A 71725-nucleotide genomic window follows, 5' to 3' on the forward strand; every position below is an offset into this window, starting at 1 on the left:
TAATACAGCTGCTGTGTATTTCACAAAGAATAACAAAAGATCCACAAACTCCAAACACATTGACCTGAAGTACTACAGTGTCAGAGAGAGAGTGAAGCACAGGGAGATTGAGATTGCCAATATAGATACTTTGTCACAATTGGCGGATCCCTTCACCAAGGCCCTGCCAATTATTGCCTTCCAGAAACATGTTAACAGCATAGGAATTTTAGCTACTTTTGATAGCTGAGAACAGTGGGAGTTATGCTTGTTTTCCTTGTTATTTGTCTTTCATACATATCTTACATCTTGTAATAAAGGCATTGGCATTCAGTTCATCCAGAATAAAATTTCAGTTCATATCCAGTTTTGATTTAATTACTGAAGTTTCAGTACGTAGCTCATTTGAAACTTCATTGAACTTTCAAGATTGAGTGGCATGTTTGCTTGTTCATTGCATACATGTGAAATAGCTATTTATCAGGTTGTTGTTTGTGTTTGAAACAACATGAAGCATTTTCCTTCTTACAGATATTAAGAAACACATTCGGTTTGCAGTCCAAAATTAAAGGCAATTGTGTTTCTTGAGGACCACAGCATTAGAAATCATTTTGATACACTCTGGAACTCTAATGCATTTACAGGTATATTATTGTTGGTGATTCATGTAATCTGCAGCTGCTGCATTAGTAGTTGTGCACGTCTTCTATTCTGTTGAATATGAAGTTCTTTCACAGCTCTATGTTTTGGTTATGGATTGACAGAATCTTGCATCAGATTAATTAAGCACTTGATTTCAGAATGTGCACTAAGGAACTTATTGCTATATCTGATCATCTTGACATTCTTGTTGAATGAACTTCATGATGTCCAAGTGGGAGAATGTAAGATTAATATGGACATCATCATTTTAGTTCAATCAAGCATTTAACAACTTGTCAATCTACTCGCAGAATAAGCAATGGAAATCTTGTGGTTTAACTCCAGATTGCCTATCCATTCAAGTATCGGAATGTGTTAAGGCATGGAATCTGATAAACATTGGTAACAAAACCAATTTGTTAATGATATACAACTACAATCAAGTGATTCTGTTTTAAATGACTTCCTTTATGGGAGGGAGTCAAAGCCTAGACTGAATCATATTTAAGCCTGGTCCCTGCACTCTCATTTGATCATCAGACATTCATACTCGTCCCATAGAGAGCTAAGAGAAGTGAGCAGTGCAGAAGATCAGTGTCTTGAGATCAATGGCCTCTTCAGGTTTGTTGATTCTCTAAAGAACACATCATATGCATATATGTATCATTGTGTGTGTTTATTATAGTTTGATTGATATTGTATTTATGTTCTCTTGTGTGTTGTTATACAAGTTACATTTTCAGTTTACACTGTAATCCACACACATCCTCCAAGTGCCATCTTTTTTCTTTACCAATAGCACAGGTGAAGAAAAGGGACTAACACTTGGCCTAATAACTCCATTATCCAATAATTCCTGCACAATTTTTTCTATTTCAGTTTTTTGAAAGTGAGGATACCTGTATGGTCTGACACTCACAGGTGAAGCATTTGGCAAAAGTTCAATTTTGTGATCTTGATGCCTTACTGGTGGTAGTGATGTAGGAGCTTCAAACAAATCTGCATATTTGCTTATCAGAGCCACTATTTGTTGGTTTGGCCCTTCAGCAGCAGCTTCTAGTTGAGCAGGTTGCACTTGAATCATCATAGCCTCTTTTTCTTTTTTAAGCAACTTAGTCATAGCTTTACAACTAATGACAGTGGCTTCAGTAGAAGTTTCACCCTGCAATTGAAATTCCTCACCTCGAACTGTGAACTTCATCCTCATAATCTCAAAGTTCCATAGAATATCACCTAAGGACCTTAACCATCCTGCTCCTAATACCACCTCACAGCCAGTAACAGGCAAGATGTAAAAATCATCAGAAAACAAGAACTGTTGCAGTCTCAACTCTATCTTAGGCTCACCTTGGGTCTTCATTTTAGCTCCACTGGCCAATATGACATTCAAAGGGGAGAATTGATGCACAGGTATCTTTGTGCCCTTGAGTAAGTGAGGATGGATGAAGTTGTGAGTAGCTCCTGAATCAATTAAAACATGGACTGTTTTACTATTGAAAACCCCTTTCAATTGCATAGTGGCTGGAGTAGAGTTACTATCTCCCATTACTTGCAGCCTTATCAGAGGTTCTTCAATATCAGTGATTGGGGGAACTTCAACTAATTCCTTGCTCGCAGTAGAACTCACATCCTCCTCTTCTTCCTGCATAACTTCCATCACCATGATTTGCCCTTTCCTACAGTTATGGCCTGGCTTATATGTTTCCTCACAAAAGAAACATAGATTTTTAGCTCTTCTATCTTGATATTCAGCTTGTGACAATCTCCTGCTTCCACTGTTAGGCCCACCTACATTTCCTGAGTGTGTGGTAGTATTCCTGGGATGAAAAGAAGAACCTGGAGGTCTAGATACATTACTGCCAGATGAAAATCTGGTGGTTGAGCTATGGTTAGTTCCCATAGTTGGCTTGTGGTTGTTGGAAACTTTTGCAAAATGTCTATACCCTTCATTCCTTGTCTCATACACTCTAGCAAGTTCACAAGCCTCATACAAGGTTCTGGGTTTTTGAGCTTGTACATCCACTCTTATGTCTTCTCGAAGCCCACCAATGAAGCAAGCTAATAAAACTTCTGGAGGAAAGCCTGGAGCTCTCCTTGAAAGCTTGGTGAATTGTTCTTTATACTGTTCCACACTACCTGTTTGATTCATTCTTGCAAGAGCTGATTGATATTCAGATCTGTTATAGCCACTGAATTCTCGCATTAGCAAATCAGCTAGTCCTTGCCATGTATTAGGGAACTCATGCTTGAACATGTACCACCGATCAGATGCCTTATCAGTAAGATGCATGGAAGCAATGGATAACTTTCTATCCTCAGGTATTTGATAGAACTCAAAATACTGCTCGGCCTTGTTCAACCACTCAACTGGATCTCCACCACTAAACACACTGAAATCTAACTTCATTTGTTTCATGGTGGGGAGGGTGGGATCAACATATGGAGAATATAAGTGTAGAGGCACTTGTTGTGGAAATTGAGGATAGTAGGGTGGTACCATGTGAAGGGATGGTGGGATATGAGTGGTGGTGGTAGCATAAGTAGGTGGAATTTGGTTGTGGGAGGTGGTTTTAGTGGTGGTGGAAGGCATAGTAGGCTGTGGTGGAGGTGGAAAACAATTAAGCATAGAGACAGAGTAAGCGCCGGAGTAGGTCATGGTGAATGGATCTGGTTCATACAAGGAGTGGCCTGATTGTCCCATAGTTTGAGCATGACCGTGGCTCCTACTGACGTAGGGTGAGCCAGGCACAGGCTGTTGAGCTCCTCCAACAAATTGGCCCATCGGAACATACATATTGTTCACTCCCACCATCTTAGTACCTCCCTTATTGAACATTGCTCTATCTTTTCCCCCAGTACACATGTGCGGACCATGTACATCAGAGGTCCCATCAACAACATTACTCACAATAGCATTAGTAGAGTTGATTAGCCCAACCTCATTAGCAAAATTGGGATTCAGAGTTGAAAAAGATGGAATAAGAGAATGATTACCCTCAGATCTGACAACGATGGATGATGAAGCCTCAGAAATGCTTGTCATCTTTGGTTGAGCTACTGACGACGGAATAGATCCAAATCGGACAGTCCCATCAGGTTGAGGAACCGCGGTGCTCCCTTGGCTTACCATCAAGGACTGAGAAGTGGTCAAACTCTCCTTGACAATTGTGGTGAGGGAAGAAGTTAGCTGGTGGGTGAGCTCTTCCATCATCGCCGACTTAAATTGAGCCAAAGAAGAGGCTAGAGAGTCCTGGATCGAAGTCTGTAGCTCCTCCAAACGAGCACTGGTCTGATCTCTATGGATCTGGAGCTCGCATTCGAGGTGAGAGAGCTCATCCGATACAAGAGGGGCATCGGGGTTGCGAGGCGGATCCGTGGGTTTCCCCACTCCCTTAAGCTTAACCATGGACGTCTGGCTCTTGATACCAGTTGTTAGGGTAAGGCCCCAACGAAGAAAAGAAATGCAGAAGGAAGAAAAGAATGCAAAAGAGAAATTCAGATATATTGATCCATGTCGTGAAAATACACAGCCTAAGATTATATACCCAGATTCTGCTCACGCAAAGGAGGACATGTGTCCCACTTCATCTAGTTCCAATTAATAAACTCTAATGCAGCTTAATTAACCTAATGAGTAATTAGTCTGACTCACGTGTCAACAGCATGCACGATTAAGTAACTCGTCAACCCCTAGTTATAATAGCAAATCATGAATTAAGCCTAATTTCATAACAGTAGCCATTTTGTTTTGTAGAAAAAGACAACTACTGTGACACACCAGATCCTCCAGTTTGTCAGTCACTGTTTGTTTTTGTTTTCTCCCAACTTTCAGTCATATATATTTGAACTCATTTAAAACAAAACCCACCTGGCCGGTAAGTAGTTTTGCAAAAAGATAAATACTGCTCCTCAACTAGATCTGAAATTTGAGCTTAAAAGGAAAGAAAGCTTCTACAAATCAATACTGGTTACAAATTAAGAGAATCAAAACTAGCATGCCTTTGATTTTCAAAACTAGCAGTCTTTGATTTTTACTGATTGACTTCTTTAGTGTGCCTTATATTTTTCTTAATTTTGCTTGAAATTATTGGTAAGGTTTCTTTTACTCGATACAACTATAGGAGTACCAACTGAGGTTTTGAAGCATATATGTTGTTATAAGTATTGTAACATGATTACTGATTAGGTCTTTTGATATTTGTTTTGACTCTGTTAATCTAATCTGAAATTAGAAATACTGGTTTGGGTATAACATACAACTCTTGAACATCTAGTTTGTTGAATATGCGTGTTCTGCTACATGTAGGTCATGGAGAGGCTGCAGAGGGAGTCCTCATTGATCAGGATTTGAATGAACCAACCATGGGAGAAAAACTTGCTAGTTTCAATATCGTACTTGATGATAGAGTGGAGAGGCAAAATTAAGAAGGCTCTTCTCTCAATGCAAAGCCTCCAAGTGCAGACTGTGTTCATATTTTGCTTAAGCAAGCACTACATGCTGATGATCGTTCCCTTCTATTAGAGTGCTTATTATACACCCAAGATGAGAAGGTAGTGGCTCCCATATTTCATTTTAGTTATTCTATATTGATGTTTAAAGGCAACTGTTAATTTGCTTGTTATATCTGCTATTTTTAGGTCATTGCAAAGTCTGTCTCTCAGTTGAATCCAGCTGCTGTTTTGAAGCTGTTACACTCTCTCATATCACCTATATATGTGTAGCAAATTCGTGATGGGTTTGTGAAGCAGTCTTCCAGCTGGTGATTTTTAGTTTTCATGTCCTAATGTATTGGCTACTGCTGATTTCTGTGTGATATGCTGTATCTAGCTCGGGTAGAGCTCCTTTTATATGTCAAGTGTCTCTAATATGCTCTACTTAGAGCAACTCCAACAGCTTTCCCTAAAAATGAGTCTCTTTTGCTCCAACAGATTCCCTATACCTATCCCTATTTTAGGGAAAGTGAGGAAAGAAAAAACCAAATTTCCTATATTTACAACAATCTCTAAAATTTGAAGGAAGAATATGGAGATTTTAGAGATTGCTGTAAAATAGAGAATCTGTTGGAGTTGGAGAAGAAAAAGATGCGAAAGTTTTGACTCTTGCTTCCCTATTATACAGAAAGATGGGAAAGAACTGGGTTTATGCCAAATGAAGCTTCTCGTCTACAATGATTGTCCTATCTATGCATACGAGATATGATTGACAAAAATGAAGAGTGACATTTATTTCCAGATATTTCAATTACTGATGAAACAAAAAGGCCGAGAGCGCATTTCAAAGAACTTGAAGATGAAATTAACTCGGATTCAAATGCAAAATACAACAAGCTAACTAATATACAGACAACAGAGTGATTTGTATTCTATCAGTGAACAACTGATCTTGGATCTTACTATCACTTCAGGATGAACCACCAAACCAAACTTGAACACCTTGTCCACCAATGGCCGCTGTTAAGCAATGGAATCCACACGACTCAACGACTCCAGTTCTGCAGTTACTTTATCAACAACTGTTGCTGATAGCACTGATCATATGGTTAAGGGAAATACTACAGACAACATGATAATTCAAGATGGTTAAAACCAAGGCATGAGTAAATGTGCTGAAGAATTTAGGCAAAAAATTTTGTTAAGATAAAAGCATATGAAAGAGAAAAGCTTGAGGAGCATGGTAACAGAAATAAAAGGAATCATGAAAAGGATACAGGTTGGCAATAGTGTGAGAACACAACCTCCAACACCAACTCCTGTCAACTTGGAAGCCAACTTGTATTTGAGTGTAGTTCGAAGAATGATTGAAGCATGGCTGAACCCCATGCATTGGAGCAAACCTTGCTTCATTTCCATCAGCTCTTCTATTTTCGATTTTTCGCCTCCTTCTCAATTACAGAGATTTCATCAGGGGCCTCTGATTGGATAATGGTAGCCAATTCCGCGCTGATAGAATCAACTGCATTAAACACAGAAGCCATAGCATCTGGAATCTGGATGCCTCAATGTCCTCTCTGAAACACCAGCAACTAAGGCATTTGTGTTCCTCCCAACTTTTGTGTTAGTAATGAGCATTTTGAGTGGCATGTTCGATTTGAGGCGTGTCAAACTGCCTGATCTAAACTTGATCATATTCCCCGTTTCATGAACAAAGTTCAAACAGATAAGGAAGCTAAATATCTCGAAAGATATCTCAACAGATGTTAACATCTTTCCGCCTATTCCTTTATCCATCAACTGGTCTCTAGTCCATGATTATTAATTAGATGGTGTTCCCTCATAAAAAATAATATTGTGCATATTTCAATACTTCTTAAATTACTCCAGTCCCAACCTGCATCATCTTAACTTTTAAGGATTCAATAGTTCTACATTAGACATGATCAGTTTAGTATGAGCAATTCCATGACTCCTATAGTGATATACTTTACTCCACTCATCCTACTTGTAGTTTATCTAAACAATGTCCAAAAAAGTGCAGCCTTTTGCAACAAGGACCTAATCATCACGAATTTTAACCAACAGTATACTTGTATTAGGAAAGGATCAGACTTGGAATCAGTATTTACACCCAAAGTAACAACCCATAGAAAAATAATAGAAGAAGAAAAGAAGAGCCAGGCATCTCAATAGAACAAGAAGACTATGACTATTGATAACTCTTCAGGGATCCGACTAAGACAGTGGTGTCCTACCGCATGTGGTGCAATCAAATTTTTATACTTTCATGAACATAAACGTCTCAGCTTAGTGGGCCTACATGTATAATACTAACGGTACTAAAGGTGAAGAGTTTTAAGAGCAATGTGGTTGAGGTTAATTGCACCATATCCCTATAGAGTAAAGATTCGAACCTAATTACAAGGACACTGCTGACAATTAGCTAAACATTCATAAACTCAAGTTTATATAACTCTCTATTTGTTCCTATACGACAACTCAAGATGCAAAGCGGATCTAGTGGTTTCCTAGGGCTCTGGCAAGCACTAATGAAGTAGTTCCATAATTTCATACAGATTATGAACCTCTTCCTGAATGAAGGAAATATTGCTTGAACTGCATTCATAAAGTTCCCTTCCCCAGTAGATTTTCTCATCCTAACATACTATGGCAAACTATTACCTGAATCATTCCAAGAACTATATAACTCAAGAATCTTAGACAAGAAGATTAGGAAAACAAGAAGAAATGCAACATTGTGAAGGTAGATTTGTCAGGGACAGGTCACATAATAATTACCATATGTGCTGTGTTGTCAATTCCAGATGGCTTTCCATGGATGATTTTTTCACCTTCAAATGCCCATTTATTCAGCAAGTCAAGTTCGCTTCTGCCAAAATCTAACCACCCTTGGTGGCTGAAATCCAGACTCGCACAATCTGAGTAAGCAAGAAGAGCACCAGAGAATGCAACACAAAGTGCGGCAGATGAACCAAGACCTGAACCCAAAGGAAGTTCCGAAGTGATAATAACTGTTGCAGGCTTAAATCTGACACATAAAGAGAGGAGGATCAGAAATTAAGAAATATGAACAAATGGCTGAGAATTCAATGTAGTCAGCTGTAGAAGCAAACCACATTCCCATACCCTTGGATAGATGAATATAGCCAAAGAAAAGCCAAGACTCCAGCAGCTATTCCGATCTTTGCCTCTGAAATGTTTAGTTCTTCAACTAAAATAGCAAGTGATTTGTTCACCTCCGCTGGACATGAGGTAGGTGTTGATGGGTTGGGAACATCTATCTATTCCGGATAGTGCTTCCTTAATACTACCAACTGGCCACAGAAACTCTAATCCAATATCCTTGAGCTCCAGTCTAAGTAAACCATTATTATCTATGAATAAAAGCAGAAAACTTCAGTACAAAAGTTCAATCAACAGGATGTTAATGTTATATATTTCACTCTGAAAACCTATATCCCAAAAAATTTGTCACCATTTCTAATATCACTTAAACCCTGCAAATTAAACTACAGTCCACAGAATTGGTTTTCACAGAATCTCAAAAGGGCTTTCTTCACTTCATGATTCCCAACAATACCAATAGCCAATCTCACAAAAAGCCGCAAACTTTGTGTTTGACATGGCACAGTTATCACAAAGCTTAACAAAACCAATGAACCCACCAAGAACAAAAGTTTCTTCAAATCATTGTAAATAAAACTCAAAAGGGTATAATCCAAATAACATCAGAACCACAAACAGAACTCAAAAACTTCAGCAAGAATGTTACATGTCATCTCAATCTTGAAAACCTATCCGTGAAAATGATCAGACTTCTAATATCACTTAAACCCTTCAAATTCAACTTAGCAATAACGAATGCATTCATTCACAAATCAAAAATGCGTTCTTTACCTCATGCTTTCAAACAATACAAATACATCATCCAAGCTCAACTCACACAAAAGACTGAAACTTTTTGAGTTAACATAACACAATCACAAAGCTTTAGCAAAACCCATGAACAGAAATCAAAAGGGTATCATCCAAATAACGTTTCAACCAAAACCCAAATCCAAACCAAACCAAAATGCACAAAATCTAGATAAAAACGATCATATAACAAAAACAAAGAATGACCCAAAAAAGAGAGAGAACGTACCAGAATGAGCGGGAAAGCGAAGAGTGGCATAGGTACACAGGTCAATAGAGGCAGCGACGGCAGTAGATCCATGAACCACAGCATGTTCACCAAACAGTATGATCTTTCCAGGTGCTCTGCCTTTTACTTCCATTTACTCTCTCAAAGTTTCGGCCACTCCAAGTGTTCAAGGTTTTGAAGCCGTGAAGCAAGTTCTCCCTTCATCCTCCATCCTTGCCGTGATCATCCTTGCCGTCCACCACCTTTGAAGATCTTCTTGCGTTCTTGAAGCTCCTTTAAAAGTGTAACCATGAACCTTAGAACTTTGTTTTCGGTTTTGCTTTCTTGTAACTTTGAAATCGAATTGTGTAGCGTTCTATCTTTTTGGTTTTCTTGGATGATGCGATTTCATGTTAGATTAAAGTATATGTTTTGATGATTCATGTTAGATTAAAGTATATGTTTTGATGATTAATTTCCAATAACCTTGAAGCATGATTTCGTTTTAGGATTTTCAGATTTATAGTTTTCGAAATCTTTATATGTTCTTGAACGTTTGTTTGTTTTGTTCTTCAATCCCATCTTTCATGTTTCGATTTCTTTGTTGACCAACTTAGGTTTCGAGTTGCATGATTGAATTCATAATGAGATGCTAGCGTCCTAGGTCTTGTTAATTAAAGTGGAAAACCTATAATTACTTAGGTAAATCAACAAAGAGAATTGCATGCTCGATTAGCGTTCTAACTTGTGTGTTTTTCTTAAATCAATCAAACTTTCTAAGTGTTTAATGCGTTGAATGTGTTTGTTATTGGATTGGTCACGCATTAGCATAACATGTTTAATAGGGTTAACTATGGTGCGTTCATCTAGTTAATTTAACTAAGGAAAGTAATAAGAACTTATGCATGCGTTCATGGTTTGTTCTTGATTGATTTCGTTCAAGTATGTGTTTGATTCGAAAGTTATGATTTGTGTCCTTGGATTCGTGTTAAAGGTTGTTAATTACATCACACATTCTCATCCGTCCATCTTATCTTGATTCTTGGTTGATTGGTCATTGTAATTAGTTAGTTAGATAATTAGTTTAGAAAACAAACAACTTTCGAAACCCCCCTTATTCCTTGTATATTTTCGTAAATATATTAATATTATTTCTTTGATGCTTAAATGACAGGAGCACCCTCAATCCCCGGACAGAACTATCCCTATTTGCTATATACTAACAATTGACAACAGGGTTAATTTTGAGAACTCATTTTGAGCTCATTAGCCAATAGCAATATGCCGTGCACCAGGACCCCAGCTGACGCTTGTCACAAGATCACCTAACTCAATTTCTGTGCTCGATTTGTTTGAAGCATTCCATAAACAAACTGTATCTTGAATAGCAATAGCAATAACATTGTTGCTGCCCCAATCTAGCAAATTCAAGGAGAAATCATCCTCAAGATCAGGAGCATCCAATTTATGCAAAATCTCAATGTGTCGGGGCTTCTTTATTGGCTGAAGGAGGTGAGGAAATTTGTTTCGGAGGGATCTGTGGCTTCTTATAAGAGAAGATCCTAGTACGGTTCATGTTCAATGCTTCAGCCAGAAGCTTCTGATATGCGACATTTGATGTGAAGCCTGACCTCTCAGTCTTTTCTAGAATCTCCTTGGCGGTACTCCCTCCTGCCACTATATAGCTAGCATAATCTAAGTCTAATGCCTCGCGATTGGGTATGAACCTATCCAAAAATCTAGATTTTCCCTATTCTTCCTATTTCTCCAAATATACTTACCTTGGATACGGCTCCAAGTCATAATCTTTGTAGGGGAATCACCTGCCATAATTTCAGAGACAGAAAACACAATATGGAAGCACTATATATAAAGAAAAAAAAACCCTAAAATTGTAAGCAACAATATATCCAACCCAGAAGAAATTACAGTAAAATCCAGAGGAATGAACAATATGAAGAAAAATTCAACAATATATCACCCAGAAATGTAAATTATACAGTGAAATCCAGAACGAGACAACCTAAGAAAAACCCTACAAATATGAAATTCAACAAAAAAATATGAAGAACTGTGGGATGAAAATAAGCAAAGCCCAAAATATAAACAGAAAACAAGAAGCAATTGGAAACAGAGAGCGAGAGCGAGAACGAGAACGAGAACAAGAGTGAGAGCGAGAGAGAGAGAGAGGCAATTGAAATTTGAGGAGGATTGAACAAACATCTAGCTGCGTCGTATTTAAGCGCGGGGTATGACGGTTTGTCCAGTACATACAAATACGCGTCCCGCGTATTACATACGTCAATACCAATGCCAATAAGCGTATTTTTTACGCGTCTGACGTACAAAATAAGCAATACATACGCGTTTTGTTTTATTAGCCGTTGTAAATTGCCTAATGACGAAAGTGCCCCCGCGCGTTGTTTCTTTTTTTTCTTCTCTTTTTTCTTTTTTTCTTTTTTGGTTCTTCTTTTTTCTTACACTTTTAAACATTTTTAAATTAAATATGTAAATAAAAATGGGCGAACATATTATTGGATCTTATAGGAATTTTATACATCTCACTAACAGTAGTGTTATACATCTAACTTTAAATTATATAATAAAATAAAATAAATTGTGATTTTGAAGTTTTAAATTCTCCTTTGAGCTTCCTAAATTGGTATCATCATCGTATTTCTCATATGTCCAACTTTTGTTTTGGTTTTAGCTAGTTCGATTGGCATCATTACAATCTAGCATTTGATGATTAAAAGAACAAAAAAAATATTACACCTCAATACCTCACGATCATTACTAGTAGGCTTCAACCTAAGTGCCTCAGCTCTTCCATTCATTAAAAACCAACGCATTAGAAAAATTAATACCTCATAAATTATTGTTTCTTTCACAAAGAACATTTCTTGGCCATTTGAAGCAGATTTCTTCCACCTCACACCGAAGCGCGCCCATGGACGCTCCCTAGAAACGCTTTTGAAAACATTGGTTAGGTGTAGCTAATAGTTATAATGATAATATTTTTTTTCATTAGTGTATTTTATTAATGAGATGTAGTGTTGGTTGTCACTTGAAGTGCATCTTTAATTACTAATGAGTTTACTGTAACGGATGCCTCTTGTTGTGGGTCAACAATGGAGAAGAAGTCATGCATGTGGGAGCCAGCTGTAAGTTGAATTTGCAGGTCAATTGGTACTTAATGCATAAATCACAATAACTAAGCAGGACAAGAAGGCTTCATCAACTTCGATTTTAATATTTTGTACTGATGGACTCAGATGAAATGGCAATATAATATGCCTTCTATTGGGTTCAGGTACTACTCTAATTCTATTTTCTGAAGGACTACAAATGTACTTATCAATAGTTCCCAAAGTAAACTTATGCTAATTCTCAAAGTAAACTTCAAAGGTACTCATCAACAATTTAGTACACAAACAAATTGGCAGAGTATCCCCCTGCCATTTTTACGAGCATGACCATTTGCAACTAGTTCTTCCAGAATGTTTAGAAGAGTATCCTTTTTCTCATCTGTCCATACACGTCTTTCTCTCTTTTATCTACTACTTATAAGACTATTATCTTCAGAATCCATTCCTGAGAACACAAACAAAGATGAATAAATATAAAAAATAAAACATTGGCAGTAAAGTTGTCAACATTTAAAATAATAATGGCAATTGGGTGGCATTTAAAGTTGTCAACATTGACAGTATTCTATGAAACGTTTTGTCACGCCCCTGATTTTTAACAAAAATAAAAATCGATATAAATAATCCCATAATTATACATGCGTGAACGTTCAGTCATTAATACAAATACCTGGAACATCTTTCCCTTAAAACAAGTATATACTGATGCCCTGAACCAATCCAAGTTAATATACACTCGCTCCACAGAGTTATATATTACACAAATTTACGAATTAAATTGTCATCACAAAATAAAACGTAAATGCTCTTCAGAGCTTACTACATAGCGGAAGTCATACACTGGCAAAGCCAACAAAATTTGCTTCCTACCCGTTCTGCTGCCAACAAGCTACCTCAGCTTCAGCCACGATTTTCCTGACCTGCAGGATTAACCCATACACCGTTTGAATGGTGCACCGGGGTTGCCAAACAACAAACCTGGTAAGCTTTTGCAAGCCCGTATGAGTAACTCATGAACATCAATCAACAACTCACATCAATCTACTTAAGGAAACACATGCAACCATGATTCCTTCTAACATTCCATATCCTTTCCACAGAAAGGACAACATGAGTCACCGCCGTGACAATGTTCTATTTGCTAACTTAACCATCAAGTAGCAATTCAAGCCTCATCTAGACAATTAAAGAAGAATACCATCGGAACTCTCCTTTAAACTACATACCTATGAGTCTCCAGCAACCTCGACCGTTACTCCCATAAGCTATCATGGCAGACAGACTAGAGCTCTATTGAAATCGTAATCACTCGTCCTACCAAGGACGTGATTACCTATTTCCTGCTGCGACCTGTCACCATCTGTGACATATGATTTCAGACCCCGTCTGATCATGAAATCAAACATCAAAGTCGCCATCTGCAACCTGTCACCATCTGTGACCTATGACCTTCAGACCCCGTCCGGTCTCAAAGTCGAACGTTAAGTAAGTCACACCTGACCTAAAACGTTACTAATATCTAATTTCGGCTTTCCTTATCCCTGCTCACCATCTGTGACCCTTGGTACAAAGACCAATACATTTAAATGAGTCACGCTTGACTCAAAAATGTAACATCAAACATCAATACATTTCAACAATAGAAAACATCTTTTTCCACAATATTGTTTCCATGAAAAGTCACATTCAACAATAATATAAGCATCATCATGCATATTATTCATCAAATACCATCCACAAGAATATATATATTTCACGTAAATATATATATATGTAGTCATTCGCTCAGGAATGCCTACTAATACCAACTATAGTTTGCAGTTAATTAATTAACGCCAAAACAATAATGGTACTTCTGTTCATAAAGATCCTTGTGAGATTTACTCACCTCGAATTCCCGCTGCGTCTTCAACCAAGAACAAAGCGGCCAATCCGCCAATTAACCGTCCAAATACTTCGTCAAGTACCTAATCATAAACGGTTTCCACTTAGTAACGATTCACATTTGATTTAAGTCCGAAACCCCTGTTTTGAACTAAAATCCCCAAAGTGGCGCCAATCGAGGCAAAACCACATCCGAGACCTCCCAAAGTCTCCAGAATACGCCCACGATCGATATGACCCAAACACAAGTCGATCGGACGCTCGAATCCTCACTGATCGAATAAATCGATCAGTATGAAACCGTAAAAATCATAACAAATCCATATGAACTCCAAAATTTGCATATTATATATCGAAACGCTCGTATCGACGAGTAGAAGACATATAATACCAGAAACAGACCCATACATGGCCGGAACACCGCCGGAACGCCGCCATAGGCGGTGGCGCACCGTCGCCGGCCAAAACTCATTATTTCACAAAACTCCCAACATCAAAAAGCTTCATCTAAGCATGCTTGTGAAATCTCATAACTAGCTCGAAGTCAGAAAACAACCATAAGGGATCAAAAACTACCTCACAAGCCGTGAACAGTAATCCAAACTGAGTTGATCGAGTTTTCACGTGTATCCTTCCAAACAACCACCACAGATCGCACAAGGAGGCTGCTGCGAACTCCCCAGGCCAAGGTTGAAGCGCCGCCGACGTTGGAAGCCGGAAAACCAATCGGGTCCAAGAACACCCAACTGCACCGCCTTGCAGCGCCGCCGTGGAGGAGAATCGAAGCTAGAGGACACCAGAGGGACGACCAGACGGAGGTGGCGAACTGATCTGGAGAGTTTTCGTCGCCGGAGACCGCCGCAGTTCGCCGGAAAAGTCGGGTCGGATCCGCCGGGTTCGGGTCGGGTCAGACGGAAAACTCAGATAGTGAAGGTATCGACCGAGAGAGAAAGAGAGAGAGAAAAAGGTTTCCGGAAATGGAAACTGAAAATTATGAAAATAATTTCTGATTTTCTCTATTTATACTAAAACGGAAACTTCTTCCGATAGCCATATCTTTCTCATACGAACTCCGATTCCCGCATTCCGCATGTCCACGAACTCGTATCGACGCGCTCTACAACTTTCGTGAAGGAAGTTTCCCGAGAATCCCAACGTACAAAAAGTCAAACTTCACACGACCCCCTAAACTGTGAAATTCAAATAATTATACGGACGAAAACCATTCCACTTCACATACAATCTACGAATAAAGCACAATAACAATTATTCGTACAACTGGTCCATTATTAATTACCAAAATTAAATAACAAAAATCCAGGTCATCACACGTTTTGTCTATGCTATTCCTACCAAGTGTGGAGTTGCAGCTAAGACCTAAGGTGACAATAAAACCACATCAACAGCCTCAGCTTCATACAAATGTGACTATATTATCAAAGGAGTATAATTTTCCACGCAAGGTCACACCAGGATTTCCAAAACTTCATGAAATTTTAAACCAAGATACAAATGACATAGCTCAGATGTAACATCAAGACTTAGATACTAAATGCATAGCCAATCAAACTATTAGAATGTTTAAATACAACAACAAAACAGAAAAGACAAAGAGCAAAAATGGACGATACAGCAAAAACTTTGATTGTGATAACATTAAAACACCATGCTTCAAGGCTTCATCAAGAAGACATGCAAGGCAAATGGCTTTTCGTGGGCCCCTCTTCAAGCATAGTAAGACATGACTAGAACATCAATTTTCAATTGCACAACGTTGAGAGACGATAACAAAATTATGACTAGAACACCAAAATTGTAATGTACCCTGTTGAGAAATGGCACGAAAACAACATGACTACACCACCAAATTTCTTCTATATATTATTGAGAAACAATACAATTTGTTCTGATGAAAAAGAAGGAACAAATAACATCGATTGATCCATGAAGAAGGTACAAAGTTATGACCAACTGAAAAATGTACATAAGGAGCACAACACAGCCTCCACTAAGAGAGAAACAATTGATACGCTAAAAGCAAGCGCGCAATTTAATCATGTAAAATGTCATCGTTAGTATAGAATAAGTAGGGATCGTTCAAGCCGGGGATTGAAGGTACACCTATAATTGCATAAACAAATAAGAAATTAATATAAAGTATGAATTATTATTTACAAAAATAAACAAAATTACAGGAGATTGAAATTAGGGGTTTTTAGGATTATAAAATCAAAAATTAAAATAAATAAAATAAAGAAATTGTAAAAACACATGTACAAGGGTGGAACGCAAGGAACAAAGATCAAAACCATATCCATATGCAAGAAATCCAATTACAATTCATATTTCTGAAATTTCTAATAGAAAAGGATTATCTTTTATAAAAAATTTGGAAATTTTTTTTGTCATTTTTCCTTTAGAAAAAAAATTTCAAGTTAAAAATGTATTTTTTTAGTGTTTAGATGAATATACCCTCAATTTTAGCGGTTTCTAATAGTAGAAATAAGAACTGTGAGTTAAGTGAAAGACTGATGTAAAAGTGAGTGAATTAAGTGATATTGTTGTAAATACAGTGAGTTAAGTGTCGAATGGGTCATAACTCACTGAACATTTGTGATATTTCCTCTTTATAAAAAAAAATTTGGGGAAGTATTTAATTTTATTTTATTTCCTTTGAAATTATTTATAAAAGGCAAAAATCACTAATAGTCGCTGAGTTTTGACCTATTCGACACGTAACTCACTAATATTTCAAAAATATCATTTAACTCACTCACATTTAACATTATCTCACACTTAATTCACTGTCATTAAATTTTCCGTTAGAAGCCGTTAAAATTGATGGTATATTTGTCAAAATACTTAAAAATACATTTCCAACTTTTTAATTAAAAAAATCTAAATTTATTAGATTTTTTTTATATTTCTGAAATTTCTAATATAAAAGGATTTTTTTTATTTTTTTTTAGATTTGGAAAAAAAATTTGTCATTTTTTCTTTAGAAAAAAAAATTTCAAGTTAAAAATGCATTTTTTTAGTGTTTAGATGAATATACCCTCAATTTTTGCAGTTTCTAATGATAGAGATAAGGACAATGAGTTAAGTGAAAGACGGATGTAAAAGTGAGTGAATTAAGTGATATTGTTGAAAATACAGTGAGTTAAGTGTCGAATGGGTCATAACTCACTGAACATTTGTGATATTTCCTCTTTATAAAAAAAACAATTTGGGGAAGTATTTAATTTTATTTCCTTTGAAATTATTTATTTTTCGTCCACTCACTCTAACAGTTTTTAAATGTTTTTCCCTAGGCTTTTTGGTTTTACGTGCCCAGTCTATAGATAGGTTGAGGTCGAGTGTGCATAGGAGTCAAGGAATAGTGTCCAGCGCTTTCATCTTCATTGTAGGTTACTGTTTAACCTACTCGATCTTTATTTAAGTATTTTATTTGGATTGCTCTGATTACCAACATTTGTATAACTTTGTATTTTGAGTAGAGTTAAATGTATTGAATTATTGAGGAGTGTAGAATATTTTCACAGGTTTTGGGTAGTCCACTTTTAGGGAAGTTCGGTCAAATTTTTGGTAGAATTTCTTCTAAGGTGCGCCCCGCAGGGCCACTTCAGATTTCAAGGTCAAATCCGAGGGGGGGGGGTTCCTGTCAATTTGGTATCAGAGCATTAGGTTGTTAGGTCTTGTAGACTTTCTTATTCTCCTATTACCTTATATACTTGATGATACTTAGTACCTCACGAGTGATGGCCCGACTGCAGCAGTTCCCCATCATTTACTCTTCGGTGCTGATGTAATCATCAAGTGTGTACAGTATGTATCTAAATGTCTTTCCTTTCAGTTGCTTGGTTTTTGATATGCTAAAAGTAGCATCCAATTTAACCCAGAAAAATATCATCGTTAGTATATGGTAAATAGGGATCGTTCAAACCGGGGATTTAAGGTACACCTGTCATTGTAAAACAAATAAAGAATTAATAAAAGTAAAAAGTACTATATTTACAAAAATAAAACAAAAAATATATACAAAGTAACGAAACAAAGGGGGGTTTAGGGTTTCGAAAATTAAAATAAATAAAAGAAAGAAATTACAAAAACATATATACAAGGATGGAACGCTAGGAATAAAGATCAAAACCAAATCCATATGATTGAATTTAATTAAAATTCTATAGTTGATCATCTAAGTCATGAGAGAGAAGTTGATCATGTGAAACATTCAAAGCAAATTTCCTTAATTAATTAATTTAAGTCAAAGCACCTAAATTAATCCTATTAAGCATGCAATTAAAATCTAGAAAGCTAGCTAATCAATACATGTCCAACGCAATAAGCATAGAGAAAGGTTATCAACTTGAGTGCACAACCTAGTATGAATAAGTTCATCTATTTGCAATTCTCTTCAATTGATTTCGACTTTTGTCCAAAGCCTTTACTACTTTTCGATTTAGGGTTACAAAACTATTAGGTGAATTGTTAACCTAAATCTAGCACCAATTACATGCAAATCCTATAAGTGTCGACCCAAATAAGATTAACACATAAAAGATATCAATCAAGCAAAATCAATTGAACAAACTCACAAAAGCAACTTAGAATCACAACTTATAGGGTTTAGGGTTTAGGGTTTAGAATCAATTGCCCTAAACGTTTATGTCAACTAGAAATCAAGTTCATACGAATTCAAAACAAAGAAAACCTAAAAGGTTACAAGGAAAAAGATTGAATATTACACCGTGAATGGAGATGGTGATGGAGAGCTTGAGACGTTGGACTCTTGAATCTTGAAAGCAAGGCTGCAAGGCATCACGGCTTCAAGGTGGATGATGGAGGCTAGGAGGCTTCACGATTTCTTCTTCTCTTCTTCTCTTTGCTTGAAGACGCAGAGACTTGAAACTAGAGGATGGAGAGAGAGAGAGTTTGGACGTTGGAATTTTTCTGAGGGGGAGAAGTGTGTAAAACGTCCAAGGGTGTGGGGGTATATATAGGGGACGACAAGGCTTCATGAATCTTCTTTTAATTTTTCCAAGAATTATTTGGATGCTCCACACAGCTTCGACCAATCACATAATGCCATGCAAGCCCTGTTGTGTCATCCAACCAATCAAAAATCTCCAAAATAAAGTCCATAATCCTTTAAATATATTATTGCCAAAATATATAAGGATTTTTCTGATTTTTCTCTTCATTTTAGGCCAAAGAAATAGGAATGAATCTGGACTTGTTTTGGACCTTTCTGCTTGTTGCAATCCCTTGAAATTCTCCAGGAATGTATCTGGACATATTTTTAGTCCCAAAACGTCACTTTTTATACCCCCTTTATATATCTCACGGCAAAAACAATTATTTCACTTAAAATTCACTCCTTTTGTGTCCAAAAAACTCTAGTATACATACTTAGGTCTCTTCCTTTTTGCCGAAAATCACAATTATCTAGAAGGATCTTGAGCTTTCTTGCGTCTTCTTCAAGCCATGTGGTCTCCTCACAATTCGCCATTTTTCTTCATTTTTCCGACAATGCTTCCTAGTTGACTCAGGAGTCTTGCTTTGACAAAGTTTCCTATTTTGAACAGGATTTCCTGGTTGAATCAGGATTTCCTGGTTGGACCAGGAAAACTTCATTTCTTTGTTCAGCTCATTTTTGCAGCCCTTGTGCCTTGCCTTAGCTATTTCCAATGTTATCTTGCTTTTCTTTCTCCTTTAAGCTCATTTCTACTCCACTTGCTCCATGGGACCTAAAAATAGACACTTTTATTAAAATTACTAAAAATATAAACTTTCCTAAAAAGGGATTTATTTAAGGAAATAACTAAGTAAATATGAGGAAATAAAAAGTCACATTAAAATGCTCCTACCAGTTTTGACTTTCCTTTTCTGATACTATGCCTTTTAGACGTCGGCCTCGTAATAATTCTTCACATGTAGAGGAATATGTAATATTGTGCACCCTGGTGGTGACTATTGAAGGAAATGAAATCGTTGGGTTTAGCATGGATTAAGAATTGATAATCATTCTTTTTTTAGTTCAGCAAGTTTATTGAGACTACTTTAAGGTACAAGGCCAGACTTCGATCACGCGCGCTCATGACTATTAAGGATGGTTGGCCATAGATAGGGCCTATTTAAGAATGATGTATATGTTTCAGAATCTGGTTTTGGGTTGAAAGTAGAACTAGTAGTTCTGGTTCCTACGTTGAACCGAGTTTCGAAAGACGTAGTAAATGACATGGGCAGTTTAATAAGCACTAATTTGTGAGATGTATTAGCAATTTTGGTTAGAGATATTTGTAGTTTCAGTAGAGGCTTCGGTATATGCATGATTGAAGAAGTTTCCAGTATCATACATGTAGTAGCATATTCATTGGGCAATGCTAGATAGTCACTTGGAGATGTTATGTCTAGCAGGGTAGTTATATCAAGGAGTTTCTCAAGTTGACTCGGAATGTTATTTCAAGGCTTGATCAAGGTTGTAGTCAGTTATCAAAGTAGCGCAGCGGAAGCGTAGTGTAGGGGCTGGCAAATTCTCCCGAACCAAACCGTACCAACCGCATCCCAGCCGAGCCAAGTGAATTGGTAGCCGAAAACTTGGTAACCGAAGTCTTGGTACGGTACAACCGTACCGACTCCACATACACGGTACGGTAATGGTTTCAATTTTCACATATACATGGTATACCGTACCGTACCGAATACATGTATCATACTCATTTTTTTAATTTTTTATTCTTTGGTCTTCTTCTTTTGGACTATTCTTCTCTCTTCTGAGTCTTCTCTCTTCTCTTTCTTCTTTCTTCTTTCTTCTTTCTTCTTTCTTCTTTTTCTTTCTTTTCCCCGTCTCTTTAATTTGTCTCTCTTCTTATCTTCTTCTTTTTAGTTTTTTATTCTTCTCTCTTCTCTTTCTTCTTTCTTCTTTTTCTTTCTTTTCCCATCTCGATCTTCTGTCTCTTCTTCTTCTTCTTCTTTCCCATCCCTTCTGATTCTTATCTTTTTCTTCTTTCAACGTCATTTCTTCTCTTTCTTCTTTCACCTCAGTCTCTCTCTTGAATCCAAGCTCATCAGCCCTCAAACTTTGTTGCTGTCACTCCCGCTGTCGTCGGACGGGCTGTGGCCGTAGGCGACAATGGTAGATGGGAGGAGGAAGGAGAGTTCAAGGGCGCTGAGGGGTGGGGTTTCAGATCTTGCAGACCTAGAGGGGTTGGGATTTGGAACTTGGTTGCTGGTTTGGGGTCGGAGGAGATTGAAACGGATCTCGACCTTCAGTTTGGGGGAGTCGGCGCGATCTAGGCGGTGGTGGAGGGATGGCAGTGGAGTCGGCGCGATCTGGGTGGTGGTGGAGGGATGGCAGTGGTGGTGGTGGTGTCGGGTGGTTGGGGTTGACTCTGCAAGATCTGGGCTTGCCTTGCCTAGCAGGCTCAATTCTTGGGCTCTGGCCAGATCGTGGCCCAATCTTAAACTCAGTTGGAGGCCCAACCAACCGATACCGAGAAGTTGGTAACCGAAGTCTTGTACCGGTAATGGTACTTCATTTTGTGTACCAATAAGCTTTGGTACGGTAGGTGGTTTTAGACTTGAAGGCCCGGTACCGTACCAAACCCAGCCCTAGCGTAGTGGGCCTTTAACCAACATATAGTGATATGTACGACGATGCGTCCAATAATGGGACTTGTGCAGGCATAGAAGGTAGATCTATCACTTAGGGAGATAGGAATTAACGAGAACGCCTTGGGACAAGACTTTATGCCAAGTTTCAACATTTTAACATGAGAGTCAATCTGTTTTCGATGTTAGTCATCCATTTCCAGTCGACCAACTCTTAGCTTGTCTAGTTAAGGAGCAATACTTCCTTTGGTTTTCAGTAGACTTACTTTCCTATTCAATGTATGATCGTCACATCTTCCGTGAGATTGCCATATTGTTCTCCTTCTCGAACGTTATACTCCAAATTTGTACGTGTGCCCCATTCCTTCTTTAACTGTATGAAATTTTGATGTCGAAATTTTTATAAAGTAGGGAGATTGTTACGCCTTGTATCTAGTTTTATCCGTTTACTAGTCATTTAGAGGGTAAACGACAATTGTCTTTAATTTTTACTTTTGCCTCTAACTTTTAAGGGGTCTCTAAGTTTGACTTTTTCTTTGATCTACTTTTTGAGAAAACTTCCTTCACGAAAGTTGTAGGGGACGTTAAACCGAGTTGGTGCATGCGGTACGCGAAAATCGAAGTTCCTACAAAGAAGTTACGGTCTAAAAAAAGTCAGGGTTACTATTTCGGGAAACTTGATATAAATAGCAATTTCAACTTGCTATAGGAGCAAGAAATTTATACCAACATGTTCATCATCAAATAGGGATTATTTTTTATACCAGCAGCTAAGGTCAATTCAATCTAAATCGATTGAAAATTTCTTCAAAAATCTCGGCACCCGAAAAACTGCAACTCTTCGATTCCTCCTTCCAGCAATTCAAGATAGGTGATGGATATAGAGAATCAACAAGGTGAGAGCTTCCAAACCCAAGTGGTGGCGTCACCGGAGTTGGCCGGAAAACTGAGATTCGACCGGACATACAAAACCGGTCTGCCGCTGTAAATATGGCTTTGAACCGCCTCCGTCGACAATGATCGGAGGAAATCAAGGCCGAAAAGATGGTCAGTGTGAGGCGGAGCTCCGGATGGGACCGGTCCACCGGTCAACGAGAACCCGCCGGGTTTTGGATTTCGGGTCGGGTTAGTATTTGGGTGTGTCTCGACAGAAATGAAAACTTGGGTTTGACTGAAATGATAATTTATGAAAATAAAAGAGTAAAAATTGCTATTTATAGTAGGTTTTCTGAAATAGTAATTTTCACTTTTCTGATCTTAACTTCTTCATACGAACTCCGATTTTTGCATGTCGTCTTCGGACTCGGTTTAATGCGCTCTACATCTTTCATGAAGGATTCATGAAAGAAGTTTTCTCAAAAACTGAACCGAACAAAAAATTAACTTTTGGTCCCCTAAATTATTGAAACGAAGGTAAAAAGTAAGATTCTTAATTATTTACCGTTTAAATGACCGGTAATTAGGTAAGTTTAGATACAGGGCATAACAGTGAGGTTGCTAGGACTAGAAGACCTACATTTAGTTATTATTAATTTTTTTTTTTTCACATGACAAACATTACAATGTGGGTACCCTTGAATCCTAAACAAGGATAAGTACAGTTATCAATGTAATTTGTAAAACAAATACAACTCTGGGGGATTTTTTGACCTATACTAATTAGGTAATTGGCTGTCATATTTTCCTTTCGAAAGGCACGTTGAATACTATGAAATTTCTCCTATGAAGTGTTGAATATCTTGAAACATAGATGAGATATGCTGAAAAATTTAGTTTCGTCCATTTATCATCTCGATAAAAAGCAAGAAATTGCCCTACGGGCTATTTTCATTTCTTTTTTTATTTACTCTCCCTCTAGGCTTCCATTATAGTTCATGTTGGTATATATGTAAAATATGACATGAGATGTATTTTTAATATAGTCTAATGATGATTCCAGTTGGCATTTGACAAGCAAGATGTGAACTTGTTTGATTGATTGATTTATATATAACTCTGAATTTGTTTTCTTGTTGTAACATTTATTATAGAATTGGCTGTCTCTTTGTAGACCATATCTACTGGTCAATGAATAAAAAATTCTTGTTGTCAACAACTCACTCCACATTGTTCTACTTTACGTTAATGCTTTGTATGCAATAAAGTTGTATCACACCAACAAGAAAAGTTAAAATCCCAGCATATATTGCATATATGGAGGTGTTGAGATTATAGTTTTAATTGGGTCTGCTAGTTGATCTATTTTATTTACATTAATGATCGATTTTTCAGCTTTATAAATTTAAACCTCTTTACTAAAAGATATATAGTTTCTACCGCAAGCATGCTGCTGCTCAAATTGAAACTCAAATTGTTTAGCTTATGGGTTAGATGATCACTGGTTTTGGTTCTAGTAGTAGGCTCAATGAATGATAGCAAGCTATCTATGGTTTTGAAGAGTTGTACACAATATTACAAATTAATGTATTAGAGCATTTTTAGCACTCTCTATTTTGGCTCTTTAGCTATTTTAGAGAAAATGTTTATTTATTTTTTTATCAATTTTAACAGTTGCACCAGACTTTTTAGCTGCAGATATATTTTAAAAGTGGGTAGCAAAAAAGATTTTTTAGTTTGCTTTATTTAAAATTTGACCGTTCTGGCTTTATAATTTTTTTTTGTTCATTATCTGTAAAAAAAAAAAAAAACACAAATCTCAAAGAGAAAGAAGTGCTTAGATTTCTTTAATATGTCATTTAACCTTGAGACATACACTAAATAAGTTTATTTATTTATTATTTTTAATTAGTCTAGGAATGATTAGGCGATATTATCTTCTCTATAGCTGTCTGAAAGCGAAAACAAGTTCCCACACAACACCAAAGGGGATAGCTATCCCTTGCTAGAACTTTTGTTCGTTGCAAGAAAGGTTAGAAATTTAAGAGAACGGGGACTATGCTAAAACAAACTCTCACGGAAAAAATAGAACTTAAAAAAAAAAAAACCATAAGATCTAGAACCCAACGATAAGAACCCAAACCATATATTAAAAGATTTGATATGAAAATCTACAATTAGGATCATGATCAAAAGAATGAAAAAGAAAAGGAGGGAGATTATCACACCAATGTGAACTCATGTGAGACGCACCAATCTTGAAAATGCCCTCAAAAATTTATATGGAGACTCCAAAACTAAACTCGCACAAAAGAGAATTATTTACGAGATATTTTTTGGTAAAATAAATGAGTCTATAAGATATAAATGGACTCTTCTAGGTTGCCAAGATATGAAAACTCTGGCCATTTTTTTTTTTAATTTGAAACAATGTTTGGTCTATTTTGGACTTTCTCCTATTTCAAATAAGGAATGGGAATAAAAATAGAGGAAAATAATTTAGAAATGGGCACGGTATTGTGTAAACTTTCAATAATTGACTTTCTTTTTAAGATTGCAGAAATGAACATGTTTGGATGAGAAAAGTCATTTTTTCTTGGATTAAATTCAGTTTAGTCCCTTGAACTTTAGGGCTAAAATCACTTTGGTCCCTGACTTTTTTTTTTAATCACGATGGTCCCTGTACTTCCAAATTACATCACCATAGTCCAAAATTTGACTTTGACTAGAAACATGACGTCATACGCTGAGTTGGCCCCGACATGGGGCCCCACTTTTCAGCATTTGACCCTCCAATAAGGGTAAAATAGACATTTACCCACCATCCCCAATTCCAGACCTTAAGCCACCACCACCGTCGCTTTGACCCTCCTCTCTTCTCTCTACCCCTCCGAAAAGAAATAGAGACTAAGTCCAGAAGATAGAAAGAAATGGTGGACTGATTCCGGTCTTGTCTTCAAGTAAGTGGGCACAACATCGACGACGCCCAGAAGATGCACCAGGAAGCGGGAGAATGATCGGAAGTGAAGAGATTGCGAAGTAACTTGCTGAGTTTCTGTATGAGAGAGAGTTCGAGGAGAGAGAAAGTAAATCTAGAATTCTCTCTCCTCCACCGCTGGTCTCTTAAGCACCACAGCGCTCACCTCCACCACTACCATGCTCCCCCGTCTCCGACGAGTCAAACCCGGCCTCCACTCTCCGCCTCTGCCTCTTCATCTGCGCCGTCCTCGTCTTCTTCTCCAGTGATTGACTTCCGCTCTCTCCCACCGCCTCCGCTGTTGACTTTGTCGGATCGTCGAAGATCTTCCAACTCCTGCAAAGGTTGCTGTTGCGGCGGTCCACCGTTACGACTTTCAAGGCAGTCGGGAAGAAGGATATCGTGAGGAGCAATCGGTCGTCGATCTGATTATGCATGTTTCGAAGAATTGCAGAAATTTCAATCACAGGGTCGTCGGATTTGATGTGAATTTATGGGTTTTTTTTTTTTTGGTGTGGATTTCTGGTTTCTGCTGCTGGATTTTGCTTTTAGATATTAGTGATTTGAAGCTGGCTCATCTGGGTTTTATCACAGGGTGGGGTTGGATTGGATGCTTTTTGCGATTTTGATTTTGGGTGGTGAAGATGAAGTGAAATCTGGTTTTGATGGTTTGAGTGGTGGTGGGAATGCCTCTGGAGAGTACAGAGAGAGTCAGTTTGGGGAGATTGGAAGATGAGGGAGAACAGAGATGAGTGTAGTCGGAGACTGGTTCTGATTTGGAGGAGAGGATTGAGAGCAGGAAGTGAGGTAGGAGAGGAGGATTGGGTTGCGCTCATGGTGGCGGTTGAGCGGGTGTGGTTGCGCCCATGGTGGCGGTTGAGCAGAGCTGCAAAGAGATCTAGGTTTTGGGGTTAGAGAGAGGGTCGTGCCGTCGTGGGATTTAGGATAGGAGAGAGGAGAGGAGGATAGTTTGGACATTTTGTCCAAATTGAGGGCCAATTTCTGGAAAGTGGGGCCCCATGTCGGGGCCAACTTAGCGTATGACGTCATGTTTCGAGTCAAAGTCAAATTTTGGACTAGAATGATGTAATTTGGAAGTATAGGGACCATCGTGATAAAAAAAAAAAAGTCAGGGACCAAAGTGATTTTAGCCCTAAAGTTCGAGGGACTAAACTGAATTTAATCATTTTTTCTTTAATGAATGACAAATCTTACTAGCTAGTTGTTAGCTCATTAGTAGCCTCGTCTTCTCTTTTTCTTTTGCTTAATTTGTAAACTTGTACTCAATCATAGTTCCTTTTTTTTGTACAAACATTGTCCTATTTCAACAAACCTAAAAAAAAACAGAGCCCCTTGTTTTTTTTCGATAGAACAAAAAAAAATTACAAACTAAAACCTCTACAACAACCAACACCCAAATTATCCAACAGAAAAGCTTGACTAGTGGAAAGAGGTAGAGCACAGAACCAACTCTAAGAGCAAGTTCACCCGTTGAGGTCAAAATGTCAAATACTGTTCACAAAATGTCAGATATTGTTCACTGCTTTTTGTATTTCATTTCCATCATCTAGGTCAAAATGTCAGATATTGTTCACTGCTTTTTGTATTTCATTTCCATCATCTAGGTCAAAATGTCAGATACTGTTCACAAAATGTCAGTTGGCAGGTTACAAAATTGACCCAAAAAGTGACCCAGAGTGACATTTTGTGAACAGTATTTGACATTTTGACCTCAACGAGTGAACTTGCTCTGAGCTTGAGAATTATGACCAGTTTTGGCTATGGCATCAACCAAAAAATTTGCTTCTCGCTTAGCATGGCGGAAGAAAGACACATAAATAAGTCTAACAAAGGCTTTAGTATCTTGGTTTAAAATAATGGCCATTTAAAATATATATATATATATATTTTTTATTTTTTTTCCAAAATAAAAAACAGTTGGTTTTAACATTGGGACCATCTTGAGTCCCAAAATAGAATTTTAGAAGTAGAAAAATGAAGTGGAAAAGGAGAATAAAAAGGCAGGATATATGAAAAGGGAAAGCTGAAAGCGTGAAAATTGAGAAAGCAAAAAAGAAAAAGAAAATGAAAAATGTTTATATGAGAATCCAACCCTCAGACCTCTAACGAGAAGACGGAGTAGAGAGAGAGAGAAAAGGGAGAGAGAGGAACCATAGAAAACTCAGAAACCCTAGAAAGACAAGAGAAGAAGAAGAAGAAGAGAAGATCATTGCATTCCAAGATCTCGACTAATCGCTTCGCCGCCGCATAGGTAAATTTTTTAATTGTATTCTTCCTCAAATTTATGCGAATCTCATCAAATCAGCTGCTAATTGCATACATTCTCAGCATTTCCTCAAATCACTATTGTATTGCGAATTGTGTGATTTCTTTCTCAGAACAAAAAAAATGTGCTCTTTGTGCTTCTCTTTCTTTTTATCCTTCCATGCCTTCCTTGAGTAAGATGTAGAAAGTTTCAGTTAGTCTCTTTGAATGGCGCCTTTAGTGTTTGGGTAATCTGTATTTAGATGCTATACTCTCTCAAGTACTAGTTTTCGTTTTGATCATTGATATTTGTCAAACTCTTGTCCTTTGTATGCATTGCTATGTCTCATCGAGATTACCATAACTGCATGTCCGGGTTTCTGCCTCATCGAGATTACATGTGTGTGGTGCTATGTCAAGAATGGACAAGAAATGAGCCAAGTCGCATCAAATTTAGGTTTCATATATACACATTTTGGATTCAATAAAAGGAGTAAAGACTTAGGTTTTTGTTATGGGAAGTTGGTCCTTTTAACTTGTGTTTTGATATTCCTCTTCTCCTTTATTGGTTGCTGAACTATACGTTGGGCTTTCATATCTGTTCTTAGAAGTAATTTATGTTTCCTGTTAAATTATCCTCTCTTTCTCTGTGTTCTTAATTACGCTATATTGTTTACAGGAACTGGGCACTCAAGTATGGCAAACTCCAAGAGTTCATCAAATATGAGAAATCTGATGTATTCCGGAAAGCATCCTTTGCTTCCTCCTAAAAGTCCATTTCCTAGTGTTTCCCCATCGTATGCAGATTATGTCTTTAGTCCTGCGATAGGATCAAAAACTATTCAGAAGCCTAGAGAGGGAAATGCACATCACCAGCGAACTTCCTCAGAGAGTCTTCTTATAGAGGAGCAACCTTCTTGGCTTGATGATCTCCTAAACGAGCCGGACACACCTATACGCAGAGGAGGCCATCGTCGTTCTTCAAGCGACTCATTTGCATATGTAGATGCAATTAATGTTTCTAACATTGATTATGCTGCTCAAGATGAGTACAAATACAATAATATGTTTTCTGCACCCTCTTGGGGAACTCAAGATTTTGACCCTCAGACAGATTTAAGACATGCTTCATTATACTCCGAACTGAACTTGGTGAAGCAGAAGAATAAGGCATGGGAGTCTTCTGGGAGTGCCATAAGTAACCCAAGAAGCCTTTCTTCTGTCAAGGATAGCATTGTTCTTCACAGTTCAGGATCTTTATCTACTCCGCAAGAAGCAGATGGGGTTGTCTCTACAGCAAGTGAAAAGCAAGATCAGATTGAATCTGGCCCACATGATGCTAAAGCTCCCTCTGAGAAAAAGGACAATTCCAATGCTAAGCCATATGCATCTGAGACAGATGCAAAACGCGCAAAACAGTATGTTGTTAACTTGACTATTCTCTATCATACTCATTTTACTTGATAGGCTGATGCTGTTTAGCAACATTAATCTTACATAATTGTTGGTTTCTCAACAACATGCCTCTAAATAATCTTGAATATCTTTGATGTAGCTAGAATGCAACTAATGCTTTTTTACATTGTTACTTAAAGCTAAGGTTTTGTCATGATTCCAAAACCATTTAGCACAGAAAAAGGGAGAAAAAGGCATAGAGTAGAAGGACTAGGGGTACTTTTAGGTTTGTGTTATAGGTGCAGGAACAAATTGAGCTCACATGACCATTACATGCTATGATGGTTTTAGGTTTTTATTTTTACATATAGTTTGCGTGTGTGCAAAATTCATTGATACAAGCAGAAATATATGGATGAACACTTAGATACAAGCACATCAAGTCAATAATTTGTGCATCTAGGGATGAAATTGCTGTATCTGCACAAGTTTTGCCTTAGTTTCTAATGTATGGAACCTCTTTCTTTGTTTGGCATTTCACATCTTTTCTCCCCATTATGATGGTATGTTGGGAATTCCATTTCTTGTCCTTTTGGTGGTGATCAAGTATGGCATCTCCGGGATATGCGTTACAGGTTGTTTATATCTTTTAGGCATAATAATTCCTATAGCTTTATAATAAGACAATTACAAAATGGCAGTTTCATAATTTTTGTTTATATTAACCTTTGAAGATGCTAATCATTCTGCCCTAGTGCTGTGATGCTAAAGCAATTTGGGAAGAGTGAATGATAGAATAGCCTAGTAAGAGAGGTAGTTGTTGTTTTTTTATCATGCATCTAGGTGCAGGTTCTACCTTGAAGGCTCATGACAGTGTAAAAATTTTAGTTGGGGAATATAATATAATTTTAGGTGGTAAAGGGTGTTTAAGTATTATTATCCTCCTCTTTATAGCTAATATGAAGTATTATTTACACTGTTACACTTCTAATATATATAGCTTAGATTTCTGGAAAACATGGCGAAGAGAGTTGAATGTATGCTTCTGCAAGAAATCCTCAGAATCGTTGTTTTTATTTTTTCTTTATTTTACTTTGAGGATGCAAGAATAAGCTCAAGGAAATAAAAATAGTTTATTGCTTTGAAAAATATGACGATGATTGTTTCAGTTTCCTTGTAACTTCATTGGTGCACATGATAGTGGAAACTTGATTCGTGTGTCTCAGAATGGGACTAGAGATAATATGTATGGAGACTGATATACTATTTACTGCAGGCAATTTGCTCAACGTTCACGGGTTCGGAAACTTCAATACATAGCTGAACTGGAGAGAAATGTGCAAGCTTTACAGGCAAGTGAAAGAAGAAGCTAAGTACTGTATTTAAAATTAAATTGGGTGGCAGAACATTGATCCTATGATAACAAAAATTTACTGATTCTACCTGTACTTGTCACTCTGCAGGCAGAAGGGACTGAAGTTTCGGCCGAGCTTGAATTTCTAAACCAGCAGAATCTAATTCTGAGCATGGAGAACAAAGCTCTCAAGCAGCGGTTAGAAAATATAGCACAGGAGCAACTTATCAAATACTGTGAGTTTCTACCTTGACAATTCATGTTCCCATAGTCTATCTGAATTTATGCTTCATCTGTTACTCGAATTAGGAACTGTCTTGAATGGAATTCCTATTAGGTTTTAGGTTTATGAATTTTTTTTTGAATCTGAAGTTCTGAAGCACAGGGAACTGGGAAGGGTGAAGCTCTTCTTAGAATACATGATGTATCTTGTACCTATTGTGATGTCAGAATGACTGGAAACTCAAATGGAGAATTATGAGAATTATAAAGATTTGGATAAACGTGGATAAAATGTAGGAAATCGTAGTATTGAAAGCAATGTTTCACTAGGGGATGCTGTAACAAGCCGAAGGGTTTTGGACACAAGTGCTTAGCTACCTGGAACACTTGTCAAATAAATACCTGGAAATTTACAGGTTCACCAATATATTAACAAACTGGAGATGCTGATCTGTATGGATCCATAACCCCTTCAGAAAATCTCCAGACAATTTCCCGGATCTATGAGGAAATGTTCATTCTGTTCTGTAGGTTTGTTGCTTAGGATTTTAGTGTGCTCAAACGGCTTCAAATACTTATGCTCTTTAGTGATATTTTGTGCCATTAAGAGGTCACAGAACACTGGTAGGCGGTAAAAAGGTAGAACATTTCTGGTACTACTGTGAAAATAAGTGATCACGCGGCTCTTTTCTCTAGCAGGTTTGCTGCAGGTTGGTTTTATATAAGAGCGATTCCCAGATAATGTAGAACAAATGCAATAAAATTCAGTAAGGGATAGAAATGACCAGCTTCATAGCAGAGGTCATAGGAAATCACTAAGATAATTCACACATGAGCAGAGAATCTCAAGAACTTTTTCATTGTTAACTCAAACCTGATAAATGTATCCCTTTCTATAGTCATTGATACTGATCATTGAAATTCCTCGAACCAATTCACGTAGGAATGCTGAAAGAGATGATTGATATGGCAGTTGATACATTGAATATTATTACATTATATGACAAATGAAAATAAAAAAACAATAATCTAGAAATGCATTTGAGAATTGCATATATTACATAATACAGGACAAACACATATTTATATGGTGCTAAGTAATTTGATTTCAATTTATCTATTTATAATTTGAATTATTGAGAGGATGATTAGACCGTCCTCTAGGCTGTGAACACACAAACTCTGTTGAGGTTGCTACAACCTTAAATTACAGTCTTATTTACCATGTAATCATTGTATATCTATGTAGTCCATGTGCTTTCTATCAACATAGATCCTTGGACTCGGTATTTTTTTTTTTTTTTTCAACTAGTTAGAACCTTAAACAGTTTATAATTTGTCAATCTAGTTAGAGAACCTCAAAAGCCATGAATCCCATGTTCAGCTGAATAATTGGTAAATGCTAAACAATTGTCTATTAGTAAATAGTCTGTTGATTGCTGAGCTCTTTTTATTCTATTAGGACCAGCAACTCTTTATGAGTTCCTCTTTTTAAAGTATCTAATCAATCCTAGTTAAACAGTTTTACTGAGACAAAAACTCTTACTGTGGCGTAGAAATAAATTTTTTTATGCTGGACATCAAATATTGGGACTCTCCTGTTGTGCAGAAGTGAAATAATCAATAGACCACAATTTCATAACCATCTTTTTCATTAGTTACAATGTAGAAGATAAAGCCACGTTAAATGGTTGGCTTCTGGCAGCATGTTGGTCTTAAAAATAGAACTAGGGTAAATCAATTGTTTTTCTTCATCATTTATAGAATTTATTGAATGTTAATGTTGCATGGGGAGGAAAAATGTATCCGTTGCTGGGTGCATTTTCTCTTTCTAAATGGCCACATAAACAATAAACATTTTTTTAACCAATGATGGAAGATGAGTGCATATCTGCAATGTCATGAGCAGCTGTACTTGTTATTTCTTTCCCATTTTTTTTGTTATTCAATATTTTGTATGGTGACTAAGATATATGAGTTCTTCATGTTCAGTGGAGCAAGAATTGTTGGAGAGGGAGATTGGGAGGCTACGATCATTGTATCAGCAACAGCAACAGCAGCACCAACAACAACACCAACAACAACAGCAACAGCAGCGACCTTCTTCTAGCCATAGACGTAACAACAGCAGAGACCTTGATTCTCAATTTGCAAACCTCTCTTTGAAACACAAGGATACAAATGCGGGTCGTGACCCTGTCACAGGCGCACTTCGCATTTAGATGTGTAGTCAAGCCAGAGCTGTTGTGTTTTATCTCTACTTTTCCATTGATGTTGCCATCACCTGCCTGACCAAGTTTGTTTCTTCCCTTTGTGCGGGACAAGGCCGAGCTATCCCATTCTTGGCACCCTCCCTCTCTTCTCACTGTGTAATTTGATTGTCACTGTTTATTGTCCTTCTCTGTTAAGTTAATGTCCGTGCACCTGGTAGTCATTGCCCAATGCCCAAAGTAGTTCTACTTAGGGCAGGTGACTCACCGGAGGTGGTAACTCAGAAAAGGTTCAGTACTTCTTCCATCTTTATTGTATGTCTTAATTAGTCATATGATTCATAAGTGTTGCATGGTTCGTTTCTGGCCCATCGAAGATTTCTACATAGTACAGTGATCGTTTGGGCTGAATGGATTTGCAAGGCATTATGATAGGAATGTGTACTATTGTAAAATGTTATAAATGAAATCTGTGGTTTCTTTGATTTAATTGGTTTTAAGAAGGGAAGATAAAAATTTGATTACTTATGGTATCGTTGTTGAAGAAAATATCATTACTCGATAGGGTGCTGATTTATGATTATGTAATAATGTATCGATTGATTAGCATGGCAAATAAAGAAAAGAAAAAAAAAAAAAAATATCTTTGAATGACGCTTTAATTTCTCGTGTAGAAACTGAGGAAATGATGAATATAAGATGACTCCTTGAATAAGAGTAAAGTCAAAGAATTGAAAGTCATCAAAGACATTACCAAGTACTGAAGTTTACTAATATATATATATATATATATATTCTCTAAACTAAATGGAATTTTGCATTAATTCTCTTGATCAAGTACCAGGTAGGTGCACAACAGAAGTAGACCGCCATTTAAACTAGCTAGTCCGGCCATGAATCAGAAAAGATCAGAAAAGAGCCGGTGCTGCTACTGCTAGGAACAAGAAGGAGACTAATAGTAGGGAAGGGTTGAGGTTTGCTCCAATAGTATAAGCTCCACTGGGAAGTGTGGGATAGTCATCTGGAGGGGGCATTACACATTCATCCCCATTGAAGGAAATTCTTCTTGGGAAAGTCCATCCTTCTCTGAATGTGAAAATTCCTTCATCCTTGTGCAGCAACATTTCTGTTTGTGCGTTCCCTTGGTTTCCCGAGGTTAATAGCATATCGTTATAGAATTTAATGCCCCAAAACATGCCCGTATCATCTGATAATCAGTTTATATTTAGTTGCTCAGTAATTGTACTCAAAAACTAACTTAGCTAGGGTGAGATGGAGGGAGGACTTACTGATGTTTCCATAGGTTGTGAGGGGCTGGTAATTGAAGCTGAAAAGCTGCCTGACGCTTTTTAAGTTTGGGTGCTGAACGACCAAGTTCCAATCAGAATAGTTTTTGAGAAAATTGAGATTGGTGATTGTGATCTTGACCCTCCAATACTCCTTATAACTCTGCTTGACATGCCAGTGAACTCTGATGGGGCACATGTGCTCCGAACATGTTACCAAAGGAGGCGCTGCTGCTGCTTGTGGCTCCTGTGGAAGTTGCAACACAGTAGGAGGAGGCTCGTCACCAGACCTGCAGTGTAGTTTCAATCATACCATGAGGAGATATAATGATGTAAATTTATTTGTTAAGCTATCTAGAAGTAAAATGGACGGACTAATTACTTGATACATTTGGCTCCTCCTAGTCCTTGGCATCCGCAACTGCAACGAGGACAATTGACAATGGTGGTGTTGTAGAAGGCAGACAAGGACACGCAGCACCTTGGTGCGCGAGAAGCCTGGAACTGAGAGTAGGTGCAGGTGATGTTCCATGTCTCAAGGGTTTGTTTCCAGCGGCGTCCTTTATCATCAGAAAACCTTGTTGGAGGGACTAGAAACGCGTCTCCACAGGTGTAACCAGGAATTCCGAGATTGAAATTGGTAGGCATTGTAATGTTAAGCTTATCAAAGGGACTGTCTGATCCTGGGCGGGTAACAAGAAAGTTTCCAATGCTCATCTGAAAGGCGGAGAGATACTTGGAAGGGTCTTGGTTCATGGATGACAAAACACCTCCCTTGCAGCAATTGGTGTACTGCATGTTGTAAGGAGTTCCGGGAAGCAGGTCAATGATGACGGGCCGCTTCATGCAGCAATGAGGAAGCTGTCCGGCACCGGAAGCCTTAAACGCTGAGCAATCTCCTTGCTCAACTGCCTCGGCACCACGCATGTCCCAAATCACTTCCGACTTGTTCCACGTCCATTCTAGTTTCCATCCTGGCACCTCGACATGCCTGTATTGTTGCAGGTTGTATATCGATACTTTTATCTGCATGCATGCATCTATCAGAAGAACAATATCTCACCGTAGCTAGTTTAGCTACTTTCATTGTATCACCAACAAATTAAACAAAGCATATATACATTTAGTGAATATGAATTTCATTTTTTCTTTTTTGATGAGGTGTAGGTGTCGACATTTTTCTGTTTAAGTCGCTCATATAATTCATCATTTCATTGAAAGAAAACTCAAAAGAGTTTTATTTTTATTTTTTAGGCATGGAGAACCCATTAAATAAAAAGATGGAAAGGCAACATAGGAAATCATGCAAGGGATGTGAGAAAATCTTTCCTAATTTCAAGAAAATCCATTGATATTTATCGAAATGGAAATTCAGTCCGGCCAAATCAAGGGAATTTAATCAAATGTTTAATTAAAATGTGAAAACTAATTAGGAAAAGTATCAACAGATGGATGTAGTCATGATTCATGCGATAGATATCCAATTTTTCATCCGAATTTTTTTATCGCCAGTTACTTAATTTGACTGACTTTGTCTCACAGTCAGATCCATGAAAGGTCTTGGGTAGGTTAGGTTAAGTTTATAAAGGGGCCGGGTATGATTCCGTAACTTGACGGCGTCCGACAGAAAAGCACCGTCAAATCCCAGTCTGCTGAAACGAGGACGTGAAATCAGAAACAAAAAAACAAAGGAGTTGGTACGTACGCCATGAATGAATGGACGAAACAAACATTCTCAATCATTCATTCAGAGAAGACAGTCCGACACGGATTAAGAATCATCAAATCAAATCAAACAAAGGAGAATGAATTTTTGATGAAAATGAGAGAAATGAAACTCACGCCATACGTATCTGGGCCGCTCTGGGAGAGAAAATCCCAAGTGATTGTTACGTTACCATAAGGATCTGATGGGTCGTATCCATCTGCACCACAAACAACCTCGTTGTCATCGTCATCGTCATCGGTTTAATGAAATATAATCAAAATAAAAAAATCAGAAATATATACATATCTGAGCCAAACACTTACAACATACGGAAATGGAAGACAAGAAGATGATCATCGTCAGAGACAAGGTGACGGCACCACCACCACCCATTCTGAGTTGTCTCTCTTTCGCTCCGCCTAGATCTTGTCTTGTCCGATAATTGATAGGTACGTATATGGAATTAAGGTCGCAGATATGATTTGATTTTGATTTTGATTCTGATTCAGACTAGTACTTTCTACTTTCTAGTGTGGTGGTGTATGTACTGCTGCTCCGTCTCAATACCAATGTAATGTAATATATATATATATATAAGACCCGAGATTTATGCATTAATAATAATAATTATTATTAATGATGCCAGTAAATTAATACTTATGGACTCCAGCACTACCACAACCCACAAGGCCACAACCAATGCATGAACGTTTCTGCAAATTTCTCTTTTTTCTAAGAAAAACCAAAATCTGTAATACATGGAGCTAGAAAAGTACATCTGATTTAATGCATGATATCAATTTTGGTATATGATCCAAGGGCAGGCCAGGCAAGGCTAGGCTCCAAATCTGGAATTCTGCTCTGCTGGAATGGCATGGATGCATTAGTATTAGTTCGCTTAATTATTAGGCAGGTACAACAATTGGAACTTCTCTCGTCTAAACACAAGTAGGTGAGGTGAGTTTGTCCATCATCTCATTTCCTCAATTGAATTCTACGTGTGAAAAGTTTCTTTCCACAATAGGCTCAGTTCAATTTTCAGTAACCAGGTTCAAACCTAGCTGCATAAGCTATCTAGTTCTGCTCCTCCACGGTGTAAAAATCTTTAACTTCCTAATTCCACCTCTCGTTGACTGTTCAGTTCTGTATTTCAGGCCGCTTTTCCAGAACACTGTTCATCTTGAGCCACTTCGGTTGATAAAATCAGTGCCTGAACTTCGTTTTGCATTGAGAGATAGAACTATCCTCAACAGTTTGTGTAGCGAAACTGATGAATTTTAGTCTAAATCACTGCTTACATGTAGCTAAGCAGTTTTGAACATAAAACACACAAAGTATCCTTCCAAGTGCAGAATACATATTGTAAAATTTATGAAATTTATACAATTCTTTAAGAAATTTATACAAATCTTGAACGAGATGATTAAAGTAATCAATGAACTCCATCAAAAGGCTTCAAGTTACTAGGCTCATCCCTGAGATAAAGCATTGACATCCCTGAAATGAAAGACATATTTAAATGTGTTCCATCAGTACATTGATCATGATGCATTATTCCAACAAAACTGAAAACTTTAAGAAGGATCATGTTAGTACTTATTTCATGCTCTCATTATAAACTTCATACACTATCAATTTCCATGAGAAATTACAGTCACCCCAATAATTAATAAAAGAACCCGAAAAAAGGTTCTAAACACTTATTGGAGAGATATAGAATCAAAGAAAAGTTGAAACTATATCTAGGACAATGACATAACAAAGATACCTCAAAAGGTCAATATAAGCAACAAACTGGTCCAGAGCTTTAAATGTCATTCATGCCGACGTCTTTTGACATTGTCCTCAGTAAATGACTGCCAGGAATTATGATCAAGGGCGCTCAAATCATCAAGTTCCGCAATGGCAAGCAAATATGATGTGAGTTTGATAAGCTCCTGATCACTGTCTCGGCTAGAATGGGCCTTCCTGAACGGCTTGATGATCAAACCATTTTGTGGGTTCATCACAAAATTTCTTCGCAGATCGTCAAACATTATAGTGTTTTTTGAACTGTAGAACTGAAAATACCATGAAACGGCTAAACATCACCACATTGATGGTTGGACGAAAATGGGAAAATGCAATACTTTCATACTGTTCATAGTTCTTGGAACCACACCACAGATGGATGTTATGACAGCAAAATTTCGTGAAGTCTAATTTTTATTTTTAATTACCCTTATAACTTGTATAGGCAAACTGTAAATGATTGTATTGTGCCTTAAGTTACAAAGGAGGGAACAATATTTCTCAACATCAGTTTAAAACTATTTTGAGGGAGAGAAAAGAGACAGAGAATGGAGATCAATAATAATTCCATACATACCTCAGGGAATTGAGCCCAGATTAAGCCTAGTGGCTTGCAATCAAAGATTCCACGCGAATCTGACTGAACGGTAATCATTGCTAAATGGTCTAGAAGAGCAGTGATTTTGTAGTTGGGATTGTTGAGTACCCCAAGCTGTCCCATCTTCAATTCAACCCATTTGATGCTGCAGAAAAAAAAAATATATACAAAATGAAGCCACAAGTGTTGCACATCAAATTGTCAAACGATAATTTATATTGTTAATTCCATAAATATCTTTCTAATTTAGTAATAGTAAACTACACATCTGTACTTTAATCTTTCACACGTAACTCACATAAAGTTGAGGAAAACAAAGGTCTATTAATCTAAAGACAGGTTAGCATACCCTCACATTAAGTTAATACACGCAGACAACATACATATGTATAGATATTTTTGAAGACAGGTTAGCATAATTTCTAGCATTAAATATGTGGTCCTCTACACAGTTTGGCAACATAACATGCCAAGACTATGATAAAGATTGAAAATTTGATCCACTTAGTGGCTGTTACTATCATTCATCCAGCTTTTTGGTTCAATGTACATTCTGTTCAAGTGTTATTGCTAGCATTTAGCTTACAGTAATTCACGAGTGATAGTCTGCCTGCATAGGCCTCTATGGCCACTGCTTTCCAGTATAGTCACACAACTATTGAACTACATAACATTTTAACATTGATATCATTGTCAGCTCTTTCTCATGCTCCTACTTCTCGTCTTACTAGTTTGATGCTTTATGCTGAGTATCTAGTGATACCATTATTTCATTATGCAGTCTTTCTATTACTCATTGATGCAAGATGGATAGGATAAAGGAGGTCAAATATTCATTTTGAAGAATTTTGTGACAGATCAAACTGAAAAGAACAGAAAGAGGAAGGTGAAATTCAATAGGCAAAATTGTCGGAATGAACCAGTTCGATATTGAATTGACTTAACTTTATTTTATTACCAGTCAATAGAGTCAAGCCCTATGCAAAATAATATAATCGAATCCGAAAAAAGCAGGGATTATTGGGTATACTGACTCAAATGAATGAGTTTTCAATTGTTTCTATGGAACCTTAAAACTCTACAAGCAGCTAACTGAAAAATGCCAGGATGCTTTATGCATGTTTGTGATAATGAATTAATCATTAATAATAAATAAATAACAAAAGAAAAAGTGAGAACATATATATACAAAATAACCAAATTCTATGTCAAAAGTTATGAAATGATTTCCTAGCCATGTTTAGCGAAGTACATATAACCACTCAAGGGGAAATAATAGGGGGCATATTTTATACCGCAACGTTCAATAAATAAGCCAATAAGGTATAGAAGGGAAAGGGCGAGATTAAGATTAAAAAGTAAGAGCTTATTTTCAAGGACGAGATCATGTGGTGGAAAAAGTGTGGGGAAGAGAGGGTGATGGTAAGTTGAAACTGTTTCATAAAGTGGTACACAGGAGAAAAAAGAAAGAGAACTTAGTAGAGAAACCAGGGTTGAGTGAACATAATGGAAAGGATCAGGAGGGGAAACAATTACTCTTTTCAAGAAATTTTACACTGAAGGAGGGGGAAGGCTCAGAGCGGAAGGATTATTCTCTTCAAGCAAATCTATTATTTGATTGGAGTGGTATGGTGTTTTAGTTCACTTTTTAACTGTTTAGGTACATCGTTTGCATATGTACACTTGTTTACTTTCTCCTGGGGAAACATTTAAGGTATAGATAATTCATCGAGGTTTTTAGGTCTTTCTACATAACTATCTCAGCTTACGTCTTCTCGAAGACAGCTTACCTGGTTGCAGACCATATCATAATATCATATTCCGCATAAGCAGCTGTCAGAAACTCATGAAGATCTACAAAAGACAATGTAGGAATGTTAAGGTATAGATATAAAAAGAGCTATGAATGCAGAAACTTTGTAATTGAGAAGAAACACTGACAAGGTCGCATAAGTTGAAGTGGGTTCTCTGCTGTGGACCGATGATCAAAGAGAGTATAATCAATATCCAGCACAAGCAGCTTCTTTCCTTGACGGCAGGGATTCTTAAGTTCAATCTACAACCCAATGCAAATAATTCTCATTTGTAATTTGATAGGTGCTTTTTGTTTCTTTATCTTTGCAAATTAAATGTGATAGAAATAGAAACAGTTCAACAAACAAGAGCTGCAAATTAAAGAAAAGAAAAAAAGAAAAAGAAGGACCTTGTAATGATCTATACGCCTCCTCAATTTCTGGTTATTAACATGATCATCCTTGATATCAACAGCCTCATCTTGGCCGAGCTCAAAGTCATCAACAATGTCAGGAGAGTCGACGGGATCCACTATAATATCATCCTCCATAGAACTGGTTCAATTGAACAAATTGAGCATAGCATAACAAAAAAGAAGAGGGAGAGAACTGAGGGTGAGAGACTACTGACCCAATCATGGTCAATTTGACTGAGGACTTGAAAGGGAGAGAGGAGAGCAAAACGGCGTCGTCGGCGAGTTTGGAAGGCAGGAGTTTGGGGTACAGAAGCTTTTGGCGTTTGGGCAAGACGGTGGTGAGTTGGCAGATTCGGCGCTTGAGCTCACCCATAGTGTCGTCGCCGCATACTCGAACCGTGTACTCCTTCCCGCTCCACTTGACTGTCAACGTTAGCTCCTCTTCTGCCATCGTTGAGCTTGAACTCGAAACTCCTGCCATTCCGAGTTAATAAGAACTAGGACGAAAGAGTTCTTCGACGCTTTTTTGCTTTGTTTAGGACTTTAGGCATTGGCCTCAATATAAGTAACTATATAAATCATATTGTTGGCTAGGCCGGGGCATTTTAGCCTGAAAGCCCGAAAACTCGGACCGAATCGATCCAGACCTTTAGATCCGGATCGGGCTTTGAGGAAAAAAATACACAAAAAAAATAAAGCCCAAACCATTTGCGTTGAAACGGACCGGTCCCGGGCCATGATATTCAAAAGCCTGAAAGCCTAAAGAAAAGCCCAAACAAATATAATCCTACATTCCTTAGTATACTGTCTTAACTAAGACCCTTGACTTCAGTCAACATTCAAAAAATCGCAGCCTTCTTCTGCAACCCCGACCCTTTCCCAAAATCGCAGCCTTAATCTGGCATAGTGCTATCTGCAACCTTCGTTTCAGAAACCCAGCATTCGCGATTTCGATTCCTAGCAGTTCGAACCCAGCAATCGATTCATAGAATTTCCTAGCATTCGCGATTTCGAGTACCGAGTTTTCCCAATTTCCTGATTTCCAGAAACCTAGCAATCTCTAGCATCTACAACCTTCAAGTTCTTCGATTCCTGACCTTCTTCGATTACTAACTCAATTCCTTAACCCTCAATTGATTCATAACTTACCCGATTTCGAATTTGAACAAGTACCTAGTTTTCCCGATTTCCAGAAACCCTGCAATCCCTAGCCTTCAATCCTTTATGGGCTTCTTCGATTACTAACTCAGTAACTCGAAACCCAATCCCCTTTAGTTTTCCATTTCGAAGCCTCTCTTCATCACTTCAGGTCTTTGGCAATGGAACCCGAAGTAGCTGGTGGTGGCGAGTTGGTGGTGGCTTCCAGCCTATCTGAGGGCGGTGATGATAGTGAGCCGGCAGGTGGTGCGACTGGCATGAAGAGAAAGAGAAAGTCTGAGAGAAGTAGCAACAACCGTTGCAGGTCACAAGTCTGGGAGCATTTTGATAAATTTGATGTTCCAATTAAAGGAACTAAAGATGGGGAGGAGGTTGAAGTCGACCACACCAGCAAAGCTCGCTGTAAGTATTGTCAAACTGAGATTGGTGCTGATTCGAGCTATAGTGGTACTAGTACTCTTAGGTGGAAATATCCCGGTGGAGTAGACTTGGAAGATGGGCAGAAGGTGTTGACTAGTGATGGGAACAAAGGTGTAATTGTGAGACAGTGGTGTCCAGATGCTTGTACAGAAGCTTGTGTTGTGATGATAGTGCTCGACGAACTACCATTTAGTCAAGTAGAAAAGGCTGGGTTTAAGTACTTCTGTTCGGTTGCCATCCCTCGATGGGAAATTCCGAGCAGAAGGTTAATTGTACGCAAATTCTTAGAGATGTATGATGCTAAGAAAGAGGAGCTTAGGGATGAGTTGGCCAAACACAAAGTGTGTTTGACTACTGACACTTGGACTTCGATGTAGAATGTGAATTACATGGTGGTGACAGCTCATTTCATTGATATGGCCTGAAATTTGGACAAAACAATATTAAACTTTTGAGTAATTCCCAATCATAATGGCACCACCATTGGGAAGATTTTAGAAACATGTTTGGTGCAATGGAAGATTGATAAAGTGTTGACGATTTTCAATTGATAACACTGCTACCAACAAGCATGCAGTGGAGTATCTTAGGAAGAAGATGATGAATTGGTCAACTCAACTTGTTTTGGACGGACATTATATGCATGTGAGGTGCTTGGCTCATATTTTAAACCTCACTGTTAGATCCAACTTGCATATTTTGGATAAGTCCATTGCAAGTATTAGAAATGCGGTGAGGTATGTGAGGTCTTCTGCTTCTAGGATAGATGAGTTTAAGATGTGTGTTGAGAAAGAGAAGTTGGACATTAACAAAATCTGCATTCTTGATGTTCCAACTCGGTGGAACTCTACATTTCTAATGTTAGATACAACGATGCAGTTGAGAAAGGGCTTTGATCGGTTAGCTGAAGAGGAAGACAGCAAATACTCCGGTTATTTCGATGAAGATGATGAAGTGATAGAGGAGGATTTAGAATTGGTAGAGATTCTAGAGGATGCTAAGTCAAAAACTCGTAGGAAGAGGGTCGGACCACCTGGAGATGAAGATTGGGAAAGGGCTACTGTTTTTATTAGGTTTCTACGAGTTTTTTTTATGGGTTACATTGAGGATCAACGCAAGCACAAAGTCTACTGCAGCTTCAGCTTTCCATGACATTGTGTCGATAGAGTGTGAGATTAACGTAGTAGCTTCTGTGTCTATCGATCCTCATAGATGTTCCTTAACTCCAAGAAGTGTTGAAGCCCTTATATGCTTGCAAAACTGGCTTAAGAGTGATGAAATCATGGGTCTAGAGTATGTTCCAACCATCGAGGAGATTAACATGTATGAATCCATTGAGAAAGGTACAACTGTCCCTCTTTTCTATTCATTATTTGGATTGTTTTTCAGTTCATAACTTTCTGCCAATTAACTTGCAGATTATCAAAACAGAGCCCCAAGTCCCGCTGTGGCAACTTCAAAGCCTCCAAAGCATCCTAAGGTCCCAAATGCTGCAAGGACAGCAACATCTACTTCTAAAGGTGTGATCTGGGTTCATTTTAAGCTTTGTTTTGTGCTTCTGCGCTTGCTGGGTTCATTTTAAGCTTTGTTTTGTGCTTCTGTGCTTGCTTGGGTGCATTTTCAGGTTTATTGTGATCTGTGCTTGGGTGCATTTTCAGGTTTATTGTGATATGTGCTTGCTTGTTGTGCTTGTGTACTTGCTATTCTTATGTGCTTCGTGTGCTTGTTTGATGTGCATTTTGCCATTCATTGTGATCTGTGCTTGCTGTGCTTACTTTCTCAATGAAAAAATAGGAGATGCTTCATGTACATAATCATTTAGCCAAGTCATGGAGGTAGTCTTTCTATTGAACCATTTATTGTTGAATTGTTTGAGTCTTAGAAGTATGATCTGTGCAGCTATTTGTTTGATCTATAAAATTATCTACTTCTTATCAAACAAAATAAAAGTAGGTGCATGCAAAAAGCCATTCAAATCGACCAAAAGTTATGATTTGGTTGAATTTTTGATGTCTAAATTTTGCAATTTGATTTATTACAGTTAGATTTTCAAATCTTAGGATCCGTGCGCTATCATATTTGTATTCAAATCTCATTTTGATTTTACTTGAGTTATGGTTTCAACAAAATGAGTTTTTCTTCTTCCTAAACGATGGAATGTACTGATATTTATATTTACTTTTGGTTGTTTCTATGTTTTTCTTGTTTCTGAGCTTTTGTTTTGAGCTTCTGCTCTGTCACTTTCATGTGGGCATATATTGCTTCTGCTCTGTCACTTTCATGTGGGCATATATTTGACTATTTGTTATTGTTGTATTTTCCCTTTTGTTTAATAAGCACTACGCCAATATTTGAATCAGACAACACGCATCAGACAACTGCGCACATTTTTTCTGTCGTCTGAAAAACTCAAACTACAGCAAGAATTATTCTATTGTGTATGATTCAATGATTCAATCACACAACAGTTATTGTCAAATGGGTGTGATGTTGTCCGCATTTCTTAAAGGGACAACAGATTTTCATATTGATGTTGTCTAAATAGCTAGTTTCAGACAACATAATAATCGTTGATGTTGTTCCATTGTTATTCAGACAATGGTCGAAATTTGATGTCGTCTGAATAAATCTATTCAGACAACTCTTTTTACGTTGCTATTGTGCAATTTATTATCAGACAATCACTATATTTTGATGTTGTCTGACTCGTTTGGTTCAGACAACAGTTGTTTATTGCTGCTTTATTCTGTTGTGCAAAATTTCTTTAAACAAATGGATTCAGACAACAGTTATTTATTCCTTCTATAGTCTATTGTGCGACTCTCTTTCAGACAATGGATATGAATTTATGTTGTGTGAGTTTTCATGCTTAACCAAAACTCAATTTTTTTACTCAATCCCTCCATCAACCAACAAAACTTTCATTTTGGCCGCCCATTTTTTGGCCAAAAAATTAAATTTCCCTCTTTTCACATAACCCCTTTTCGCACTTTTTATCAGTGTTACTAAAACACAGAATTCGACTCTCGTTCTCTAAAACCCAGTCCTCTAACCTCTCTCTCAGCCCCCTACTCCCCCCTTGATACAAAACTGAAAACCTAGCGACCAGGCCTCGACGCACGCAGATCTCTGTCCAAATTCCCGATCTCGAACTCCTACCCTAGGCTCACCTCCCCATCGTCTCAGCCTCACCACGCGAACGGCTATCTTCTCACTCGTGTTTGCCAAGGCGGCTTCTACCCATGTTTGCAGAGAAAGCCAGCCATGGTCGCCGAAACACCACCGTCGAAGCTCCAATCCCAGATCGATATCACTGAGGCGCGTGGAGTAAATCACTGTTCTCTTATAATGCAAAAAGGCACGCACTCGTCATCCTCTCTCTGTGTCGCCGGTAACGGAATTCAAAAACACCCTCCTATTAGTGTATACATATCTCTCTCCGTCCCCAAATTCTCTTTCTGGTTTTCGATTCGATTCGATTCTTCTGCGCCTTTTCTGGTTCGTGTTCGCTTTTTCGGTGCTGGTCGCTCTCAAATTCTTAGGTATGGATTTCAATTTCCCATTTTTTGATAATTCTGCTCATTATTGGGATTCTCAATTGGAAATTCGATTGAATTGAGATTATTAGGTCTGAATTGAATTGATGCTCCTATCGTTTTGGGTGATGGATAATGTGTTTCTTCGGTTTGGCATGTAGCTCATGTTTTGCAAGGTGGAGATTAATGCTTTTTCTTTGTTAAATTATTAAATTTTTTGATGAAATTCTGGTTCTTGGAGCTGGTTTTCAGTTCATATGTGGCTGTTTCTTTTGGGTTGAGAATAGAGGGTACAATATAGGGTATAGGTACCACCTCCAGGAAAAGGATCATTGTATAGTAGGCATTTGCTCATGGGGAGTGGATCTGATCTGGGCTTGGGGCCGGGACTGGAGTATACATTCCTAATATTTGCTTCTCCAGTTGGTAATTATCACAAGGTAAGAGTGAACCATTTCAACTGGCTGGACTAAACAGTATGAGCAAAACATATTTGAAGTTAATTATTAGCTAGGGCATGTCAGTTGACTAGCTAGCTTTGCTCATTCCTTTAGTAGTTACAAGCTTATTAAAATTTAAGGCTCTGCAGCTGGTTGTCTAATAGTCGGACGTTTATTCTGTGATAGGGAAGGGCAGCCCTCAATTTGTATGTTGAGCATAAAATCCACACAGCTATTCCTCGTGGAACTAGAGGTGTCAAGTCTGTCACCAATTACTCACCTGTAAGCTCATATATGGAACTAATAAATCATATGTTATTTTTTTGGTTTTCTAATTAATAGTAACATATAAGAACTGACAGGTTTGCATGAGCAAAAAGAAAAAAAAAATTGATATATTTGTTGTACTTATTTAATACTTGGTTCTGGATCTTTTAACTCACTTACGTTCATCCACTTTAGCTACTTTTTTCTTGGGTATTTCTCAGAATACTGGATTATATATGTTACTGCTCTGTTTTCGATTTTAAGGTTGGCATCTTTTTTCCTATATGATGTTTGCTCTAGGATGCCAAGGTTGTTTTTTTAAGATGCTAACATGGTCCCAATATACTTGAGCAACACTAACGGAGAAACTAGAGTGTTGGGTCCCAATATATATAAGCTGAGTAGTTTGATAAAGTTACATGATTTATTGTTTTTGTCGAAAAGTAGTAAACTCAGGTTGAATGGTTTGAGTTTTATTCAGTTAATGAAGCTACATTGTGATAGAGGTGTGTGTTGTATGTTTGATGTGATGGGGTTTGATATAGGAACTAGAGCAAACTGCATATATCCACTTCTTGGTGCATCTCTTTTGGGGTGGAGCTTTGTTGGGTCAGGTTGTTTTGTTAGTTGTTTTAGTCAGTTTAATTTTAGGTTTTGGGTATTTGAATGTGCAAGTCTTGCTTAGAATAACAGAAATTAAATTTCACTACTGCACTTTGTTACAGATATGACTGATGTAGCGGTAGAGTGGGCAGAAAAGAATGTTAGAGATAATCCGCATATCTCGGAACTTATTAAAATTCAAAAGGTAGAAAGTGGTGAAAACACCCTTCCAGCAGAAGGATCAAATAATGAGGCATTGGTTAGTACCAAAAGCGAAATAGATCTGACTGAGGATATGGCAAGGGAAGGAATGCTCGTCTGAATACAGGGTATTATGGGCCACCTATTCTTCTTGGAGTGGTCAGGGATGGTAAGGAGTTTGACTTCTGCATGTGTAACCCTCCATTTTTTTAGACAATGGAAGAAACAGGACTCAATCCAAAAACTTCATGTGGTGGTAACCCAGATGGGCATGCTATTCATGATATGGTGGGGAAATCGAAGAACAAAGATCAGAATACTATTGGAGGTATCTCATTCAGTTATATGCGTGCTTGAATGCAAATTTCATGTGCAGATCCAGCTGTCTTTTCTTTATAGATGCTTGTTATTAGTAGATTTTGTGTTCACCATGTTGGTACCACTATTATATCAAACTTGAGAAGGAACTATATATATGGTACATTACAGTAGGTTGACACATTAAATGTTAAGTTCCCTTTGTCTTGTGGATATTATTGAACTTCCTTATAGTATTAGAAGTCTGTATTGGTAAATTGTAGTTTGATGTTGGCAAGTGCAATATGCATAAATTGGTGCACTAATAACTGTCTTCCATGTTCTAATAAGCTATATGGGTATATGAAAGGATAAGCTATATATTTAAACTTTAAAGGATGTCATCTTTGGTTTCAATTTGGTCTATTATCATTTACTTGATTCTAGTATGGCACATATTAACATGTTATTTCAGGATAGCTTTTTTAACTTGGGATTTCCATATCATTGGAACTGATAAGTTTGATAAAGTGAATGTTTGTCTTGCTTGTACTTTTTATCATCAAGTAGTGTCCTTAATTGCTGATATGTTGTTTCCCAATTCAGGAAGAGAGAAAAAAAAGGACGCATCCCACTAATGACTATAGTGATGAAGACATTGAAGATGCTGAGAAACCATCTACGCTGAGGCCAAGATCTATATCTGGAGATGATCTTGGTGATTCCTTCTCACTTAAGTATAGGCAAATTATGGTTAATGTACATTGGACAGATTTATGGACAAGTGCATGTTTTTGGCTTTGATGTATATGTAGGCAGAGTGTTGATTGTTGTGTTGATGTTATTGGGATGAATATTGCTAATGGAATATTGTAGATCTTGTTGGAATCAATATATGGAAAGCTTTTGGTATCAATATTTGATGTGTTTGTAAATGCGTTGATTTGATAGGTTTTTGTTAGATGCAATATCCAGAATGTATGTCTTCTTATCCAATCTCAGACAATTCAATTTCACCAAAAAACCATTGTCTGACAATTGAGCACAAAAAATTCAAGTGAAAAAACTGTTGTTTGTACAACATAACAACAACATCTTTTACACTGGTTCTATTGCCCAACATTGTAAAACACAATGTTAAAGGTACATATTTTGTTGTCTCACTTCATTAACCACTACATCATAGTGCCCAAACTACAAATATGCTGTTGTTTGACCAAAAGCAAAAAAACATAGAGTACAAATTAAACATTGTCTCACTTCAATAAGCAGTACATCATAGTAGCAAAACCATTGTTGAAAATAAACTTCAATAACTGCAAAATCTAGAAAGATGTTGTTTGAGTCGACTACAAACAACATTTTATTATGAGAAAAATGTTGTCCTAAATGACCTCAGAAGTTCATTTTGTTTACATTCTGATGACTTTATTCACTTTGGACTGATAGGAGCATAAAATGCGACGTTAATAATGTTTAAACCCTATATTTTGCTAAGTTATTTCCTTTATCTTGATCAATTTAACTTAGTTAGTGTTTTACAGGTGTAAATGGAGTCTCAAAGTCCAAAAATGGCTAAGGAAGGCACAAGTGGCGCAGAAATGGAAAGAAATGAAGAAATGGAAGTTCTCCCAGTTTGACTAGGAGAAGGAATCCCAGTTGGAGTAGGAGTTTGAAGCTGACTTGGACTAGGAGTTCTACTTGGACAAGGAAACCCAATTCTACTCAGATAAGGAAACCTATTGTGATAAGGAGTCCCTGTTGGATAAGGATTACTCAAGAAGGTTCCAGAAGAGTCCAGAATATCTCGCAGAAAAGGAAGCAGTATTTGACTAGGAAACCTACTTGCATATGGAGTTCTACTTGCACTTGGAGACCTTTGGAAGCTAGGAGAGCTTAAGGAGTATTCATGAAGCATCTAGAAGTGGCATGGAAGACATGTGAGAGGCATGTGATGTGAAGGAAAACCGAGTTGGACTTAAGTTGTGCTTTAAAAGTCAAATCCATTACAGATTCGGATTACTGCCTGTGCAGATCAGTCAACTTCAACGGAGTGTCATTAATCGCTCGAAGCTCAGAAAATTATGATCTTTATATGGTTGGAAAGCTACAGATGTCTAGTTTCCAGAACGTTTTACAGGTCGTCGATATATATTTTCTAGAAGAAGTTATGGCTTTTTTAGTGCACTGAGGTCAAGACTGCCGGAAATCTGCTTTGTGCCAAAGAAGTCCTAAATCAACACAACTTTGGAGAAACCAAGTAGAAACGAATTGGGAGTGCTTTGGACGTCTTCCTATATATACCTTGTGTGTATGACGTTCAGGGGTAGACACACATTATTCTCCACAATTTCGTTTCTCACCGGTTTACTCTTGAGTTTCAGGTTTTCGCATCTTGCAAGTTCCTAGCCGTGCCATCCTCCATCTTTGCCATGATCTTCACTTTGTGCCGCCGCCTTGGATCTGCGTTGGACCTTGGGACGTAACTAAGGGTTGTTCATACCACCTTTCATATGTATTCTTCTCGGTTTTATGACTTGTTAGATAGAAATTTCTGTTTTGATTTTCTTTGTGTAAAACCGAAACCATGAGTTAACTTTCTGATTTTTGGATGCTATTTTGATGTTCTTTTTAATGATTGATGTGTTTGTGTGTCTTTGATGCTTGTAGGTTGCCGAAATATGGATTGATAATCTGATTTTGTTTTATAGATAACTTTTGCATGTTTTTGTTCTTTGAGTGCACGCTTAGGATGATTGCATGTAATTGGAGCTAGTAATTAGGTTCATGCGTTGTGACCCTAATTCAATATGGTAGTAAAGGCTTTGGACAAAGGTCGAGATCAGATTATGCATGTGATGAATTGACTTGCGTTGAGTACTTGGATTTGCATGTTCATTGACCAAACTTTCACTTGTTCTTAATGATTCGAATGCATGAGATCATGAGTTGCGTTGATTGTGTGATACTTGCGTTTGAAATATGTTGGATTAAGTGCGTTGCTTAATTGACTAAGTAAAGGGAAGTAAAATAAGGGACATTGGTTGCGTTGATCTTTGTTTCTTGGTTGATGATGTTCCATGGTAATTGACAAGATTAAGGGATGCATGAATATGTTGTTCTTGAATTGTTCTTGATAAGTTGTTCTTCGAAAATTCTTTTTTTCCCACCTTTGTATAGAAAATGTTTTATTCTTTTATTTATTTTCTGAAAATTTATACTTTGATCTTTCAAAACCCCCCCTATCTTTTATGTTTTGTGTTCTTGTATATTTGTAAATAATTAAAATTAACTTAGAATTTTAAGTAGCATGTTAATATAAATAATAAAATAAAATAAAAATGTTTTATAAATTCATGAATAGTGTCTCGTGAATAGTAAATATGTGTTAGTGTTTTCTAGGAATTAATTTGGAGGTTTTTAGGATTTTGTTTTGTGTTTTTTAGGTGTTCCTATTTTTTAGGGATTCTTTGGTGTTTTTTAGGAAAAGTAGTTAGAGTTAGTTTTGACTTAGGATTTCTTGTTTGACTTGGTCAATAATATGTATCCTTGTTGTATATGGATTCCCTATGTGATATGGATTTGTAATTGTATTTAAATAGGAGTAGGATTTCCAAAACCTTTTCTAACTTGTATTCTCTCTTCTTTTCGAATTGTCTATATATACTTGTATATTTTTGTTGTTCTCTCATAATCCTTTTCTCTCTAATTTCGTGTGATATATGTATGTGTTCTCTCTAACTCTTTGTTGTTTCTAATTTTAAGCATGCTTGTATTTGTAAACTTGTAATATTTTCATAAAAACTTGTATATTGTATCTTTGATTTCGTAAATTGTATATTCTTTTCTTTAATTTGTTTCTCACATGTTAGCACCCTCAATCCCCGGTTTAGAACGATCCCTGCTTATCCTATACTAACGCTCGACATTTTCAGGGTTTAAATTGGCGATGCTTTTGCGCGTATCATGGACAACAACTATTTAGGAGGTCTGTTGTCTTTTCTGGTGTTCAGACAACAGCCTTGTTAGTTCTTGCTCTTGTCCAAATTTTCTTCAGACGACAGAATCTCACTGTTGTCTGATACCTCCATCAGACGGCTCTCACTCAGTCAACAGCAAAGAGGGGTATCAGACGACAGTGAAAAAATGTCGTCTGATCATATTATTGGCGTAGTGAAGTCTGCATAATGATATGAGATGGTTGACTAATAATGTGATCTGCATCTGTGCCTATTTGACTAATAATGTGATATGCATAATGTGAAATGGTTTTAGGATGAACATGGTTTGCTGTATACCATTTGATGGCAGCAGTTGGAGGCTTGGAAGCAAATTAATTTGGTTTCAAACATTATTTTTTACTTGGTCAGAAATGTTGTGAGTCATAGATATTTTAGGATTATTATTAGGAATAGAATTATACTAATAGAATTATACTAATTGTATAGAATCAAGATTGTAATTGTGATTTGATTACTTTCCTTGTTAGTCTAGAATTAGGGTTGTATATGGTTGTATATATAAATATGCCTCTGCATATTGAATGAGAGTGTGAGAGTATTCATCCTCTAAAGCTTCTTGTTTTCTAGAGATTCTTAGTTTTAACTTGGTATCAGAGCCAAGAATCCGATCTTGGATTTTTGGTCTTGGTTTATTGTTCGTTGCTTCCGCAGTGTAAAGTGAGAAGATTGTTGCAGTTCAAGTATCATGGGTGGAGAAGAGAGTTCCAAGCAGATTGTGACTTCTGATGTGCAGAAGGTAGAGGTATCTGTGAATCAAGAATCCTCAGGAGGGGGATTTGGGGGTGCCAAGCTGAATGGCACGAATTATCGTACTTGGAGGAAGATGATGACTGCTCATCTTTGCGGTCTGTACCAGATGGGATATGTGAATGGATTGATTGAAACACCGGATGAAAAAGATGTGGGTTATGCAAAGTGGGAAACTCATAATGGTGCCGTGATGTCTGTGCTCTACAAAGCCATGACGGATGAGGTAGTACAATTAATTATTGGGTGTGAAACTGCAGCAGAAATTTGGAGTACTCTGAAGCAATTGTATCTGAATGACTCAGATTTTGCTCAAATACATGAGCTTCATACCAAGGCGTTCATGATGAGGCAGGATGGGCGGCCTGTGGCAGTATACTATGCTGCCCTTAAAGGTCTATGGCTGGAAATTGATCAAAGGCGTCCCAACAAGATGAAGAATGCTGATGACATCAAGCTACACAATGAAGAGAAGGATCTAATGAGGCTGCATATCTTCCTTCATGGTCTCGACGACAAGCATGCTAGTGCAAAGGGTGAGTTGCTCAGACGTGGAACTCCACCTACCCTTGAGGATGCCTTTGCATATATACGCAAAGATGAGACTCAACTTGATAGCACCAAAGCAATCCATTCGGAGTTATCAAGTCTCACTGTCCAAACTAAGCCTTCACCGTCAAAATATGTACCACTGCCTCAACAACTTCGATCCCAACCAAGTTCTCAAGGAGGAACAAAACTGTACTGTACTTTCTGCAAGAATTATGGGCATTGGAGGACTAAGTGTCACCGATTGAATGGGTATCCGAATCAACAAAATACTTGGAATAAATCGGGACCTAACCAACAGGGCCGTACCACTGCTGCAAATTTAAATCAGAACCCGGACTACCAGGGTATGGAGGAAACGGATCAGAAGCCTGGTAATGCTTCAGTATCTTTTGTTGGAAGAGGTAAGTTTGGTAAGGCTTTATTTGTCTCTGACTTTATTGGGGAAGATACTTGGATTATTGATTTTGGTGCATCTGATCATATGACTTACAATAAATCATTCTTTACCTCTCTCTCAATCCCACCAGTGTCCAAAGTAACTAATGCTAATGGTGAAGCCTTTCCCGTATTAGGAATAGGAACTGTTAGAGTCACACCAAACTTAGAGCTTAGGAATGTGCTATATGTTCCTGATTTGTCACATCACTTAATCTCTATTCCTTAATTAAATACTGAATCTCAGTGCTCTGTGACCTTTTTTCCCATGTATGTGGTTTTTCAGGATCTTCAGACAAGGGAGATAATTGGCCGAGGAGATTTGAGGGGGAGGTTATTTCATCTGGATCGGATGTATGCGGGGATAACACCAGGGAAGAAGGCCCCAGTAGCTTTGATTTCGAGTTCTGAGCAGCGATTGAATGAAGTTTGGTTGTGGCATCGTCGTCTTGGTCATCCTTCCTTTAGTAATATGAGAAAGTCTATGCCCTCTTTGTTTTTGGGAATTTCAGAGTCATCTTTTTAAGTGTGAAACTTGCGTTTTGGCCAAAAGCCATCAAGTTAGCTACCCTTTGAGTATTTCAAATAAAAGTCTTGTACCTTTTGAATTGATTCATTCTGATTTATAGGGACCCTCACAGGATCCTACTCCTTCTGGTATGCGCTATTTTGTGTCTTTTATTGATGATTGTACTCGTGTTTCTTGGATTGCTTTGCTGAAGTCCAAGGATGCTGTGTTTCCAGCTTTTAAAAATTTTCAAAATATGATTCATACATAGTACAATGGTCAGATCAAACTCTTTCGGTCTGACAATGGGGGGGGGAATATATGAGCAATGAGTTCCATGAGTATCTTTGTACACAGGGTATCATACATTAGACCACATGTCCTCAAACCCCAGAACAAAATGGTGTTTCTGAGCGTAAGAATCGTCACCTTCTTGAAGTTGCTCGTTCGATTCTCTTTAGTGCAAATATGCCCAAGTACTTATGGGGAGAAGCAGTTCTCACTGCCTCTCATCTTATCAATAGGATGTCATCTAGTGTTCTCCAAAATCAGATTCCACTTGAGGTCCTCTCATCCCATGTATCTCTTCCTTTTTTCATAAGCTTCCTGCTCGAGTCTTTGGGTGCATTGCCTTTGTTCATATTCCTAAAAACCAACGCCCGAAATTAGAACCTCGTGCCTTGAAGTGTGTTTTTGTTGGGTTTGGGACCCATCAGAAGGGGTATAAGTGTTTTCATCCTCCTACCAAAAAATTTTATGTGACAATGGATGTCACATTTTTCGAGGACGCCTGCTATTTTTCTGTCACACACGCTTCTCTTCAAGGGGAGCCATATGTGATAGGAGCATTTTAATGCGACATTTTAACTGCAATTCCCTACATTTTCTGCGCCATTTCCTTGGAAAAATCTCTGTTTGGGAAAGTTTTTATTCTTTGATTGGGAAAGTTCCTTATTGTAGAAAGTTTCCATTTTTGTAGTTTCCATTTCTCATTTCTGGCAAGTTTCCATGCTTCGATTGGGAAAGTTCCTATTTGTAGAAAGTTTCTATTTTTTTGTAGTTTCTATTTTTCATTTTTGGAAAGTTTCCATTTTCAGTTTAGGAAAGTTGTCATTTTTCATTTTAGGAAAGTTTCTATTTTTCTTACTAGTTTCTATTTTCAGGACCTCCGAGCTAAAAAATGGAAATGAACTCACGAATGGAAAGAGGAACTTGCGAACGTCAAGACGAGCGAATATGAAACAAAATGGGCCACACAATTGAGCAGAAATGAAGAAATAAGCTTTCCTAGTCCAACCAGGAAATCCTGCGAAATGGAGGAAGGCTTCCCAAACAAGTTTCCAACGCAACCATGAAAAAGAAATGGAAAAATAATGTGTTTTGACGTTGGAGGGAGACAATGCTTGAAGTTGAAGCAACGAGGCCCAAGAACCCTACAAATTGAATTGGATTTTCGGCAAAATGGATCAAGGCCCATGAAAGCCCATGGAATTAGGGTTTGTGACGCAAGGATGAAACCCTAGAGATGCTTTGCCGTGAAAACCAAAGGGAGGAGAGAAAAGTGGCGTGAAAAATCAAGAAGAAATAAAAGATTACGCAAGAGATTTTCTAGGGGGAAGTTTATGGAAAGAAATCAAGAAAAGCACCAAATGGCGTCTAGATTCATTCCTAGAAACCCTAAGTATATTTTGGCCGAAATAAGAGAAGAAAATCAGAAAATATTCAAGGAATTTCGGCAAGAATATATGAGGGAATCTTCTTGGAGTTTTATGATTGGTTGGATGACACACTAGGGCTTACTTGGCAATTTCTCATTGGTGGAAGCTATGTGGAATTATTTATTTAATTCCTTGGAAAATAAAGCAGAAAATACACGGCTTGGAGACCAAGTTTTGCCGTCCCTATATATACTCTCTCAATGAAGACGTCTGGGGTTCCTCTCCTTTACGTTTTACAACTTAGAAAAATCAGAAAATCCCTTTAGCATAGCCGTGAGTTTCTCCATCCTCTAGAGCAAGCCACGAAGTTCAAGCAAGGCCAAGGAAGAGAAGAAGAAGCCGTGACCTATTCCTCCACCATCCACCTTTGAAGCTTGCTTTCGAGTTCAAAGGATTCATCGTTATTCACCCATCATCATCTTCCATCCACGGTGTAATTCGACCTCTACTTTGTAACCTTTGCTTTGAATTTCGTTGGTTTTGTTCTAGTTGACATATATGTTTGAATGAATATTAATTTCTGGAATTTTATATGATTGAATGAAATTTTCAGATTCATATTATTGTTCTTCGAAAGTTTCTTATGTGGGTTTGTTTAATTAAATTTGCGTTATAGATAACTTTTGTATTTTAATCTTATGTGGTTGCAAACACTTAGGGTTTCGATATGAATGGTGCTAGGTTTAAGAACATGAAATCGACTTTTCGTTTTGTGTAAACTTGAATCAAAGTAGTAAAGGTTTTGTACAAAGATCGAATTTAATTAAAGAGAATTGCAATTAGGTGAACTTTTCCAGAACTAAGTTGTACACTTGAGTTGATAGCCTTTCTCTATGTGTAATGCGTTGAACATGTCATGATTGACTAGCTTTCTAGGGTTTGATTGCATGTTTGATAGGATTGATCTAGGTGCTTTCGCTTAGGTTAATTAGCATTGAAAAGTAAAATATGGGAAATTGTTTGCTTTCGAACGTTTCACATGATCAACTCCTTTCTCATGACTTAGATGAACAATGTTAGGGTTTGAATCAATTTTAATCATAATTTCGGTTTTGATCTTTGTTCTCTCATTCCATTCGTATTTTTATGTGTTTGCATTTTAATTGTTTTGTTAACTTAGTTTTATTTTCAAAAAACCAAAACAAAATCCCCCTTTTTCGTGTACAATGTTTATAAGTGTAAATATCTTTGTAAATATTATACTTTGTTTTAATTTTAATTGTTTAATTGTTTGACAATGACAGGTGTACCCTCAATCCCCGGAATAGAACGATCCCTATTTGCTTATACTACTAACGATATTTCAGGGTTAAATTATGCGCTTGCTTTTAGCATTATCAATATGGTTATTTTGAAGAGACAGTAAGTGGCAGTGGCAGCAGTACAAGGGACAAAGATGAAAAAGAGGCAGAAGAAAAAGAAGTTGACACAACTGAAGAAAAAGAAGCAAAAGAAAGAAAAAACAAGGAAGGTGACGCAACGGATGAAGAAGAAGAGAAAGGAGGAAAAGACAAAGAAGAAAAAGAAAGATCAGAAGGAGAAAGGAACGTAATTGAAGAAAAAGAAAGAGAACGAAAAGTAGAAAATGACAAAAAAGAAAGAGAAGAAAGAGAAAGGAACGTAATTGAAGAAAAAGAAAGAGAAGGAAAAGTAGAAAAGGACAAACAAGAAAGAGAAGAAAGAGAAAGGAACGTGACTGAAGGTAAAGAAAGAGCAGAAAAAGAAAGAAAAGAAACAGAAACGGAGGGAGGAGCAAGATTGCCAGAAACTTCTCCCTCTTCCTCGTCTCTTCCCTCGAGCCAAACTCTCCAAAGTCCTGAAGGTCAATATGAGGTAATATCCGAACCCAATTTGTCTATTTTACCTTCTCGTTCTACTCGTGGTAAGCCACCAAAGAAATATGAACCTAGTCTCAAAGCTATGTCTAGGTACCCGATTTCCAATTATGTATCTACACATAGGTTGTCCGAGTCATATGAGTCGTTTGTGCATCAGATTTCCTCTGTATCTATTCCTAACAAAGTGCAGGATGCTCTAAGAGATCCAAAGTGGTCAAAAGCGATGGAAGAAGAGATGGAAGCTCTACAAAGGAATAACACTTGGGAATTGATGGTGTTACCTAAAGGGAAAAGGCCAGTTGGATGTAAATGGGTCTACACAATTAAACATGATTCAGATGGCTCAGTTAGTAGGTATAAGGCGAAATTGGTAGCAAAAGGGTTTACACAGACGTATGGCGTAGACTATGATGAGACGTTTGCACTTGTAGCCAAGATTAATACTATCAGAGTGCTTCTCTCTTTGGCGGCTGATATGGATTGGCCTCTCAAGCAACTTGATGTGAAAAATGCTTTTCTACATGGAGATTTGGCTGAAGAAGTGTATATGAGCCTACCTCCCGGGTATGAGACTGCTAATAAGACGAATGTTGTGTGTAGGTTGAAGAAGTCACTCTATGGTTTGAAACAATCCCCCCGTGCATGGTTTGGGCGTTTTACTCAGGCAATGAAGCGATTTGGTTACAAACAAAGCAATTCGGATCATACTCTCTTCCTTAAGCATCAGAAGGGTAAAGTAACAGCATTAATCATCTATGTTGATGATATGGTGATCACAGGTGATGATCGAGAGGAAATTAGGAGGTTGCAGCAGCAGTTAGCTTCAGAGTTTAAGATGAAAGACCTTGGTGACTTGAGATATTTCCTTGGGATAGAGGTAGCCAGGGGGAGTAGCAGCATCTTCTTGTGCGAAAGAAAATATGTTCTAGACTTGCTGTCAGAAACGGGCATGTTAGATTGCAGGTCAGCTGATACACCAATTGAACAGAATCACCGGTTAGCAGATTACCTTGATCAAGTCCCGACTGATAGGGCAAGATATCAAAGGTTAGTTGGCAAATTAATCTATTTGGGTCACACTAGACTTGATTTGGCATATGCAGTGAGTGTGGTGAGTCAGTTCATGCATAATCCTAGTGAAGATCATATGGATGCAGTCGTGCGGATCCTGCGGTATCTAAAGAAAGCTCCTGGGAAGAGTCTTATGTTCTCAAAGCATCATTGCCTAGAGGTGAGTGGTTATACTGATGCTGATTGGGCTGGTTGTATTACTGATAGGAGATCGACCTCGGGTTACTTTACATTTGTTGGAGGGAACCTTGTCACTTGGAAGAGTAAAAAACAAAAGGTGGTGGCAAGGTCTAGTGCAGAAGCCGAGTATAGAGGTATGGCACATGGAGTATGTGAGTTGTTATGGTTACGTAATTTATTGCTTGATTTGGGGTTCAAGCCAAAAAGGGCTATGGAGTTGTTTTGTGATAACAAAGCGGCTATTGAAATTTCACATAACCCAGTACAACATGATCGTACGAAGCATGTGGAAGTTGACAGGCACTTTATCAAAGAGAAGTTGGATGCAAACCTGATTGCCTTCCCATTTGTACCAACTGAGGAGCAGTTAGCAGATGTTCTGACTAAGGGTGTATCAGTCAAAGCATTTCATGACTCACTTGACAAGTTGGGCATTCGAGATTTGTATGCTCCAACTTGAGGGGGAGTGTTGTGAGTCATAGATATTTTAGGATTATTATTAGGAATAGAATTATACTAATTGTATAGAATCAGGATTGTAATTGTGATTTGATTACTTTCCTTGTTAGTCTAGAATTAGGGTTGTATATGGTTGTATAAATATGCCTCTGCATATTGAATGAGAGTGTGAGAGTATTCATCCTCTAAAGCTTCTTGTTTTCTAGAGATTCTTAGTTTTAACTAGAAATAATTTATTTGCCTATTTGGTTTGGAACTTCATTTGGTCTGTAATTTGATTAGTACTTCAGTACTTCAGTTCTTCAGTTAGTTTTATTTAAACTTTGAACTTTTGAAGTTGGAAACTTTACTTCTTCAGTTCTTCATTCATACAGTTTAAATTTAAACTTTCAAACTTCATTTGTTAATTTGTACTTTGTAACTTTGAAGTAGCTATGAAGCTTGGATGTTATTCTCTTCATTTTGTACCTTAGTTTGTGACACTGATTTGTATGATGTTATTATCTTCTTTTAGACCCATAAAATCTGAAACCTTGATGAAATTGTGGAGAAAATGAAGAATGTCAAAATTGGATTTTTGGGCCCGAAAATCCGGTAGGATCGGCCCGTTCATTTACGGTCCGAGCCTTCACGGTCCCTATAACTGGAAAGCTTAATTTGAGCCCGGCCCGAATAAAACGGGCTTGGTCTCGGGCCTAGCAAAATGACATGTCGTCCCGGCCCGTGCCCAGGCCTATTGTTGGCGAAGATTTAGAAAATGAAAATACAATGAGATCATGAACCCGCTACATATTTCTCAAAACGTGAAAAATGTTTAAGGATAAGTGCATATGTATCTGGCCCAAATTCTGTATCAGTTGTAATAGAGTAGAATCTCTTAGATATTCTAATCAATGTATAATTAGTTTCCATGTATGATCCAAATTCTGGATGTTGTAATCCTCTATATAAAGAGACCTCTATTATCAGTAGAATACACATTCATTCTCCCGATTTATATTTACTATAACACGTTATCAGCACGAAACCCTAAGCCTGAAATCAAAAGCCAAAGCCCAATAAAAGAAAAGAAAAGAAAAATTTATGGTTAGCCTCGCTAGCCCTTAATCCCCTCTTGTCACCCAGCTTTTCTGCCAGACACTGGCTAGCCTCGGCCAGCCAACAGCCAGTCCCAACCAGCTAGCCTTACTAGCTTGTTTATGCACTCCAGTAGCCCCACCGCACACACCTCAATGCCTAGCAGCCGCATAGCGTTAGCCTCCACTCCCCACCTTTGTTAGCCTCTCTAACACATCTAGCCTCACTAGCGTTTACATGGAAGCCTAGCCTCGCTCGCTCAGCTCCCCAGAGCTTATGACAGGACCCGCCCCAGATTTCACCCTGAAATCCGAGGTGGCCCTGCGGGGTCCACCTTACAGATAACCCTACCGAGAATTGGCCGAGTCACCCCTAAAGTGGACTACCCAAAACATTAACCCACAATAGATCAGAGCCAAACAAAGAAGTGTGGAAGCTATTCGTCAACTATGCCTCGAACCATGTACGCCCGACCTCAACTAATAACGCCTGCAAACTGGGCATTAGAAACCGAAAGGCCCAGGGGAAAGTAGACGAAAAACGTTAGCGTGAGTGGACAAAAATAAATAATTTAAAAGAAAAATGATTTCATACTTTCCCACATTTATTCTCTTAAAAATCTGATGCATGCAACAATAAGAAAACACATTTAGCTTTAAATCCAAGAATTTCAAAACGATAAACCGACTAGCCTCGCTAGTCACAACATTCGAAAAATATATCGTAAAACCAAAATCTCGTTTCTCAAGAAGATAAGACCAGCCCCGCTGGCTACATTGAAAATCGGACTAGCCCAGCTAGTCAAGCAATGATAAGATATGGGGAAGAAGTATCACCATACGAAAGAAGGGAGCCTCCCAGGCTCGGGTCGGAGTGTCCCACACTCTGGAGCATCCCATGCTCTGCTCGACTCACCCGCAAACACATAGTAAGCGGGGGAGGAGTACTAATAAGGCTCGACTACACCCACGTGAGGAACTAAATGACGACCCAGGTATGGTGGGTAAAAACCATTCAAATCCAGTAAATCTATAAGGCTTCCCCATAAGTCCCGCAAATAAAGAAAACACGGGTACGATTCCCAACCGTACCCGGAAATTCTCATAAAAGTCACATAAATCAACAGCGTGTCCCACACGCTAAAAGAATAATTAGATCAATCGTTTCCTCGACAAAAATTCCATTTTCAAAAAAACCCTTCAAAATTCATAAATCCCATTTAAAATCCGGAAACAATTCATTCCCGAAATCACTTTATTGATACGCTAAAAGCAAGCGCATAATTTAACCCTAAAAATATCATTAGTAGTATAAGCAAGTAGGGATCGTTCTATTCCGGGGATTGAGGGTACACCTGTCATTGTCAAACAAATAAAGAATTAAAATTAAAACAAAGTATAATATTTACAAAGATATTTACAAATTTACGAAAATGAGGGGTTTTTGGATTTTTTTGGTTTCTGAAAATTAAAAGAATTAAAATAAATAAAACTAAACAAACACTTATACAAGAATGGAACATATGACACAAAGATCAAAATCAAATTCATAATCAAATTCGAATCAACCATATTATTGTTCATCTTAAGTCATGAGAAGGAGTTGATCATGTGAAACGTTAGAAAGCAAACGATTTCCCATATTTTACTTTTCAATGCTAATTAATCTAAATGAAAGCACAAAAACTAATCCTATCAAACATGCATTCAAGCTCTAGAAAGCTAGACAATCATAACATGTTAGACGCATGAAACACATAGAAAGGCTATCAACTCAAGTGTGCAACTTAGTATGAAAAAGTCCACCTAATTGCAATCCTTTTTAATTAAACTCGATTTTTGTCCAAAACCTTTACTTCTTCGATTCAAGTTTACACAAAACAAAAAGTTGATTTATGTTCTTAAACCTAGCAACAATTATGCATAAATCCTATATGTTTCGAACCACACAAGATTAACACACAAAGGATATCAATTACACAAATTTAATTAATCATTCTCACATAAGCAACTTAAAAATCACAATAATAAGAATCTGAAATTTATTCAATCATGTTGTTATGTTAACTAGAACAACTTCTAACGAAATCAAACAAGGGGAATCAAAAGTGATTACAAGAAAGAAGATTGAATTACACCGTGAATGGAGATGGTGATGAAGAACTCGAATGATGAACTAATGAAACTCGAAAGCAAGCTTCTTAATTCACGGCTTCAAGGTGGAATGGTGGAGGAATTCTCACGGCTTCTTCTTGCTTCTTCCTCCCTTGCTTGAAATCGCAGAAGATGAACTAGAGAATGGAGAGAGCTTTCGCATATAAAGTAATTTCTGAATTAGGGGCTGTCTTTGACGTCTTGGGAAGAGAGATATATATAGGGAGCGGCAAGACTTGATCTCCAAGCCGTGATATTCATTTGTTTTCCATGGAATTAATTAAATAATTTCACATAGCTTCCACCAATGAAGAATTGCCAAGTAGGCCCTAGTGTGTCATCCAACCAATCACAAAACTCCAATATGATTCCCTAATATATTCTTGCCGAAATTGCATGGATATATTCTGATTTTCTCTCTTTTATTTCTGCCAAAATACCTTTAGGGAATATAGGAATGAATCTAGTCACCTTTTGAGCCGTTTCTTGGTGTCCACACTTCTTCTTTCCTTAAAACTCTCCCTAGAAAATCTCTTGGTGTAATCTTTTATTTTCTTCTTGATTTTCACGCCAACTTCTCTCTCCTCCTTGATATTTCACGGCAAAAGTCTGTTAGGGTTTATTCTTTGCGTCACAAACCCTAATTCCATGGGCTTTTATGGGCCTTGATCCATTTTGCCGAAAGTCCAATTCAATTCACAGAGTTCTTGGGCTTTGTTGCGTCAACTTCAAGCCTTGTCACCTTCCAACGTCATGACACTTCATTTTTCCATTTCCTTTTCATGGTTTCGTTGAAAACTTGCTTGGTAAGCTCTCCTCCTTTTCGCAGGGTTTCCTGGTTGAAGCAGGAAAATTTCTTTTCTTCATTTCTGCTCATTTCTGTGCCCCTTTGTGTCTCATTTTTGCTCCCCTTAATGTTTGCAAGCCTCTTTCCATTTATGAGCTCATTTCCAATTTTTAGCTCCGAGGTCCTGAAAATAGAAACTGTTAATGAAGAATAGAAACTTTCCTAAAATGAAAAACGGAAACTTTCCTAAACTGAAATGGGAAACTTTCTAAAAATGAAAAATAGAAACTACAAAATGGAAACTTTCTACAAATAGGAACTTTCCCAATCGAAGAATGGAAACTTTTCTAAACAGAGTTTTATTAAGGAAATAACGCAGAAAATGTAGGGAAATGCAGTTAAAACGTCGCATTAAAATGCTCCTATCAAATTTCCCCACACTTAGCTTTTGCTAGTCCCTTAGCAAAATCACACAAAGACACACACTAAGACTCAACGAAAATTTAAAGACTCTACAAAATAATGACTCTATTGCCCTCCAACTTTTTTGTCTCAGCAATCTCTTACTTTCACAACACCAAGATTAGCACTCAACCAAGATTCAATGTTTAAGCATTCGAGAGTTAATTAAAACACATAATCCACACATGCACAAGTAGGACTTGGTTGTAACAATGGTGATGGGGTTAAGCTTAGCATGTTTCAGACAAGTATGATTCAAATCCTCACAAGGTATATCCACTCTTTCTTCTCTCAGAATTCAAGGCAATGCTTAAAAGCTTATTCACTCATGTATATGTGAAAGATAAACAAAGTAGATCACATATATAGAAACGAAAGCACATAATTTTTTTTTTCTTTTAAGGATCTCATGAAAGATACCAACTGCTTGCATGAATGGACTGCCATAGGTTCAACTCTTGTAACTCATCTCCACATCAAGGGCTGTCCCATCTTAAGGATCAAGAAGGTCTTCTCAAAGGTTGTAATGGGGCTAAGGCTCAAGGTTTTAAGAAATGAAAGGTAAGGATTTATCAAAGTGTCCTAAAAACCTAGCAGAGCTCATGTAAATGTAGAGACCTCAAGAAATCCACCAAGGCATTGCAAAAACGTCACTTCCCATAGAGGTAACATAAAAGGGCCTAATGTCTTCATGTTGGGCTCAATCTTCATTGTAAACTTCCTTTGAACTCTAGTGAAATGGACAAAGAGCAAATTTTCTGTAGTGGGCCTTCAATTCAAAGCAAACTCCAAAATCACTAAGTATGGGGAACTAGAATCCATAAACATATGTTTTTTTTCTTTCTTTTTCTTTTTAGCCGTACATACATTTTTTTTTCTCTCTTTTCTTTTCATTTTTCTCACGGCTTTCTCATAATTTTTCTTTCATGGACAAGTCTACCCCCACACTTGAACTTTCACCTCTTCTCAATCTTCATCCTTAGCGCCAAACCCATGTAGTATGTCTCAAAAGATAGCTCCACTAAGTTCTTAGAACAAAGGGTAAGGTTGTAACTATACTAAGGTTCATGGTTAAGGATTTTTAAGGGTGATGAACGAAAAGGCTTAATGTAGGCTCAAAGGGGCTTATCTAGGGGAGTCCCACGACGGGCACAAATGAGGACATAAATTAATTTGGCAATGGTGGTAATTCCTAGGGTGCCTCTATCCTTTCCAGAATCAGGGCCATGTATTGATATAACGTCTCAACAAGCACAAGAGCGAATTCTAGCATTCTCTAGTCCATTAAACTTAATCTATGGCAAGCAGTCAATCAAGATGAAAGAATAATGAGATCATCAAAACATCGCCAAGAAATTAAGAATATATAATTTTTTTCATTTTCACTCCAAGAAAAAGGAACATGGGCTCAATTATCTCACATGGGCTTTATGAATCAAAACTCATCTTAACATGCTCATATTCTGTACCAAGGTCACGAGATCTATATCCACTACACATGCATGCATTTCTCATATATCTCAATTAACCAAAGAATACCATGTTAAAATCATCTCAATATTGTGATCCTCTTTTAGCCATAATTTCAGAGATATAGAATCATCCTAGACAGTTGAAAGGGCATCCTATGACTCAAAACAAAAACAAAAGCAACAAAAAAAAATTTATTTTTGACATTTTTCGATTTTTTTTTTGTTTTTATTTTTGACATTTTTCGATTTTTTTTTTGTGTTTTTCAATATATGACTCAAGACTAAAAATATAAATCCCTTCCCCCACACTTAAATATTGCATTGTCCTCAATGTAATCAATCATAAACATGCGATGAAACACTTAAGCAATAAGAGATGGAATTTACGAAAATAAAGACTAAAACAAGTAAACAAAAGATACAAAATAAAAGAAATAGGGAAGAAGAAGCAAATCTGCGTTGAAGGCTCCTCCACAGCTACTTCTGAATTGGGTTGCCTCCCAAGCAGCGCTTAATGTTTATAGTCTTTCAGCCTAGACTTGTACCTCCATTTAATCCTCTGGTTGTGGGGCGTTTTGGAGGGGTACAGCCTCCAAATCATGTTCCACAAACGCAGCATAATAGGGCTTCAGGCGATGGCCATTCACTTTGAACTCGCTACCTATCTGTTCACTCTTTATCTGTATAGCTCCATGAGAGAACACATTAGTAATAATGAAAGGCCCAATCCAACGAGAACGAAGCTTACCTGGGAAGAGTTTGAGACGAGAATGGAAGAGAAGAACTTTTTGGCCCACAACAAAAGTCTTTCCACGAATCATCTTATCATGGAAGGCTTTTGTTTTTTCCTTGTATATCCTTGCACTCTCAAAGGCGTCATTCCTTATTTCCTCTAACTCTTGCACTTGCAATTTCCTATGAAGCCCAGCTTCATCAAGGTCCATGTTAAACTGCTTCACAGCCCACCAGGCTCTGTGCTCTAACTCCACAGGTAAATGGCAAGGTTTGCCATACACAATCCGATATGGTGACATTCCAATGGGCGTCTTGTATGCAGTCCTGTAAGCCCACAAAGCATCCTCCAAACGCAAGGACCAATCTTTCCTGTTAGGGTTCATAGTCTTCTCCAACATCCTCTTGATCTCACGATTGGAGACTTCAGCCTGCCCACTAGTTTGGGGGTGATAAGGTGTAGAAACCTTATGTGTAACATCATACTTTCTCAACAAGGCCTCAATCGTCCTATTGCAGAAGTGAGATCCACCATCACTAATAAGGACTCTAGGCATTCCAAACCTGCTAAAGATGTTAAACTTGATAAAATCTGCAACAACCTTAGAGTCATTAGTTCTAGTGGCCTTTGCTTCCACCTATTTGGAAACATAGTCCACTGCAAGTAAGATATAGAGAAACCCATAAGATGAAGGGAACGGTCCCATGAAATCTATACCCCAGACATCAAATATTTCAACAGTTATTATATTAGACAATGGCATTTGATCTCTAGGACCTAGATTTCCAGTTCTCTGGCACCTATCACAAGTTAAACAGAAGGTATATGCATCCTTAAATAACGTTGGCCAAAAGAACCCAGACTCTAGCACCTTAAATGCAGTTTTCTTGGACCCAAAGTGACCCCCTCATGCTTTAGAATGGCAAAAAGAAAGTATGGCATTATGTTCATATTCAGGCACACATCTCCTAATCAGTTGATCAGAGCAATATTTCCATAGATAAGGTTCATCCCAAACATATTGCTTAACAGTTTTCTTAAGCCTATCTCTATGAGCACGTGACATGGTATCAGGAATCTTTTTAGCAACAATATAGTTCACAATATCAGCATACCATGGTTCACTTACCTGAAGTCCAAAGAGTTGCTCATCTGGAAACGTTTCCACCAAAGGGAGAGGGTCGTCTGCATGCACCAAGTGGCTCAAATGGTCAGCTACCACGTTCTCACTACCCTTCTTGTCCTTTATCTCCAAATCAAACTCTTGTAGGAGGAGGACCCATCTAATGAGCCTTGGTTTCGCCTATTTCTTGGTCATCTAATGAGCCTGTCGTTGCCCTAAAACAGCTCCAACTGCATAGTCAGAGGCGTCACACATCAGCTCGAAGGGCAAGTACCAATCTGGAGGTAACATGATAGGGGCAGACGTCAACAGCTCCTTAAGCTTGTCAAAAGCTTCTTGACACTCCTTATCAAAGTGAAACGTCACATCCTTCTGGAGCAGCTGGCATAGGGGTCTTGATACCTTTGAAAAGTCCTTGATAAATCTCCTGTAGAACCCTGCATGGCCAAGAAAAGAACAAATCTCTCTCACAGAAGTGGGAGAGGGTAAGTAACGCACAAGGTCTACCTTAGCTTTATCAACCTCTATACCCCTAGCAGAAACAATATGTCCTAGAACTATCCCTTGTCTAACCATAAAATGGCATTTTCCCCAATTTAATACAAGGTTAGTTTCCATGCAACGTTGAAGAATTACTTCCAGATTATTAAGACAATCATCAAAATTCCTTCCAAAAACTGAAAAGTCATCCATGAATACCTCTATGATTTTCTCAATATAATCTGAAAAAAATACTTACCATACACCTCTGAAAGGTACCTGGTGCGTTGCAAAGTCCAAAGGGCATACGACGATAGGCAAACGTTCCAAAGGGGCAAGTGAATGTCGTCTTCTCTTGATCCTCATTGGCTATGGCAATCTGATTGTAGCCTGAGTAGCCATCCAGAAAGCAGTAGTAATCATGTCCAGCTAGGCGCTCAAGCATCTGATCAATGAATGGAAGAGGAAAGTGATCTTTCCTTGTGGTTGCATTGAGCTTCCTGTAGTCGATACACACTCTGTGGCCTGTGATTGTCCTTTGGGGTACCAGTTCGTTCTCAGCATTCTTCACAACAGTTATCCCAGACTTCTTGGGCACAACCTGAACTGGGGACACCCATTTAGAGTCTGAAATGGGGTAGATCACGCCACAATCTAGGAGTTTGATAACCTCCTTCTTCACAACTTCCATCATTGGAGGGTTGAGACGACGTTGAGCCTCTCTAGTGGGTTTAGACCCCTCCTCAAGAAGTATCCTATGGACGCAAGTTGTAGGGCTAATTCCCTTGATGTCCGCCAATGTCCATCCTATGGCGGTCTTGTGTTGCTTTAGCATTTCCACCAACCTCTCTTCTTGTGAAACCGTAAGTGCAGAGAACACAATCACTGGTAAGGTCTCCTTGTCCCCTAAGTAGACATACTTCAAGTGGTCTGGAAGAGGTTTTAGCTCAAGTGATGGGGCCTGGACCACTGAAGGTAAAGTCTTGTTAGCAGATAACTGAATAGACAAAGGAGAATTGGACTTACCTACAAAGGGTGATGCTTCAAGAAAGGACACATTCTCAATTATTTTCTCTTCACAAGTGTCCTTCAGCTCGTTCTCTGGGATGGTGACGCCATTTTTAGTGTACCCTACTCCTTGTTCAAGTGTAGTGACTAGGGTATCCTCATTCATGACATCAAACATTTGCTGTGCAATCATCCAAGATATCGATCAATAGAAAAACAATCATTAACGTCAAGAGGATACCTCATGGCTTCAAAGATGTTGAAGCCAATAATGTCACCATCAAATTCCATGGTGAGAGAACCTTCGTACACATCAATCTTTGTTCTAGCCATCCTTAGGAAAGGACGACCCAAAAGTAATGGCGTAGAACTCACAGGAGAGTCCTCCATTTCCAACACATAGAAGTCAGCTGGAAAGATAAGATGGTTAACCTGCACAAGCACATCTTCCAACAAACCTCTAGGGTATGCATTGGACCTGTCAGCTAACTGAATGATAACATTGTCAGATTTAAGCGCCCCTAGACCTAGGGTTTCATAAACAGAGTAGAGCATAACATTAATAGATGCTCCTAGGTCTAGCATGGCATTCTTAAATCTGGAATTACCAATAGTACATGGAATAGTGAAACTTCCAGGATCCTTACACTTGGGAGGAATTTTCCTCTGAATCAAGGCAGAGACGTTTTCACTTACCTTTACCACCTCCTTTTCTCGGTTTTTCCTCCTAGTGGTGCAAACCTCTTTTAGGAACTTGGCATACTTGGGGACTTGCTTGATGGCCTCTAGGAGGGGTAGGTTCACTTGTACCTTCTTGAAAGTTTCCAAGATAGCTTGGTCACTTTCGTCCTTCTTTGATTGGGCAAACCTGCGTAGGAAGGGCATGCAAGGAGAAGAAGAGTTAGCAATAACCGAATTAGACAAGTTAGAATTGTTACCTTTATTTTCCGGAATTGCCTTAGGAGTTGAGGACGTCCTATCCTCTACCCTGGACGTTGCAGGGTCTTTCTCATTTCCCAACTTGGTGGGCTCTTGTTCTTCCTCAATCTCAATGCTTGCTTGGGCTTCCTTGGTTCGTTTGGGTTGATCCACGAATGGTCTTCCACTCCTTGTAGTCACAACTGATGCATTCTCCACATTACCCTTAGGGTAAGGTATTGTGGTACTAGGGAGCTTCCCAGTCTCGTGAATCTTGCTCATGAAGACCACAACTTGGCCCATTTGCTTCTTAAGGTCTGCAATATCCTTGGTATAGGTCTGTTGTCCTTGAATCAAAGCCTGTGTAGAGTTGGTCAATGCTTGTGTAGAACTAGTCAAAGCTTCCAACGTCTTATCATAGTGAGAATTTGAATTCCCTGAGTTCTGTTGAGGAGGCATGTAAGGCCTTTGAAAGGAAGGCCCTTGAAATGAAGGCCCTTGAGGACGTTGGAAGTTCCCACCAAGAGGATTCTGAACGTTGTCATTGTTGGTCCACTTGAAGTTGGGATGGTCCCTCCATCCAGGGTTGTAGGCATTCGAATAAGGATCATACCTAGGACGTTGAGGTCCCCCTTGGTGCCCTTGGTATCCTCCTATGGCATTTAAAGATTCCCATCCTCCATTTTCACTGAGCTGAGGGCATTGATCTGTAACATGCCCTTGCATAGAGCATACCCCACAAGCTATTGGTGTACTTTGTCCCTTAGAATTGACAACTTGGTTCATGAGGAGAGTGAGCTTATTGAGTTGGTCTTCAATGGCAGTATTCTTGCTCACTTCATGCACCCTACGAATAGGATGTCCTATACCCTCATATTGTTGGGTGTTTAAGGCACGGTTTGCTATAAGTTCTTTTCCAGCAGCAGGTGACTTATCCACAAAAGCTCCTCCAGCTGCAGCATCAAGCATTTGCCTTTCTAAAGGTAGGAGTCCTTCATAAAAGCATGTTAGGAGGTTCTCATCCTTCATCTGATGTTGAGGACATTGTTTAAGTAAGGAATTGAACCTCTCATAGTAGGCACCATAGGACTCATCTTGAGCTTGCTCAATCCCACTTAGCTTCTTCCTGAGTGTTATGACCTTCGAAGCTGGGAAGTACTTCTCCAAGAAAGCCTTCATCATTGTGTCCCATGAAGTGATACGTCCAGCAGGAAGCTCATATAGCCAATCTTTGGCTCTGTCAGCTAGGGAGAAAGGAAATGCCTTCATCTTAAGAATGTTCTCATCCGCTCCTTGTGGTTGCATGTTTGCACACACATACTGGAATTCTCTGAGATGCTTGTTGGCGTCCTCCATATTAAGGCCATGGAACATAGGCAGCTTGTGCAATAGTCCACTCTTCAGCTCAAACTCTGCATTCCTTCCTGCAGCAGGGGCAGGGTATACAATACTCGTAGGAAGTCCTCCTTGAACCACTGATGTGGAGAGTTCCCTAATAGATGCCATTCCTTCTTCCTTGTCTTCTTCAGGTGGTGGTGAAGGAGGTGGTGTACAGTTGGACGAAACCACAGGTGAAGGTGAACGTGAAGGAGGAGATGGAGTAGGTGTAGGTGATGTGGACTCCTCAGAAGAATAGATCCTCTTCCCTTGCTTGTTAAATGTGTATTCTTTGAATTGCAAAGGAGAAGGTCTTCTGTATTCAAGTTGAGGAGGATTCGACAAACGAGCAAGTCTTTCTTCAATCTCTTGTTTGCTAGGGATTTTAGAAGGCTCGGACATTCATGGAAATCCTGAACAACATTAAAAGTTACACAAGTTAGTAAATTACAAAATACAAGAGATACAAGTTAATACTTTGTACAAGAAAACGTCACTATTCATTATGCAACAAAAGAGAAACGTAAAAAGTTTGTACAAGTAAGAAAAGTATAAAACAAACCAATTTACACGTGAAGGTATGTACAAGTATTTTATTTTTACATGGAATTGTCATAAACATAGTTAATATCTCAATTGATTCCAAGTTGTAAGTCGAGCCCAATAGAAACCACTACTATTGGTGAGCTACGATATAGGGATAGTCGCCTAGACATAAGTCTCTTTCCTTTGTTTCAGAAGGCCAGATATCCAGATTAAGAGGTAAGTGAGAGGGAGGACTCATTTTGGTGATACTACGGAGGCTACTCCCTCATTGAGGTTTACGCCCCTATTGGCTACTTCCACATTGTGGTTTACGCACAGTCTATAGTATCTCTGAGATCCAATTTGAACCCATCACCCAGAGTCTCAACCGAAGACACCATCTGTAACGCCCCTTACTCAGCTT

The 71725-nt window shown here is 38.0% G+C and overlaps 3 protein-coding genes, 2 long non-coding RNA genes and 1 pseudogene across 6 annotated transcripts; 2 read left to right on the top strand and 4 right to left on the bottom strand.

Annotated features, from left to right (window-relative positions):
* Nucleotides 1-5857: 5857 nt before the first annotated feature.
* On the bottom strand, nucleotides 5858-9353 carry LOC133744528 (mevalonate kinase-like; annotated as a pseudogene).
* Nucleotides 9354-15597: 6244 nt separating this feature from the next.
* Nucleotides 15598-19178, bottom strand: LOC133741831 (uncharacterized). 2 transcript variants are annotated; one of them, XR_009862166.1, is made up of 3 exons: nucleotides 18980-19178; nucleotides 17981-18193; nucleotides 15598-16353 (listed from the first exon to the last, which is right to left on the bottom strand). It is a non-coding gene; the product is annotated as an uncharacterized LOC133741831 (long non-coding RNA). The 2 variants fall into 2 exon arrangements; XR_009862165.1 differs by having other exon boundaries at nucleotides 17955-18193.
* An 8565-nt stretch (nucleotides 19179-27743) lies between these two features.
* On the top strand, nucleotides 27744-33632 carry LOC133742447 (uncharacterized protein At4g06598). Its single transcript, XM_062170102.1, has 5 exons — nucleotides 27744-27968; nucleotides 28641-29379; nucleotides 30633-30712; nucleotides 30824-30946; nucleotides 32925-33632. The coding sequence occupies exons 2-5, from the start codon at nucleotides 28658-28660 to the stop codon at nucleotides 33152-33154; spliced, it is 1155 nt and encodes a 384-aa protein (XP_062026086.1). The 5' UTR covers nucleotides 27744-27968; nucleotides 28641-28657; the 3' UTR covers nucleotides 33155-33632.
* Nucleotides 33633-33870: 238 nt separating this feature from the next.
* Nucleotides 33871-36822, bottom strand: LOC133742446 (COBRA-like protein 6). Its single transcript, XM_062170101.1, has 5 exons — nucleotides 36460-36822; nucleotides 36271-36353; nucleotides 34811-35454; nucleotides 34432-34718; nucleotides 33871-34349 (listed from the first exon to the last, which is right to left on the bottom strand). The coding sequence occupies exons 1-5, from the start codon at nucleotides 36527-36529 to the stop codon at nucleotides 34051-34053; spliced, it is 1383 nt and encodes a 460-aa protein (XP_062026085.1). The 5' UTR covers nucleotides 36530-36822; the 3' UTR covers nucleotides 33871-34050.
* Nucleotides 36823-37411: 589 nt separating this feature from the next.
* On the bottom strand, nucleotides 37412-41283 carry LOC133742448 (ubiquitin-like domain-containing CTD phosphatase). Its single transcript, XM_062170103.1, has 7 exons — nucleotides 40950-41283; nucleotides 40729-40873; nucleotides 40467-40581; nucleotides 40316-40379; nucleotides 38505-38670; nucleotides 37905-38196; nucleotides 37412-37633 (listed from the first exon to the last, which is right to left on the bottom strand). The coding sequence occupies exons 1-6, from the start codon at nucleotides 41213-41215 to the stop codon at nucleotides 37951-37953; spliced, it is 1002 nt and encodes a 333-aa protein (XP_062026087.1). The 5' UTR covers nucleotides 41216-41283; the 3' UTR covers nucleotides 37412-37633; nucleotides 37905-37950.
* Nucleotides 41284-45299: 4016 nt separating this feature from the next.
* LOC133742202 (uncharacterized) lies at nucleotides 45300-46572 on the top strand. Its single transcript, XR_009862418.1, has 3 exons — nucleotides 45300-45854; nucleotides 45941-46288; nucleotides 46475-46572. It is a non-coding gene; the product is annotated as an uncharacterized LOC133742202 (long non-coding RNA).
* Nucleotides 46573-71725: the final 25153 nt, after the last annotated feature.

Source organism: Rosa rugosa, chromosome 4 (assembly GCF_958449725.1).
Source record: "Rosa rugosa chromosome 4, drRosRugo1.1, whole genome shotgun sequence".
NCBI classification, from domain to species: Eukaryota; Viridiplantae; Streptophyta; class Magnoliopsida; order Rosales; family Rosaceae; genus Rosa; species Rosa rugosa.

What these genes read in the sequence shown, in the direction of transcription:
- LOC133742448 (XM_062170103.1), bottom strand. Translation starts at nt 41,215, where the DNA reads ATGGCAGGAGTTTCGAGTTCAAGCTCAACGATGGCAGAAGAGGAGCTA. An exon ending in GTCAAATTGACCATGATTGG is followed by an intron (nt 40,874 to 40,949) that starts GTCAGTAGTCTC and finishes CAATTGAACCAG; the next exon opens with TTCTATGGAGGATGATATTA. An exon ending in ATGATATGGTCTGCAACCAG is followed by an intron (nt 38,671 to 40,315) that starts GTAAGCTGTCTT and finishes TTTTTTCTGCAG; the next exon opens with CATCAAATGGGTTGAATTGA.
- LOC133742447 (XM_062170102.1), top strand. Translation starts at nt 28,658, where the DNA reads ATGGCAAACTCCAAGAGTTCATCAAATATGAGAAATCTGATGTATTCC. An exon ending in GATGCAAAACGCGCAAAACA is followed by an intron (nt 29,380 to 30,632) that starts GTATGTTGTTAA and finishes TATTTACTGCAG; the next exon opens with GCAATTTGCTCAACGTTCAC. An exon ending in TGTGCAAGCTTTACAGGCAA is followed by an intron (nt 30,713 to 30,823) that starts GTGAAAGAAGAA and finishes CTCTGCAGGCAG; the next exon opens with AAGGGACTGAAGTTTCGGCC.
- LOC133742446 (XM_062170101.1), bottom strand. Translation starts at nt 36,529, where the DNA reads ATGGGTGGTGGTGGTGCCGTCACCTTGTCTCTGACGATGATCATCTTC. An exon ending in GTCTTCCATTTCCGTATGTT is followed by an intron (nt 36,354 to 36,459) that starts GTAAGTGTTTGG and finishes TTTGTGGTGCAG; the next exon opens with ATGGATACGACCCATCAGAT. An exon ending in GCGGCCCAGATACGTATGGC is followed by an intron (nt 35,455 to 36,270) that starts GTGAGTTTCATT and finishes GCATGCATGCAG; the next exon opens with ATAAAAGTATCGATATACAA.